Source organism: Molothrus ater, chromosome 3 (assembly GCF_012460135.2).
Source record: "Molothrus ater isolate BHLD 08-10-18 breed brown headed cowbird chromosome 3, BPBGC_Mater_1.1, whole genome shotgun sequence".
In the NCBI taxonomy this organism is placed as follows: domain Eukaryota; kingdom Metazoa; phylum Chordata; class Aves; order Passeriformes; family Icteridae; genus Molothrus; species Molothrus ater.
In genome coordinates, this window is record NC_050480.2 from 41,506,123 (window position 1) to 41,567,927 (window position 61,805).

Consider the following 61,805-nt stretch of genomic DNA (forward strand, 5'->3'; position numbering starts at 1 on the left):
ACTCTTTGAAGCTTTCAATGTTCCTTCTTCTCAGAGAGAATAATACTCTTTTCTGTGCTTTTGAGTGCAGGTGTTTACAGGCAGAATGCATCAATCAGTGTTAGAGAAGCCAAGCATATCTCGTTATTACTGCAGGCATTTATTTGTATAAGCATCTGCTAAAATGTGTGCCCACTAATGAAAATATACACTACAATTTCTTTTGCAAATCAGGAGAGAGTTTGCTGGGATGCATTTATTCTCCAGGAACAGAAATCTCAATGCACCATGCCCATTCTCTCATTCTCTGAATTACTTTCATTTGTAGGCACTGATTGTATTTTTGTTTCAGCTTAATGGTGGGTTACCCAGTGCCCGTGTCCTTACAAAAAGTCTGTAGTAGATTGAAGAGGTGCAGGCTGCCTTGTTCATTTAAAATTAAATCTTCAATGCTTTGTGTCCTGCAGCCAAGGAATTTGATGGATTTTCGTGTCACTGGTTTAGCAAGGCTAAGCAGGGGGTAGGGGAATAGGAAGCTTGCAATCTGGAGAATAAAATTGAAGGACAGAAACTTTCTAAAAGACCAAGCCACCATCTTCACAATGGATTCCTCAAGTAAAATCTTGTATTTCCACAAAATCATATTACTTGAACAAATGGTCATAGTTGAAAAACAACTGGGCATCAGACTGCTGCTACATGCAGTAGGAGCTGATAGGTCTCCTAATTTGGGAAAGGCAGCTTAGGTTTGGTCTCTGAGAGCCAGAATCTCTGCCTGCCATGGAGAACATCTGTCAGGAGTGCCTATCCATCCCAGCGGCTGGCGGAAGGACCAATGACCTCTGAGATCACTTCTACCCTGTCTGATTCTGTGAAAACAAAACTATTCCCAAGGGGATGGCAGGGACAGCTGCCTGCTCAGGACAAAGAGCTGAGCCTTCAGGAGCAGCTGCTGCAAGGAGTTTAGAGGAGACAGCACTTTCTAATATAATGGCATGAAATGACAGATGGCACCTTCCACCCTGCCATTATAGGGAGGAAGGATCTGCACACGAGGGCTTCCTGTTTTGCCATCCTCTATTAGGTTGTGTTGGAGAGGATTAAAAACACCTCTCTGAACTTTCAGTCAAAGTGCTTGTGCAGCTGAATTAGATTAGAATCACCATGCTGGCATTTTGTTACATAAAAGTAGCTGCGTAACAATGAGAGAAGGGAGACGTGATCTCTGCATGCTTCTGATACTGTTCTGTCAGGGACATGACTTTTTTTTTTAACTGATACAATCTGTTCTGTTGCACAATACTCAAATTATTGTGGGAGGAAGGTGCCTTTCTTGCTGTTGGCATTTTCTTTCAATGTAGGACCTTTAAACAGAAAGAAGCCGCACCATTTCATACATAGATAAGGCAGAAAATGCACAGGCTGTAGGAACTGGTTTGACCTTCCCTCTCCTTCCATCTGCACACATATAAATTTACAATTTACATAAACCGCACAATTCAGTTAAGCAGAAAACTATTTTAGGGAAAAATCCACTTAAAGAAGTGCAAAATCCATTTGAAAAGATGAGAGTTGTGGTACAAACTAAGTCTTGTCATGTGGTTGTGTAAAGAAATGAATACCTGCCATTGTGTTCGTCCACAGCAAAGTTAATTTGCTTCTCTAAAGAAAAGGGTTCAAATCACCATTCCTGAAAAAATTCTTCATGAATCATCAGTGTTTTATTTTCATTTTGTTCCCTCCCAGGACAAAATGAGTAAGAGATGAATTGTGCTTTCCTTGCCATGCAACCCATCTGCCATTTTCACGCTGCTCAGTAGGATAAATGTCCTTAGAGGGAAACAAATTTGGACAAATTTATGAGGTGTATGCTTAATGTAATACATTCTCTTTTGGTCCCTATCCTCCAAAATCCAAGACATTTTTTCTGGTGCTGGGATGTGGCATGTTATTATCCAGTGGATGTTCGCAATGGGAAATGTTTTCTTCCTAGTTATTATTACACTTCTGTTGGCTTTTGATTTTCAGTGATCAAAAGAATGCTATAGCCCTACTGAGAGCAAGAGAGACTATCTCTACTGTAGCCAAGACATGATACATGTGTGGCTTTGATGGTTAGAACCAAAGCTTTTTCTGGATGAGAAGTGAGAGACCAAAGAAAGGATCAAAGTTAAGGAGTGATGCATGTATGACAGTGTCAGATGGGCTGCAGCTTGCCTGGCAGGGAATCACTATAAAGGCAACACCCACAGATGCTTACAGAGTGGATATGCAGTTCTGAGGAAGGAGTGCAAGGTGAGTAGAAGTGCTTATATGTTGCTGAGGTCTTGTTTTCTTGTTTAAATCTGTGCAATGTTATTGAATTTCTTTACTGAAAAGACACCAATGGTTTGTAGCATTTTTTAAGAAATATTTTTCTGCAAAATGTACCAGTGCTTTCTACCTCAAAGTCTCAAACTGTCAAATAAAGTACCTTATTTTTTCTTTTAGATAGCTGAAAGTAAGATCAGCTAATGTGCGAGTTCCCTTTGCTTGTTTTTTAACTAATTTCAGATTTATTTTGGCACACAACAGCTGCAATAACTTCAAAATCATAATAAGGGATCAGTGATTTGCTGTATATATTCCTAAGTCTTCAGATGTGTACGTTCCAGAACTGCATGCCAGCGAGGGTCAGAATTAAAGCTTCCCTTAGTATAACAAAGACTTTAAACACATCACCTTTAATATTCACATTCTCTGGCTCCTGGCATGTCTGTTTCATATCTGACATTCACGGTGTTGACTGACTCCTAACAACCTGCAGCTGAAAGGACTTAATGCTTTTCATCTTTCTAAGCAGACATGAACAAATTAATCCTCCCCCAAATCCTGTGATGGTGGAGATAGAATCATTTTATGGAGCCATGCAAGCCATATATGACTTGCTCAAGGTCACAGCACTGCTTGGTCTTAGAGCCAGGATTAGGATTCAGGTCTTAATTCAGGTGCCCAGTCCTGTGCTTAGAGAGCCATGGCACGCACTTCTGTGCAGCAAAACATTTCTTCTGCCTAAAAATGTCCTCAGAATTACAGTCAGAGATTGGAAGAAATCAAGGGGATCATCTGGATTTATTTCAGCAGCAGCCAGCACATGTAAAATCTCTTAAGTTCACACTCTTATGCTCCTATGTAAAGGAATTTAAACCACATTTTTACCCAGGGGAAAAAACCCAAACAAACCCAAACAATAGCTATTATTCTAATGAAAAGCAATTAAAACATCATTAGCAGTATTCCCTAGTTGCTTTGCAGACCTGTCATTTGTCTACAGAGAGCTCAAAAAAAGTTAGGACAGCAGATCAAGATTTTATGAAGCTCCTTATGTTCATATCTTCTTTCTTGCCACCTCAGAAATACAGTAAGCATTACTGGAAAGACTAAGAAGGTCAGAACAGCTAAGAGGCAGGAGACAAAATGGGAATCTTGTTATGTATACCTTCTTGCAAATTTTAACTGCAGAAACCTGAGTTTCAAATAATTCATAAACAAAAATCCTATTGATTTTTAGCAGTGGAGGAATGTATTCATTCTCTCTCTTGCCACATGAATTTTTGCAGAGCTCAACAAGATTCAGAATAATCCCAGCTTGTGGGACTACTTAGATTTTTAAAAGAGGTCATCCTGAAATAATTTGAATTTTATAGCTTTTGTGGTTGTATCTTGAACTGACCTTGATACCAAGTCACCAAAACAAATATTTTGTGATCTGTTTTTCATTACTAATTTCATTCTCACATTTCTCCAAACTGAAGATGGATGTTCATTTTTAAAAGCTTGGATTTGTGATTTAAAAAAACAAAAATTAATCAAAGAACATATATGTAAGAGTGTCTGTGTGTTCCTTCAAGTTTTGAAATCAACAGTGGTTTCCTCATCAACTCCAGACTGGCACTGCAGTGCTTAACACCACTCTGGGCTGGGGAGTGCTCAAGGAATGCAAAAGCAGGAAAGCCCCTGAGAAACAAGGGCCTGCTTGTTTTATGAGAAATCAGCTAATAGTTTTCCAGTACAGATGTCCTGCTTTACTTTCAGTTTGGTGAAGACTGGGGTAACAAATGGCAGCTTATATGCCTCTGAGATAGGGCTTGTGTGGAAGAAAGGGCTCCCTTGTCTGTATGTGCAGGAGGGCACAAGGGTGGTAGCCCTTGCACCAGCAAAGCCTAATGCAGCACGCACTAATGCAGAATGGAGGGAGCAGCTCTGCTGTTGCACAGCTCTTCCTGTTCACTGACTAATTCTATTACTGTACAATTGCTAATTCTGCCTTATAAAAGTGTATTTTCAAGGCTGTAGTGCAAACCATTGAAATAACAAGTTTACTGGTATCTTTTCTAGGGAAACCCACAGACTTTACTGCTTGGAAAACATCTTTTGCTATGTCATGTTGTCACTTAGACTTTTACAAAAATGTCTGCAATTAATACTACTCTTCTTTCATGTTCATAATTTTTAAACGTGGTAGTAGGATGTTTTTATATTTGCTTCATGATACTCATAAACATCTATACCGTATATTTTCTTACGTATTTTTCTTGAGATGCTATCTCCTTAGTTTTTACTGCCATCTTAATTTTGTGTAAGTCTGCCAGACTCCTACCTTCTCTTTTAACCCTCCTTAGCTTTTACTCTAATTCTCCAATTTTGCATATGCTAATTTCTAAATACTTGCTACATGGCCTGCGGACCTACAGGAGTTCCCAGCTCCCACTGCAATCACTGAGCCATTGCTCAATCCAAGTCTCAGTAACAGCCCTGGTTTTTCTGTGCATTTCATGCAACACAGTTCTGAATCTGCTCCATAGGCCACAATACCCCTTCTGATTCTAAGCAAAACTCAAAACTGAGTTTCTATAGGTTCACTTCCAGGCTGCTGTTTTTTTAACTCAAATAAATCCTCTCCTATAACTTAATGAAACAGATTATGATACATAGAAAGGGCTATTTGCCATCCATATTCCAGCACAGGTAACTGTTTCATTACAAAAAGTTGACAAAAAAGAGTAAAAGCAAGAGAGATGTGACAGTTTTAAACAGGTAGAAACTTAAATAGTCTTGGTTCTCTCTGAAGCACTATATGCTTTCAAAAGCATAAAAAATGCACTCATCTGCCCCCCTCCCCCAGTGGGTGTCCTTAAGCTCCCCCTAGATTTATGAAATATTAGTGTATTTGTCATGTTAGTTTTGGTAAAGGAGTATCTTAACACCAAATAATGCTGAATGCCCTACATTACTAATGATGCCTCTGAAGACTGAGAACCTGTACCACACCTGCTTTTGTTCCACAGCTCTGTAGCTTTTAATTGTCCTCTCTTGCTTCAAAGTTGTGTAAGGGCAGTGGTGGCTCCTGGCAGCATTACAGAGTGCATAATTGATACATTATCAGTGTATGTGACAAAATAAGCAAACACTACTTCTTTCAGAATGTGTTCATGTCCATTCTAGGTGCTCTGGTAAAAACCTCAGAAAATACCTGAAATCAGTTTTTAAAAATTCAAAATCAAGTTTAATTTAAGAAGAATGTTCTCAAATAAAATTTATTTACACTGTATTTACAATTTTGCTGCTGACAAAATCATGTTTACATATAAAAACTGCATTAGTTACACTGAAATCGGCTCCACTCAGCCTCCAGACTGAAACCACTGCCAGTGCCAGTCTGGATGTCAGATGCTCACCAAAGCTGCTCTGTCACTCCCCAGCTAGGCACTGGAGAGAAAACAAACAAAAGGGCTCATGGGCTGAGATAAGGATGGGGAGAGTTTAGTCACCAGTTACTGTCATGGACAAAACAGACTCAACTTGGGGAAATTAATTCATTACCAATCAAATTAAGAGTCTCCCATCTTTAAAAATGTTGCAATTGGGGTTTCTTGCTTTCTCTGACATGCTCAGGAAGTTGCAAAGTGTAACACAAACAACAAAAGTGCTGTCAGCCTTTGATTTAATAAAAGAGAATCAGCAACCATTTGCTTTTCTGATCAAATAACTTGCATAGCATGGGCAGTTCCATCAGACAAACATGTTTGATGTCTTTTGTGGTCATAATCTAGACTTACTCTAAACCTGTTGGGAATTAACTTGAAGATGTTGCAAAATGTTTTTTGATTAATTCTGGAAAACACAGACATGAGACAGCATCTGAGGAAAACAAAGAATGGAAGTAATCCCTATGGACAGTACAGCCTTCCAGAACTCAAGCAGGAGAGTTAAATATTGGATGGGATGAATAGAAACTGGTCTGCACAAAAGTGGGTTTGTGCCCTTTTTACTGTCTTGTAGACATTGATTCTGTCAGTTCCTTTGTGGGCCACTTAGCTCTCCTTTTGCCTGCTGAGGAAGAAGGTGCAAAACTTCTATAAATGTTTCTTCATTAATTTAGGCCTAAACATTTTTGTTTGTTTTATTATTCTTAAACTACTACCCTATTGCTGAATGGCCTCATGTTTCGATTTTTGCTTCCACTCAATGTGCAGCCAGATGAAGACTGGGTGTGGGGAATGTGACTTAAATTCAGAAGAAGCAGTTTCCTGAACAGCCCTGCATGTTGGGGGTCAGTCCTTTCACTCTCCCTTCAGCTTTCAGAAGAAAGCAGCATTTATGAGATCACACAAATTTCAAGTATTTATGAGATTACCTAAAATGTCAAGCCAGTTTAAAACTATCATTCCTAGAGATTACTCTAGAAGTAGATATTTTATTATTTTGGATTGTTAACACAAACATTCCAGAGAATGCAGCTTGGCTTTCCCACTGTAGTTTCACTCTGAATACTTGCCTTTTCTCTAATAAACTATTTGCAAATGTTCACTTTTCTCTTTGAAAATCTGGTTTTACGGAAATATAAATTTTGGCTTTTTCATTTTTTCCACTGACTCCCTTCCTCTTAAGGGAACAATTCATCCTCCTCTCTCTGCCAAAATGCACTGATTGGTAGCAGGGCTGGGTTTTTTTAGTGTACCTTTCTTCTTAGAGCCACAGTGATACAGCCAGATTTGTAAAACTGTTAGGATAGTGAGACATTCATATTTTTAATGGGAAAATAAACAACCTAAGGCTGAAGTTTTATGGCTCAGCACAGGAAATAGCCAAATTTCTAATGCTTTTTTGTTATCTATCACCTTCTTCATCCCTATGAAAACAGTGCTTTTGGAGCCTGCTGGCAGAGGTCATTCTTAGAAAATTATTATCATGTTGTTGGTATTTCTTCACTGGGCTGACATTTCAAACATCCCATCCCATTTTCTGGAACAAGCAGACCACACCATTTTCCAAAATTAATCCAAAGAAGATGGCAAACCAAGGGACTATTCGGTTCAAGTTCAACGTAACTGCAAAAAAAAAACCAGAACAAATTTATCATGTACCATTTAAGAAGATCACAGAAATCATATGAGAATTCATATTAATTTGTGTGTATTAGAAATCACACAAATTTGTTAAAAGTCTTCATTCCAAAGATATTAATAAAATTAATATGAAATTTTCATTTTTCAGAAACTCAAAAAAAAAAAAATCTATGTTTCAATGATCCATGAGTTGCCTCAAATTGTATCAGATGGATCTGGTGGATATAATACTATTTATACAAAGAGACAATGGTGAGATAAGAGGTACTTTTTTTCTTCCTTTTTAATTTTTTTTTGTTTCAATCACTTTTTATTAAAGTTTAAGGAACACAGTTTTAAACTAGAGCTATTTCACACATCTGATATAGATTAAAAAGATAACAATAATAATGGCTTCTGTAAAATCAGCAGTCTCTCACACATATTCTGTACACATAATGCAGTATATAAAATGCAAAAATGTACCTCTAATTGCCTGAGAGTTTGATATCAAGACAAACACTTTTATAAATGCAAGGCACAAAGGCGTGTAGTCGTGTTCCCAAATAACAGCTGGAATTAGCAGGAGCTTTCCATAGGTGGACAACAGCAGTGCTTTGAGAAGTAAGATGAAGTCAGACTTTCTTTTCAGCATCTCAGGTGTCATCCACCACAAAGTAATGAAAATACCAATGAAAAATGAAGTTTGTTCTGAAAGGAGATAAGAGGCGTTGGAAAGAGAGAACGAAGTGCCAAACATCAAGTCCAGATCTGAATGAATTTCAGTAAAATGACATGTCTCAAATGCAATAGAGTCACTTTTTAAAAGCCACAGGCAAACGTTCTCTATCTCCTGTGTTCATTTTAATAGCCAAATATTCCTTAAACCAATTCAGTATCATGACATTCAGAATAATTCTATCACAGGATTCTATCTGTAGGATTATCATATTTGTGATTTCTGACTCCATATAGGGCAGGAAGTTGAGCACAAGAACCTCTTCACTTTCACTTTTTAGCAACGAGAAGGGTTTTTTTTCAACTGTCTGTTAGGCTGTAAAACAAAATCAATCCTTCTTTGCAAAAGGTCACCAGCAACGAACCCTTTTCATACAGCATGAGAAAGAACACCAAGGTGAAAATACCTTTGAGCTACCAGACTTTTTTTGACACCACTCCTGTGATATGCTGGCATTAATGCAGATGTCAAAGAAACTCCCACAATAATTGTAATAGATGACTCACTACTGAAAAATAAGTTCAATATTTTTACTGACATATTATAAAAACCCACTTAAAACAACATTAGACAATAAAGGATTTAAATTAAGCTCTGAATGTGTAAGAAAAATACTAGTTTTAGTGTGCAAGTTTGACTTAAACACTATCATCTGAAAAAGTATGAGAAAAAATGTTTTAACCTGCATAGAACAAAACCTCTTCCCTGCCTTCAAGTATAGTCTTAGAATACACTGGTCTTAGAATACACTGCTCTGTATTTTAGTTTATTTGTTTAAAAAAACAACCCCAAACACATACAACTTTTCTCCATTTTTTACTTTAGTAAGGTTGTATCACCTTAATGAATAATAAACCTTGAAGTCAACATGAAGCATGGAATAAGGCTGAGCTTTACATTGATCTTCAAACTATGTCAAAAGATATCAGGCAAAGATTTCTGAATATTGCCACTTTTCAGTCTCTTCATATCTAATGCTGATCATATCAGTCTGAACTGTAATCAGGACAGGTATTTCCATTAAATGCAGGCAAATTAGAGAGTATGTGTGTAATTGTTTAACCATACTGGGTTGGACATCACATCCATTCTCTATCAATTTTTGCAGTATGGGCTTGAAGTTCTTCGGTGCATAAAGAGTATATAATACAAATCACCAATCTTACCTAAAGAAGCTATGCCAAACATTCTATAAAAATCCCATTCTTTGGCATATCTGATTAAGTCATCAGGATCTGTATTTTGGCTTGAATCCTGTAGTTGCAACCACCTGATATAAGCTTCACAGAGCAAACAAAACACGCAGAGCTTCCCATGAATCTGGTAAATGAAAGAATAATAAAAGGAGTACTATTAAATCAGCATAAATTAAAGCATTAGTAAGAAATCAGCATTTAAAAAACATTTAAACACCTCCACACAAACTCTGTAGGTGTTTTACTTTTCTTTAGCATATAAGCAAAATTACTTCTGCTGAGCCACTAATTTATCACATCATCCTTTTAACATCTGTTAGCATAATAGTCAAATTATAACATGCACAAAACTGCATCAACAGTTCTGTACAGAAGAAGGTATATAACTGTGCTTAAGGCCTGATTGGGAAGGCTGTTCAGCTAGGAATGAAAAACCAAAATTGTAACATTGCTAGCATAGAATTATATTATCTAAAATTTCTGTTTAAGGGCAACTACTCTATTCAGCAAACTGGTTTAAGTAGTCTTGTTTCTCTTTTTCCCTGGGACAATCTCCATTAGAAGAAACTGGTAGTGTAGTTATACCAAAATATTTCTTACCTCATATAAGAGTGAGGCACCAAAAATAAAGGTAGCAATATAACCAAACAAAGCTATTTAAAATATCTTCTCAAGTGACATCAAAAATTATGTTGCGAGGGCTAACAGTTAGCATGTTTCCACATTATACAGTCTGTAAGCCAGTGCATATATGAGGTGATTTCTGGTTTTATACAGATTTAAACAAGCCATAACAATTTCTGTGCTGGATTCTACTTTTTCTATTGGAGGAAACAGTTATGTCAACTGCACATAGATGCATAGGCTTTGCCAGTTTAAAATTCAACTCAAATTATTTTAATAGATGAACTTTTCACAGACAGTCCTTGCAGAAGCCTCACAGGAAACATCATTACAAGTCTCCAGAAGCACTGAATTAATTAAAAAAAATTAGATAGATTTATGCTTGAAAGATGAAGCGAGTGTATTTATCTACACTGCTTAAACTGAACTGGTTAAGAGATACCAACATGAACACAGCACATACTTATGCTTAGAGATTTTGCTCTAGATTAGCTTCCCTCTCCTGGGAAATCAGTCCTTACAGTAAAAATATGCAATAGTAAAACACTGCACCTCCAGACTGGCCAGCCCAACTACGTAATTCTGTATCAACCCCAATTCAAGTGAAAGCCACCAACTTTTGCTCTGGCTTTGAGGACATGATTAATTAAACAGAAAGAAACTTGTGAGAAGTTAGTACAGTAGGTTTAACTGGCACAGTATTGTTAATTTGGTATGTTATACTCCTATTGCTCATTTGAAAAAGAATTGTTTCCAACAGAAATTCAATTTGAAAATTAATCTGCAATTAAGTCTTTCTCTTACAGTGGAATTTAGCACATCATCCTTTTAGCATCAATTAACATGATAGGCAGGTTAGAGGTTAAGTAGAAAACTGCATGAACAGTTCTTTGCAGTTCCTTCTCTTCAACACGTAAGATGACTTTGTATTTGCTGATATTGCAGCATCACTTCTGTGAAGACAGAAGCTGTCTCATTAACAGTGGGAGTTTGAGACTCCATGTGCTCTATTCATCATATAACTGGTTCAGCTTGCTGAAATCTGTAGAGGGGCAGGAGACAAACAGTCTTTAAAGTTTTATAACTAATACAACAGACTTAACCAAACCTAAATATATTTTTAACAAAAAAGCCACAAGGTAGGGACATAGCAACTTACATTTATCTTTGTGTTGAAAAGAATGTGCCTGTATGCTTGTGCTTTGCATAAAACAGCATTAATCAAGATGATAACAGGATCATACTCAATGTATTTATCCACAGGTTTCTGGCAGGATTTCTGAAAATCACAAAATAAGAAGAATTAGGGGAAAAAAAGGAAAGGAAGAGTTTATAAAATTTTCCTCTTATCTTAGTACAACTGGATAAACACAAATTAGCAATTCAATTATAAGTAGTTTTTCCCTAATGTCATCTTCATTTTCAATACAGTTTTAATCCATCCAGAAAAATGGCTTCTTCTCCCTTGACACTACACTTGAGACAGAGTTCCCTTATAAAATAGAAAGATTTATTATTGATTTTTACAGGCTTTGGATTAAGATCGATAATGAAATATGCAGGAATAGACTTAGTTATCATTTTGTGCTCCACAGATGCAAAAAACTAAACTACTTTCCTAAGACTCAAGAAATGCACCAGTATCATGCTAAAGGTTAACTGATCATGGCTCATCTGCATATTTGGTGTTATTTTGGGTATTTTTAGAAAGAAAAATAATTTCTTCTATCACTTCTTTATTTTCAGAGATGCTTTATCCTCCTATCCTATCCTATCCTATCCTATCCTATCCTATCCTATCCTATCCTATCCTATCCTATCCTATCCTATCCTATCCTACCCTATCCTTTTTCTTTCTTTCAAGGAGACAGTAAATGTTTTTTGCTGTTGCATTGTTCTTCCATACTGTTAAATTGTCTGGATGTTTCAACCAGTTTTCCATCATTAAGCAAACACCAATACATTCAGAATACTGATAATGTAGTTTTCACACAGACCCACAGCCAAAGAGTCAGTTGCCACTAAGCAGTGATAGAGCACTAAACCATCACTTCTCCAACACATCTGTTAGAGAGGTTATTTCACCCAGACCACTGGGAACTGCTTGTCATCAACCCCTTCCAGCTTTATTGACTTACCTGCCTGGCTGATTGAGCTAGGGCTAATAAGAGGCTGTTATACTGTGAGCAGGGGGGTTAAATAACCTTACAAAAGGCTCATCTAGCAGACCTAAGGGGCAAGGAAGTAACTTCTAGCAGTGAGCTGAGGAGCAGCAGAGCAGCAGCAGCCACCACTTCAGTACAAACAATTGCACTTGCAGCAGGGTGCTCTCCTGCAGGCCAGCTTTCTCCTGCTGCTAATCCTCCAGTCTGGTTCCTCCAAGCTGTCCTCAGCTAATCTTGGTCCCCCAGGCCTTCACATTAGCTGCCATGCTGAGAACACAAGAGTCACAGAAATTATCTTTATTTCCATTTTAATGAGTGCATGGTGGTGCACTGCCAGAAGAGAAATGTTGGCACACCACCTTCTGAAGTGCTGGAACAGTCAAAAATGCAGCATCAGACAACACACACCTCCAGACAAACTCCCAGGACAGAACATATAGGTTTTTCAATTTTCATTTTTCTGTCATACAAAGACCAACTAAGTACCACACTGCTGCTCACTCACCCTGCAATAGGATGAGGAGGAGACTCAGAAGAAGGTAAAACCCATGGGTGGTTAAAAGAATAGTTGAAATAAAGCAAAATATAATAATAACAATAGTAATGAAATGGAAGATAATAAGAAGGAGATAATGCCCAGAAGAAACAACAGCTGCACAACATGATTTCTCACCAGCCACTGACCAATGCCCATTCCATCCCTGAGCAGTGATCAGCCCCTCCTGGCCAACTCTCCCAGTTCATTACTGGGCAGGACACTCTGTGGGATATGGAGTATCCCAGTTTGGGTCATCTGTCCTTTGCTTCCTCCCAGCTCCTTGTGCACCTGCTGGCTGGCAGAGCATGGGAAACTGAAAAGTCCTTGGCTTGGGGTGAGCACTAATAGCAACAACTAAAACATCAGTGTGTTATCAACATTATTCTCATTCTGAATCCAAAACACAGCACTCTATCAGCTGCTAGGCATAAAATAAAACTAGCCAAAACTAGGATGGTGTCCAAAGTTAACACTGTCTTGCTATTTAACAGAATAATTTTTGTAGAATCTGAGAATGCAGAATTTCACCAGCAAATTGACTCAGAAGTCCAACATCAATGTCAAGGAAAGCATCTGAACAAAAGCATAAACTGAATAGAGTGTCTAGTGAATGCTGCAACCTATAATCAGTGTTTCTTTGTCCAGCTTAAGGAAAAAACTCATTTCAATAAGACAACACTGTGTATGACAGTACACAGGTTGGACGTAATGAATTAAAAAACTCCCTCAACTAACCAAGAGTCTGAGAAATCTAAAAATAAAGTGAATTAGATGGTAAAAGGACATAACACAAGACCACTTTTAATAGAGTGAAAAAGAAATTGCTACTTTAATTAGAGGCAGTGTCTTGCTTCATTTCTTTCTACTGGGAAATCATAAACAAATATTCTTATAGGTAGTGATTTGCATATGTCAAATCTCTGGGTTGATGTAGCATCAGACAAGTGCAATTTTTTTAATAGGTTTATTCACACAAGCACTGGACAAGTCCATTCAGAGTAAGATTATTCAACACAATGGGTGTCATAAAGGTAAGATGAAGGGTATCCTACGCACACCCAGTTTTATTATGCTCTCAGATTCTCCTACAACAGAACATTTTCTGACCAGGACCAAAAATCTTTCTGAGTAAAGAATGGTATTTTCAATTGAAAGATCCCAGTCAAACACTAATCAAAAAATTTGCAGTTAAGAGGTATTGAAAAATTTTCACTGACAGCTGACATGAATTTTAGACAATGAAAATTTATCAGACCCACCATCCAGGCAAAACCAACAATTCAGAAATTTACTGCAGATATATACAGAGACTGCTACAAAAGAATACACAAATAGTAGTGTCTTCTGCCCCACAGCTTCTGGCAGCCAAATACCAAACCTTCTTTGCAGCTGTGAAAATTATGTTAAATTTAGTATTTCTATCTTCTAGAGTTAGATGAGAGCCCCATTCTTAGTATATATTATATTCCTAAGATACTTTATTTCTATCTGAGTCTCTGCTGCAAGAAGAAAAGTCCTATGTGCTTACCCAGCCAGTGACCTAGCCAGCATGAGTTCACCCAGGGATTTGTGAGACCTACAAACCACCTTTGCTGCAAAACACTTGTGTGTGCACTGCTACAGACTAATTGGATGATGGCTGATATACCATTAGTACACTACAGAACTAATATTCCCTCTAGGAAGAATTTTTTCCATATCTGGCTATTTCATTATTTTTTCCAGCTACACAACTAAAACATCTGACACCAACCTCAAATGCCTAGGAAGGAAACCTGTGAGTGAAGCCTGACTTCAGCAAAATCAGTGCAAGCAAGGACTGATGCAGTTTAATACACATATGTTTCACTAGATAGTTTCAGCTAGTTAAAGGGATGTAACTTTGGGGACACTGATAATCACTAACACTTTGAGAGAAGATTGGTATCAGCAGCTCAGCTATGGAGAACTGCTTGCACTTTTAAGATTTTAGTCAGGCAATTTAACTCCAATCCTGGTGCTCACATCTCGTTCCCCACTGCTGTTCTGAACAGCTCTAGTCAGTGTCCTGGGCAAGATGAGTGAAGAAGGCACATCTTTAACATACTGAGCTTTTTCATCTTCTTTGGACTTTCTCCAAGATGTGCCTCAGTTATCACAAAAGCAGTAAAAAGAGGTAACTAGATTTCTCCACGCTTTTAGCCATTTTTCAATTTCTACCTTAAATATGTAATTGGCATCAGAAACAAGTAACTGGTAATTTTTTCTTGAAAAAATAGACACTACTTTGATTAAAAGGTACTTTCAGATTACGTGTCAGAAGGAAAGTCAAGCTTCACACCATAAATTCTATTTGCGCACCTTCTGATTTGGTAAATTTAAGGAACATTATGAGTATTTGATACTGACATACAAAAGTCTACAGATACTGTGCTCCCCTAAAAAAGGATGTTAAAAGTATATCAATATTCTAGTAAATTTAAATGGCTATTACTTTAAGAACTGTTTGGCTAATCAAATATTTAGGAAGATTTGACTATGCTTGTTTGTTGTTTGAAAAAAAAATCTTCCATTTTCATAACTTAGAAGTTTGCTTAGTTATCTTAAAAAAATTTAAAACCAATTAGCAAAGGCAAATTAAAGAGAAAACAAAACTTCAAAAGTGAGTACAACCATCTTCTTCATAGTGTAGTATATGAGATTCTTTTTGATCAAAGCAATCCAAAACATTTAAGGAAAGTAACATACATTTTAAAGTCTCAGTTGTATTAAATATGACCAAAAAAACCAAAGTACTGATATGTTAATTCAAACTTCATGTCTATCAGGCTTTTATAAATCACTACTCAAAAGACATAACTCTTGCTTTGTTCATCAAAGATACTCAGCTTGGAAACAGTGTTCACAAATGTGTGCCCAATACAATACAGTATACAAATATTTGAGAAACACCTTCTGTCTCTGAAGGATAAAGTTTCTAAAGTATATGAACATGACTTTTTTGGATTCACCTCTCTAATTTTAAAACATGACTTACTTTTAAATAAAAATATTTTGGATGGGGTTTGTGGAAAGTAAAAGAATTCTTGAAGAGGAAGCCATAGAACATGACAGAAAGTAAAAATATACACTGAAGAACAAAGCTTCATCCTGATCTAAAACTACCATGAAAACCACACCAGGAATACATTTGCAAATCTCTGGGCACTAGAAATATCAATGAAACAGTCTTATTATAGTATTCCTTTCTCCAGGGTTTGGACTTTGGCAAAATTAAGCTACAATTTTTTGCTGGACTACACATACAGCAAATTGTAACAACATTTACATAGCTTCCACATGAACAGAGGTCCATTTGCATAGGTTCATAGGCAAATTAAAGACTCTTGTGAGAGTGCCCTTAATCCCAATTGCACCCTTAAATAATAAAACACATTAGCTGTGCTGCTTTCAGGAATGGATTCTTTATTAGGGACGCAGCCAAGTGTCACAGTAGACTGAAAAACAGAACAGCCCAATTTCAGATGCATTCCGTTTCAGAAAACAAATTAAAAATATTTTTTTTCAGTAGTGAGTTGGTCTGTAAACAGTTATGTAAAATTAGCATATATTATTTTCCAGGATGATCTTTGTACTCTTGACAGATTCTTTACCATGCCACATAAATGCTTTGCATTCAAAGCAAGGTCTCTCTGCCTTGCTGCAAAAAAAAAAAAAAAAAAAAAAAAGAGCTTTTCAATTATTTTTTAATTGCAGAAAAGCTAAATGAAGTGTGCACTGCTCAGGCAATTTAGCTTTCTTATTACAAAACACAAGGGGGATCCTGACTGTGCTCTATATATTGCAATAAGTAATTTATTTTCCTTTGTTATGGTCTGGAACATTATTAACATTTTATTTTTAAACATAACAACATATATGAAATTGAAAACAAAATTTTAGAAACGTTTGCATGCTTTTCCTTCCATTTCTGAATAAGTGAAGTTTGCTAATTTCTTTCTGTAATCATTGCACTTCACAGTTTATTTCAGGTTAGCCAATCGTGCTCCCACCCCACGCCCCAGAATTATTACTGTAGTAGCAGTGTTATTTGAACACTATTTTTTCCTTACTGTTCTTAATGGCTGGTTTGTAATACATTTAGTGAAGATTTGCTGTATTATTTACAGATCAATTAAATTTTAAGGGTCTCAAAATAATTAGCGAAAACCTTCTCTAGAAGGAGCCACCTAGGCTTACCTTCACAATCATTTGTCACTGGAAATAGGGAACGCATCAGTCCATTACAGATTAGGACTAAACCCAGAGCCAGGAGATGCAAAGTGAGTGCCAAACCCACCTCCACTGTGGGCAATCCTAACATGCCCACAGATTCCACACCCTCCCCTGCCACTCCTCAGTTATCACACTGAACAAAATCCATATTGAAGAGCTCCATCTGTCTCTTGTAATGCTGCTTCCACAGCTAAGTACATGCAGGATGAGAAAATGGTTCATTCACTAAATGTGCAATGCCAGAGGTCTGGGCTAGGCTTCAGCTGAAAATGGCCTTAATTAAACAAAACAGACTTAAAAAGAAGTTACAGAACTTGAGGAATTTGTGGCAGTTAGCCACCTTGCAGAGTTATTAAGAAAAGACACGACCTTTCCAACCCAAGTGTATGTGTGGACTTCTATGTTTGATACAAGAAAGTTTCTTTAGTTCCTTCAGCATCTATTACAAATTTATTCCCAGAGTGCATAATAACACTTATGAGGTCTTTAATGCTTGCCCACATTAAAATTACAATATGGAGTTCAAAGAAACTTTTAATTATATTAAGAGCAGTAAACTAAAGTAAAGCAACATTAGGCTGAATTTCCAAAATTGTACTCTAATATTGTGGGCTGGAAACACGTGTTCCTTAATGAAAGCTTTTAGTATTTGCCTCTGGAAAAAAATTCATTCTTCTCTTCAACAAATTAATCACAGAATACAAAATCATGGTATTTTGCTTAGGTATTCAAATTTAAATCTTCCACCTCAAAATCACATCCAGATCAGGTTAAACACATCCTGAAATAAATGCAGGGCTAGATAGAAGTTGCTGCTGAGAGAACTTAGCTTCTTCAATCTTGAGATAATGTTCCAAAAAGTGCTGAATGACAGGGTTGTCCCGAGAATGGCAAAGACCTTTTAGATGCAGATTTCTTAATGTATCAAGGATGACTTTAAAATAGTGTTGGGGCAAGTCTCTAGGTTCCTATGAAACAGTGATGATCTTGACAATGTTCTGTTTGTTCCCAATTTTCTGGGGCCTTCTATTTTACTTACCATATGGAACAAATGTTGGGCTGTTGTCTGGCTTTTTCCTTAAGGTGTCAGTATTTCCAGGTACTACTTGAAAATGGGAATGAAACACGAGTGCTTTTTAACAAAAAAAAAAATCTAGATTATGCCCACTGGCCTCACTTTGAATATCACTACACAATCTTCCTATGAATTTTTCACTTCTTCTTTCTTAATGCTACAGTGGAGTAGCAGTACTCAATGCTCTCACTCCATGAAGACAGATGAAAAATGTTCTCAGGCTGAGTGATCACACCTTCTAATCTCACCTCAGACCTTCAATTTTTCTTAAATACCTTCAGCTTTCCTTAAGTTTTTAGAGGCCTACACTCTAAGTTTTATATATAACTGATATAAATGATGTTTCACACTGTTAAGTGGGGTCTTCATATGTTTTTAAGTGAAGACTTCTAAGCTATCATTATTTTCAGGTTTGATCATCAAGAAGATTCATAACACTGACACACTCATATCCCTACTCATGAAAGTCTGTGAAGGGTATCAAAGGACACTCAGTACTTGACTATTTTTCGTTGTCAGCAGCATGATGATGAACAACTTTCCAGGTCTCTGGCCAGAGCACAGGCTTGCCTGCATGGAACAGAATGCCTGCAGAGAGCTGGAACAGTGATAAAACCATCCTTGCAGATGAAAAAGAAAAAGTAAACCAAGCACTGCACTACTGGTAACCATGGGGCCTTGGTAGCTGGAGACAACATCAGGGCTTTCCTGCCCGAAGTCACATTAGTTCAACTGAAAGAATCTTTTGATCTTGGCAATCTTTCAACATTCTCATCTCCATGTGCCATGAGCTAACATGTTTCCTGCTTTCAGCACTGCCAGAGTGGCCAGAAATTGAAGGAAAGCTTTATGATAATATGACATGTGCCACGTAAGAGCAACTAGAACTGAACCTGAACCATGCTGACTCACAACAGAGCCAGAGCAAACAGACTGGTACGAGTCAGTGAAAAATGGTACACATCTGGGTCTGCATGGAGAATGGTGGACAGAATTCCAGATTGCTAGGAATGTGGGATTCTTTGCTCTTTCTTTTACTCAATTTGTTACTCTTTTTATATGAGTTTAGCATTTGTGATGAATATAGCAACTGGGACTTAAGTCTTTGATTCTACATGGCATACCACAGCTCCAACAGACCAAGACATTTGGTCCTCAAATGGTTAAATGCCAAGGGGAATGAGTGCCATCTACTGGCTTCCAGGTTGCCTTAAATCTGTTTATTAGCACCAAATTAATAAGCAAGAGAAGCTGTAGATTTCAATGAGGTCTCCCCTCAGCCTCCTCTTCTCCAGGCTGGATACGCCAAGTGACCTCAGCTGCTCCTCATACGGCTTCCCCTCTACATCCTTCATCAGCTTTGTGTCCTCCTTTAGATGCTCTGCAACAGCTTTACATCTTTCTTACTCTGCTTTGCCCAAAACTGCTCCCAGCATTCGAGGTGAGGCAGTGCAGAGCAGAGGGGACAATCCCCTCCCTTGCCTGGCTGGTGATGCTGTCCCTGATGTCCCCCAGGACAGGGTTGGCCCTGCTGGCTGCCAGGGCACTGCTGGCTCATGTTCAACTTGCCACTGACCAGGACCTCCGGTGCCTTTAAATAATCATCACTCAGACCCTGACATTCAGGTCCAGTGGCACGGGAGCTGTGTTCAGCCATGGAGCCACGCTCAGATCTGCCCTTCAGCAAGAACCAGGCTGAGCACACTCAGCAGCAGATGCACTACAGTGCCAGTCAGGACAGCTCCAGCACACAGGGGCACTCAAGGAACAGAGGAAATGACATTGGGAAGCAGAGCAGACAGAAAACCTGCAGAGTCACAGAATGGGTCAGCTTGAAAAGGACCACACGGGGTCACCTGGTCCAACCTCCCTGCTCAAGCAGGGTCATCCTAGAGCACCTGGCACAGGATTGTGTCCAGAGGGTTCTTGAACATCTCCAGTGAGGGAGACTCCACAACCTCTCAGGACAATCTGCTCCAGTGCTCGGTCACCTGTACAGTGAAGAATTTCTTTCTCAGATCCAGGTGAAACTTCCTGTGCATCAGGATCTGCCTGTTGCCTCTTGTCCTATTGCTTGGCACCACTGAGAAGAGCCTGGCTCCATCCTCATGACACCCTCCCTTTAGATATTTATACACATTGATGAGACACCCTCCCTTTAGATATTTATACACATGGATGAGTCCCCCTCTCAGCCGTCTCTCCTCGAGGCTAAACAGGCCCAACTTTTTCAGCCATTCCTCACAGGTCACCAGGATTCAGGGAAAGCGGCCACAATGCGCGAGCACGGCTGCAGGGGGCGCTCCAAGGGGCTCAGCCGCCCGCGTGCCACCGGGCCCACTACCACGTGCCGCGCGCCGCCGCCTGCTGACGTCAGAGCTTCCCACGTGCATTCCTGGCCTCCCCCCACCCACTGCTCGCAGCCCCGACTCACGCAGATGGAGATACGGAGCACCCCGCGCTGATAGTCCCGGTACAGCTCCGTCGCCTCCCCGTTGCACTCGATACAGCGGTAGGCGCCGAGCGCCGCCATGGCGCGCGGGAGCACGCCCAGCCCTGTCAGCGCTTCCACACCGCCTCCTCGTTTCCGCGTTCGGGAGCGCGGCCGAGCCAGACCGCGCCGCACTGCATCCCGGGAGCTGTGGTTTTCCTGCCGCTGCCGCACGCCCGACTGCGCCGATGGAGAACTCTATGTCCCAGGGGGCAGTGCGACGGCGGCCCCGTGGGAGGGGCGGCGGGGACACCCCGTGTTCCCGGGCGAGGCGGCGCACATGCGCGCCGTGAAGATGGCACCTGCCGGCGGGCTAGCGCGGGGTCCGTGGGTACCGCTGGCCATGCTGGCCGTGCTGGCCCCGGCCGCGCTCGCCCTTACCGAGCGCTTCCCGGCGCTGTCCCTGTTCCAGCAGGAGCGGCACCGGCAGCGCCACGGCCCGGCGGGGGAGTGGGCGGAGCAGTACTCGGCCGAGTGCGGTGAGTCAGGGGCGTCGCCGCGGTGACCGCCCGCAGCCCGGGGCGGCGGTGCCGAGGCCGCGGGGGCGGCGGTGCCGCTGGGGGCCCGGGGCGGTGCGGGGTGCCGGCGGCCCCCGGGCTGTGCCGCCGCTGCCCTCGGCTGGCTCATAGCGAGGCTGCCCGAGGGTGAGCGGCAGCGCCGAGCCCGCCGCGCCGGTGTGTGGCGCGGAGCCACAGGGGCTGTGGCGGCAGCGAGCCCGGGAATACCTCTCATCCCTGAGACGGGCAGACCTGAGGTACCACACGGCAGGATCCCTGCTGCCCATTCACCTCCCGAGCCCGGCAGCTGGACTCTGCTGCTTTTTCATTCCTGAGCTCAGTAGTATGGGGATACGCCTGTACTCCGTGCTTGTATTACTGAGTTTCTTAGTACAAGGAGCTGCCGGAGAGGGTCCAGGGGATTGGAGCGTCTCTCACGAAGAGAGACTGTGGGAGCTGGGCCTGCTTAGTATAAAGGAAAGAAGACTGAGAGGGAATCTCATGAAGGTGTCAAGAGTATGGTGCTAGACTTCTTAGTGATGCCCAGAGACAGGATGAGGAGCAGTGAGCACAAACTAAAATACAAGTTCCAGTTCAACTTGGGGAAGAGCTACTTTGTATGAGGGTGTCAGAGCACTTGGAACAGGCTGCCCAAGGAGCTTGCAGATTTTCTCTATCTGGAGACATTCAAAACCTACCTGAATGTGTTCTTGTGTCACCTGCTTGAGGTGATCTTGCAGGAGGGTTGGACTGGATGGTCTCTACAGGTCTCTTCCAACCATATCAGTTCCGTGTTTCAGTGAGTGAGATGTGGCTCGATTTCATTTCAGCTACAGTTATATCTATTTACTGGTGACCTGGATGCTTCTCTTAGGAGTGCCAAGTTTGGGTAGCAGATCTTCTGCTATTTTTCAAGTTAATTGATGTCTTGTAATACAGGCATAGTTAAAACTATTTTTATCTGCTTGAATATCTTTTGTATCTGGATCATGTGGTTTAATGTGTTCTGATTGTTGATCTTGAGCATGGAGTGAATTGAGCCATACACAGATGCCAGTCTGAATCGCAGTGTGCACACAATGCAGATGAAGAAAAAGGTCTATCAGTTGCTTGGAATGTGATACTAAATTATGTATAAGAGAATAACCAGTGATGTGTCATGACATCTTAGCTGTCAGCATGATTTTGTGATTGTTTTTCCTGCCCTTTATTTTGTAAAACCTGTGCTCATATCAGCAATTCCCATGGTCCCTAACAACTAATATAAAATTAATGTAATCCATTTGAATAATAGATTTTGTGGAAATAACTTCTTAGGAGCTTCCTGCACCTGGAATTTTGCTTTCTCCCCCTCCCTTCTGTATGTGCTTTTGTCTTCACATTATAAAGTTCTTTGGTTACTTTTTATCACCTTTTTGTATGTGTGTATGTGTGGCTACAGTGGCTGAGAGCCATAGTACCTAAAGGTGAAACCAGATCTTGAAAGTTATCTCAGGTAACCGTTGCTACAAATTATTCAAGGTTAAGCATAAAACAAGAAGACTTTCACCGAGTGTTGAGATAAAAATCTGTATACCCTACAAGTTAATAAATGGCAAAGTACTTGATTACATCTGTTACTAGACCTGACATGAATGATTGACTCAAGGCACTCCTTCAGAGGTGGAATTGGAAGATTAGATTTTGATGTAACAGCGGATGTTGTTTTAAAGAAACCAGTGTAACTAGGATTGGTACAAAGAGTTCTGCTTGAATCATCAGGTATCCCAGGTACCTTGCATGCACTGGTAGTAAGATAGGCCTTACTTACAGAACAACTTACTTACTTTCAAATAGCTGTATACCAATTCGCTCCTTGCTGTTTACGTGCAAGGACTAAATGAATTGCCAATTGAAAAATTAATTCCCTTGAGCTCTCTGTCTTTGTTTTAGTACCACTTGCACAGAAGCTGAGATTTTTTTTGGTCTCAAATAGTTTTCCCTGTAGCCTACTAAAAGGTCCAAAGTACTTTCTCTGGTTGGTGTTTCTGAAAATGAAGAAAACTTCATTTTCATGAAGTTGTTAATGTGGTTCAGTTTTGATTGTGTCTGACTTGCAGACAAAGGCAGATCCATTTCTCCATATGAGTAAAGCAGTTGGTTGCCCCAAGAACTGCGAGATTTGAGGGAGCTGTAGCTTGTATCAAGCTTGTGGCTTAGCTGTCTTATTCCCTACCACCTTACAAAAAATTATTTCAGTAAATCCTTGCTGTTGTGAAGAAAATTATTCCAGAGGTAGGCCATGCCTGTACCACTTTGTTTTGATGTCTGAAGCAAAAATTTTTTGTTGAGTCTGCAGCCAAAACTCTGAAGTTACTGAATCACAAGCACCAACAGGAACAAGTAATGTGTTAATAACGCTGGCGTAGCACAGGAGTGTTTGACCAATGTGAAGAACAAAGGGCAGTGATGAAACCTCATGCTAGCAGAGCTCCTTTTGGAAACTAGGAGTGGTTTGCCACTGTTCTCACAGGACTGACTTTAAACTTTGAACTTATGCTTTTTACCACCCTTGCTTTTGTTGTAAAACTTCTCCCACTGGTTATCATTTATGGCTCAACGTAGATCCAAGTTCCTATTTACAGGGAATGATTTTAGATGCTTCCTTTATTTCTCTTTACAAGAAGACTGTTTCTTTTTCTTTTTTAGCTCTGTGTTTATGAGAGATAGAGAATTAATTAACTACAATCCTTAAGAAGTTAAAATATAAGAGCCCACCCTGCCCCCAGCCTTTCTAACTTAGCATCAAGTTTAGATTTACAAACATCAAGGGAGATGATAAAATTTGGTATGATAGAAGATAGATACATGATAGAAGCTCTAGGTTCCAAAGATTTGAAAATTAACAATTCTATTGGAATAGCAATTAAAAGCATCATGTAGAGGAAGTAGTGGTTTCTGTATCTTGTTTGATATCTTAAACTTTTTCTCTGCTATGCCAAAAAGCTGTGTTTGACTTTTAGGAGAAATGAATCAGCCTTACACTTTTTGAAATGACATTCTTAGTAGCTTACCTTTGTATGTGTTTGGTCAATTACAGTTCATTATTCTGACTGCTTTTTGCAGTCTTTATACCTCTGTTTTCTGCAGCTTTTCCCCTACGTCTTTGTGGTCCATTCCATTTATTTCCCTCTCTGGGATTGGAATGAATTCTGTATGCTACTTTTTGGATGAGAGAATGGAATCATAATGCTGAAAGAAGACATGCCTACCCCAAGCCCTTGTTATTTGCTTCCAGCTTCCTCCTTTTTCACCTCTGCCCCATTTTTTAGCACCTTTTTTTATTAATCTATTTATAACCAGAACCATAAACATCAGTAGGGATAAAACTAATTAGATGAAGCTTTCATGTCAGCTATTGCTTCCCTGGCTCTGTGGGTGTATTGCTATGGGCAGAGAGCGCTTCATGAAAGTTCTGCCCTGTGGGATGCCCTGTGGGGAAGCTGTTCAGCCAAACCTGAGGAAATGTGAGACATGATAATAGAACATATACATAACTCTATGAGTTCCTAAAAGTATTTTCTCTCTCTTCTCCCAGATTCATCATTTTTGCACTTCCATGAATCGGATTGTGACATAGGAGGATCTTCGTCCTGTGAATCTATACTTTCCTTGAATACAGAAAAAATTCTGGTATGTTATCAAGAATATAGTGTACCAAATAATTTTACTAGATTGTTGAAGGTGCAGATCACTTCAGCTGCATAACTAATTAGAATGAAGTTCAGGGAAATAAATGCAAATAGATCAATTAATCAGTAGGCATAGCTGCCCAAAAGGCTTAAGTATGAATAAACTGGGGGAGTTTTAACTGGAAGCAACTTCTCCAAAGGTGGCTCTTGGAATTAAAACTACTATACTGCAAATCCACTAAGCCAATTGTTTAACTTGAATGTTCTCCTTAGACTTCATCATATATTGGTCAGAAGATATTTCTAGTCTTGTCCAACAGTACCAGCAATTCTTTCTAACACAGTGAAATGTATATTTGTTAGAAAGAAATTTCCCGTAAAAAAAGCAAAACAAAGCAATTGTTTTCAAGAGAGCAAGAATTAAACCTGTTGGGACATGGTGCTATGATGAAAATTCTCCTGTTCCTTGCAGACAGAATGACTCACATTTTTTGTTTGTAGAGTTGCAGGATGTTTAACCTTTACCTGAATTCAGTTTGTTGAGGTGTGAAACCACTTTCTCTGCCACCCCAACGGTTCTGTTACTCTGTAATGACAAAACAGATGAGGTAGTGGTACTTCTCTTGCTGTCACATGCAGCTCAGTAATCCATAGGAAATTATTCTAATGTATTTTGAGATTCTTCTGCTCAGGGCTTATTTTCCAATACCAGTGTGGAATCTGGCTATATCTTTGTCTGCAGACAAAGATGTGTAGATCTGTTTTTGTAAATCCATCAAGAAAGAGATTGTCCTTCAGTAAAAATGTTTTTCCTAATATTAAGACGATTATAGAAGAATAATGTTTTCTGGAGTTAAGTGTTAAAGGTAATTTTCTGAATATTGCATGAAGGCCATTGATATGAAAACATTGTGTTTGTAAATGCACATGGATTGCAATGTAGATTTATTTTTCTTATTGTTATATCTGTTGTACCCTGCTCATTTTTGTGCTGTTTTATTAGTGGTTTTTCTCTATGAGGGAAATAACTGCCACACTCTGTTAGTGCAGAGGGGCAGATATAGGCAGAGTAACAATTTTCAGTGGTATAGTGTAATGTACAGCTCATACATTGCTGCCTTTAATTGCAGTCAAAAATAAAAAGTTTGCAAAATCCATTTGCTAATCATTCTTCCTTTCCAAAACACTTAATTTCTTAGAGCAGACCAAATGTTCTCCTCATTATTAGACACACAGGGCAAAAACTGTGCAATGGAATCTGGCCATTTAACTTTTGCACTCTTTAGGTAAATGAAATGTCTGTGTCGTGGACACAGTTGGTGTGACTACTTTTGATTGGACAGGCAAAGCAACCTTAAAGGAAAACAGTAGTGGAAACAAGCTGTTTAGTTGAATTGAAAGAAGATAACTGAATGGAGAGAGATGTTATTTTTCCCTCTTCTTGTTTCCTAAAACAGTTTGAGATACCTATTGATTTAAATGAACATTTTGTATTTTTCTAACATAAACTACTCTGGTAGGCTTACAGCTGTCTATGAAAAGTATTTGTGGAAATAAATAGAGCTGAATATTTCTACATTTCTGAGGGGCTTGTCTTTGACACTATTGGTTTCTATAGATGCATTATTTAGGGAACAGACATCTTAGATAAGACTACAGTTTGAACAAAGTGTAGAACTGATAGAATGTCATTGTTGAAAGGACAGCCTTTTTAGTATGGCATTGTGAAGTTTAGCTTTTCTATATTGGTGGAGTGTTGCTCTTTTCAGTGTTTATTTTCAGTGTTTTACTCTTCTGCAGTACTCTTCCCTTGCAGGAGACAAAGGAATAATTATAGGGCAAACAGTATAAACTTTCATAAGAAGTAAGGCATCTTAAAAAGGCCAGAAAACTTCACCTTAAGCAAAAGCAATCCAGAAACATCAGTCCCTGGTAAAATGCTGACAGTGTTCTTTCTGAGGTTTGGTTACCCTTATGTTAGAGCAGAAAACAGCAGCATCTGACTGAAGAGAAGCTTTTCTCCCTGTGGAAGACTAGGAATGAACTTGATTTCAGTTACCTTAGTGAAATCACATTAGTTTTACCTTTGTGTCTTAAGGCATTCTCTTAAGGATTTAAGACATGGATTTTTTGTTAAATTCTGTGTTGCTGTTTGCTGAACACTTGAAAATATGATGTTTTACAGAGTCAAGCAAAGTTGCTTGCCGAGCAGAAACGATTTCCATTTGCTACTGATAATGACAACACAAATGAAGAACTGGGTAAGATGTTTTATATAAGGTTTGTGCAGGTGAATGATGTGCTATTGATTAGCACTAAATGTTTTGAAAAATGATGATTGAAGTGATGCATTAACTTCAAATTGATCTTAATAAGTTGTAAATACAGCAAGTTTTCTCTGGTCATATAGAGCATATACTTATCTCTGTTGCTAAAAACCTTTCCTGCTTTCTTCACTAGAATTCTTCACCATGTCTGCTTAAGCAGATGGTCAAAAAGAATTCTGATTAAGTCCTTTTTAATATGCTCAGCTACTTCCTGTTTCCATTTTTCTGTGATCATTGATGACTAAAACTGTTCAAACATCCAGAAAATGCAATCAATGCAATATGCTTTCTATGAAGCATAGATCTTGGATCTGTTTCCTGTCTCCCCACTCCTCTCATCAAAACTTATATGCAGCAGGAAGACTTTCTGAATTATGTCCTAGGCTGCTACTTGAAGTTTTTTCAAGGCACACTCGGCACAAAGAAATAGGGGCATTTCTAATAAATGAACAGAAAATACTTTCCTCAAGGGACTCAAAAACAGAGTTGCACTGGTTCTTCAAATAGAGGTATTACGAGGCAGCAAAGAGATTGTTGAGGATGTGTGTCAAGGAAGACAGCAGAGCATCTTTTGTATAAGAGCAAAGAGAGATTTTAATCCCCTCTAATGAATTTAAAATAATTAGGAAAGTTGTTTTATTTTACATAGTTTCTACCTTCCTGAATTTATCCAGGAAAACTTGGGGGCTTAATCTTTTTTTATATTCCTAGACTAGCTAGCTATGTTCATAGGATCCTGCAAAGAATACCAAACTTCTATTCAGATGAAAATATCTGATACTTCTAGTGTCTGTTGTGTAGACTTGGAATACTATGCTGGTAGATCTTTCCTCGTGTTTTGGCATGTAGGAGAAGTAACACAGAATGTATGGGACCCTCTGAAGGAATGTTGGGACTGAAATACTTTGGCTAATGGGCCATTGTTAACCATTGGATTTTTTTCATAATGAAGTACTTGTAGTTTTGTAATATTAAAGATTAAAAATCAAAAAGATACTGTTTAAAAAGAAGTTGGTACAGTATCAGGTACTAGCTGTCAGCCACTTACCAGAGTTTTGCAGACAGTTCACAGTTCAGTGTGGCATTTTGCCAAGTGTCTCGTATAAACTAAATACAGTTGTTATCAGTAAGGCAACTGAGTGACAATATAAGTCTTGGTTATCTTGCGTCCTCCACATTTTTTCTTAACACTGGAATGGTTGAGTTGACTTTATTTTATGTTCCACTTCTTCTGTGTTCAGGGATTGGAACCCTAAAGATGATAGTAATAGCTGTATAGTCTTGAAGAAGAAGGATGAAATGAGGAAAATTCAAGAGCTCTTCATCCTGTCCTTCCCCCTGGCCATTTTTTTCCCTTTTTTGGTAATACTTTGTATTTGTGCCAAGTGAAGCTTTTTATGTATTGAGGAGAAAGCTTATATTGCACACAAATATTTCTTTCTTCATAATAGAAGTGCTCCAAGTATGAGACAAGCTGTGGATTAAATACACTTCTTATTTCTTTTTCATGTAACTGTTTTCCTTTTTAATGAACTGTGCTTAGCAGCACTGCCAAAACAATGTGGCTCTGCCTGCCTGAAAGATAAGTGTCCGTGTCCTATTAATAATGCCTTTGCTTTAAATGACTTACTTGTCTCTTCTCATGTTTGAATAAATAATTAAGCTAAGAGGTGCCTCTTCTGTTGTTAAATTCATTGTAAGTGGGGGAAGGTGAAATCTGCTCGTAGTTCCACTGCCAGGCGTTTGAACAAACTGCCTGGGGGAAAGTTCTCTGTAACTTTCATAGCTGCAGTCTTCAAGGTTTTGTTGGCAGTGTAGACAGAGCTTAGTTCAGAGTTAAGAATTGTGAGAGATTAAAACATGCAAAATGAAGCAATCTTGAGATATTCAGCTGTCAGAACTGAACTTCAGTCATGCAAGCAAAACTACAACTTTCCAGTCTTGTGATTTGACTGTATTTTTATATCTTGTGGGGATTACAGGAACGTATTTCTAATGGTCTGTTTCTTTTTCAAACACTTGGCTTCTACTTCAAAATGGGGGATGCACAAGAACTTGAAAGCTTTTCATAATTATAACATAGCTGAATATTCAGTTGTTTTTCAGTTTTATAAATAATGAAATCAGTTTAGTTGAGGTATTTTTAGGTAATTCAAATGAAGGAAAACCTTACTGTGAACTAATAAAGTTTATCAATATGTGTACAAACAAGTAGAAGTTCCCTAATCAAATTGTCAAAGAAAAGTTAGTAATAGCCAGGTGGCACTTGTAATTGAGAAAGCATCCAGGACTATTGTATTGGGATCATAGTACCTCTTCTGATCCTAAGTATTTGAGAAGCAAACATGGGCCCTTTCCTAAACGACTTGTAAGAAGGAGAGAAAAAGCCCACAGGCAGATCACAAAACCCCAAAAGAGCTCTGAAGAGCACTGTATGAATTGAGTAATCCATGAATGCTAGGTAATGGCTGAGGGAAGTGATGTCATTTTGGTGGCCATTCAGGAATCCTCTGATTAAAGTAATCATCACTGCAATGTAGGAATTTAAACATTTTACAATTTGGTGGTATTTAATAGCTTTAAAAAGTCGAATTTTTTTCTGTTTTGTTTACATTTTTAATGTTTTGATAGCAATTGCTTACGTGTTGATTGGCAACGGCTTGTATGATGAAGCTATACGACATTTTTCAACAATGCTGCAGGTAAGTTTTCTGCTTGGACCCCAAAAAATAACTTAATGAAAATATCCATTGCCACATATGGCTTTTAATAAAACAAATATTAAATTAAGTATTTTTAAATGAGAGTAATTATTCTACTGTTTGTTCATTTTCTTTTCCATCCAAACATAAGCATTCTGTTAGAACTGGGTGATCAGTATCTTGGTTATTTGGTGAGTATTTTTCTCATCTGTAGGCATAAAGTTTTTATGGCACTTTGACCAAAAAAGCACGTTTTTTCAGAGGCCTGACCTCTGCAGAGCTCAAGTCTCTTAGATGTCTGCTTGTTGTGTAGGATGAGATATTTTAAAGTAGACTTTTTTGGGTGACAGCATGGTGCCAATAACATGAGAAAAAAAGCCCTGACAGAGATAATTTATTGCAAGTGGCAAGTAACACATTGCTTTCTCAATGATAAATGATTTTGTATGCTGCCTTTATCCTTTTTCAATGATAAGAATTTAATCAGTTTAATATATAAATAAAACATAACTAATACTTATATTATGAGTGTCTTTCCTGACCAAAATAAAGAATTCAGAATCTTCTGCAGTTAAATAGGAGGTAGTCACATTTAAAACAAAATCAGCCCCAACAATTTATAAGTTTCAACTAAAGATGATTTTAAAATACTTCATTTTTATGGCTAAAAACCTGGGAACATCCAGAAGCATGGACATACTTTTTCATTTAAACTGTTTAAAGTACCCAAATGCAATCTGAAAGCAATACTGCAAATAATGGCATGTATTTCTTTTAAGTGTCATATGGCTTGTTCTTAAATTGAGTGGAAGTGTAGCAATTTAATGGAATTATTCCAGGGAATTTATCTGAGGACAAGAATGTTTGGGGTTTTTGTGTGCTTTTATTTTTATGTGGTTGATACAGGTTTTTAGTGGTATCTGTCTTTGATTTGTTTTAATGTGAAGATTTTTTTTTTTACCCTAATGAGAAATCCTGCTTTGAAAACCACTGGATTTACATATTGTTCCTGTTTTTATTTAGAAGGAAACATAATACAGGTGAAGATTAGCAAGATACACCAACCTTAGAAAGATACTGGGAGAGGCGTTTATGTGTTAGAGTACTTCTGCAGTGTCCACATTTCAGTTTAAAGTATGCTTTCATATCATGCTTATGGTAGGCCTGAAAGGCTGTGAAGTAATCATGATTGTTCACTCAGTTTTCCACAAGGCAATTTCAAATACATATAAAGTGAGCATTAAAACATTTAACTGAATTAAACAGCCTTTCTTAGCCATGGTATTAAGAGTAGGAAGCTACCTACTGTTGATGTAGCCAAGCGTAAACTTGCAATCAGCTGGAGTCTGGCAAGCTGCCTGCACTGATATGTCACTTGCTCTGTTGTTTTGTCCGCAGCAGTTTGTTTCTTAGGAAACAGTTTGTTTCTTGGCAGATGTCCCAATTAAAAAAGACCAGGCCTGTGCTACAAACTTTGTAGGACAGCTGTTTTCCTTGCAGGTGTGAAGGTGGTGATTCCTGACTGGTTTTCAGGCAAACTTCACTGTATAGGCATTGTTGTGTTGACAAAACAGTTTTGCTGTGTAGTTCTTGAAATTTGTATGGGAAACTGTGGTTGGAGTAAATGGCATCAAACAAGAAGTAGATTTACTATGTAGGGTGCATCCTGTCTAAGTGCCCAAGTAGGAAAGTCACAAAATTAAATCTAACTCAAGGAAAGTTGGTTTGAATTTTACAGAACTATTTTAGTAGCATACCTCTGTTTTTAGTTGCTGTCTGAATATAAATTTCATCAGGATGTCATAATATCTTACTCCCAAATTTTAAATCTCAAATTTAAATTGCATGCAAAATAAGCTTTGAGTGGCCAAATTTTATGTATCTTATCAGTTCCGTGACATGAGACAGAAGAAGTTGCATAATTACCATAATGGGAAGTAAGCATAATTACCATAATTGTAGGTTTACAACTATTGCATTGGGTAACAGAGTATTCTAATGAATACTGTGTATTGTAATCTAGTCTAATGTACGCAGGGTAATAGTTTCTGGTAGGTGGCAGGATAACTGCTCTCTGTTTGGCTTTTTTATCAGACAAATACTCCAGAACAATTCCATTAAATTGAATTGGAAGTTGTGAGCATATGAAAGTATGGACTGTAATACAATAAATTTCTTAGCCTGGCAGCTGTGATTGTTCATTGCTTACTACTTTAGATCAGCTAAAATCAAATACATATTGAAGAAACCAAAAAACCCACACCACAAATTAATATTTTATTTGTTTAACAGGAAGAACCAGAGCTGGTTAGTGCAATTTATGGACGAGGGATAGCATATGGAAAAAAAGGACTACATGTGAGTAGATAATTTTTTAAATTAATACCCAACTGAATTATTTGAGTCTGAACTATAAGAAAGCCTGTAACAGGAATAACTAGACTGGTGAGAACGTGTTAAGTACACCTCAAAGTCTTTGTGCTGCTCTACTTCCATGAGGAGTCTGTCCCTTGGCTGGTGCACTGTGTAGCATAGAGGGATCTGGCAGATCATACTGCTCAAGCCATGGGTGTGTTTGCTTTGTGAGACTGTGGAAGTAAAGCTGCACAACATAAGTGTGCCAAAGGAGGAGATTAGGCACTGTTGTCAGTGGTTGATAGTAAGGCTGTGAGCCACAGCTTCTTGAAAGAGTTGCCTGTTAAGATAACAGGCAGTATTTTGCCTCTGAGAGAAGATTTATGAAGTCCCACTGAATTCATCTCCATACCTCAGCTGTATTTGGAAATGAAAAAGTCTTTTGCAGCCTGGAAACATTGTCAGCTCATCCAATACAGTGGACTTCACATTGCTTTTGGATTGCTTATGCCTCTTGATAAGTATACCACTTTGAATTTGTGAAAAAATCAAAGTTAAATTACTTGGTTGCAATACTTACTGCTCAAATAACTTCTTGAGCCGAGAGAAATTTATGAGTAGACTGTAGAAATTTGTGGCCGGTTGAATAGTTGCTAGAGTTCTAGAAGAATGAATAATTTAATAACTCCTTGAAAAATTTTTTTTTTCAGAGTGTTTAATTATCTAGGGGTACTGTCAAGAGCTTGAGGTCCCTCATACTTGCTTGTTTTTAACATCAGTGTGAGTTTGTTTTCTCAGTTTAGCTAGGTGTTGATACAGCTTCACTTTATAAAAGTTTTTGAGTGACACCTTCAAGACACAAAGATGATATTAAGCACAAAATTTCTTTGCTTTGAGAAAAAAGAAAAAGATCAATGGAATCTAATCTAGAATGTGCTGTATAATTACTTCGAATTTTTTTCTAATGAAGTAACTACTTCCATCCTATTGATTAACTACTTAATTGAGGACAGTTTAAAATTTTAGATAAGCAGGATGCTGTTGGCATCACCCCATTTATCAGTACTACTTGGCTTAATTTGCAGACAGTGCTGATGACAACACTGGTGGGTATGAATGTTCCTGTGTGTTGGAATTCATGTGGGAGCTTGAACCAGCTTTGCTGCCAAGCAAGGTACCTCTGGAGCTATAAATCTAATATGTATTCACAGAGTTATATTAATAAATTATTAGAGGTACAACACAAAGCTGAAACTAAACAGAGTTTAGTTTCGTTGTTTGTAGAAGACGTAGTTTTTTTCCAGCTATTTGCAGAATAATGCATCTTGATGTTTTTAGCAAAGGTGTGAAGAGCTTTTAGTGTCATAGTATCAACTGTTACACTTTCAGACACTTAGCCAATCTAGTTGTCCTTCATCTTGAGAGTATATTAGTCTAAGTATGCACAGTTGTTCACCTTGTTTATTTTTCTCCTTTTCAGGATATGAAAAATGCTGAACTTGCTCTGTTTGAGCTCAGTAGGGTGATTAGTCTAGAACCAGATCATCCTGAAGTATTTGAACAGCGAGCAGAAGTGAGCATCTTTTGTGTCATTTCAGACTTTTGGAGAAGTTGCAATTATACCATGTTTCTAATTATATCTTAACTGATTTAATGGCTAAAGCTTGGTGTTCTGTTCTCCTTTCTTTTAAAATATACACATTTCCTCTCAAGCAGTGTAATTTGTGGAATATTTACTTTTAAAATAAGACATAGACCACATAGAGTTACTCTAGCCAATGGAATGGCATATATTATGTGTAAGTGTTCAATTTTTGACATACTTTATAACAAGAACATTTGTGTTTAAATTTTTTTTATAAAATTAATCAAAATATCACTTGAACCTTACTGTTTGCACCTTTTGTCACCTTAGTAAATCTACAGTGAATACTAGTTGTTAAAACACCAAATTTTTTTTTAAATTGAATGTTCTGAGTTTATATTTGTGCATGTAATTTAAAAGTCATTCCAACCCACATATATTTTTTATTTTAAAAATCAAGTTTTGGTTTGCTAACAGCATTACAGAAAATGTTAAGATGTTAAGAAGCAGCTTTGTAGACAAACCAAAAGTATAAATATTACAGTCAGCATCCTGTATAATGATAGCTGCCATAATATTCAGAGTTTTAATGTTTTTTGTGATCTCTTAGCACATTTGTTGACCTTGATCTAAAAATGTGAAGGGCGTTCGAATAATTGGAAATGGACCATTTTTGATTGGGGGAATGCTTTTTTCAAATTAGGCTTAGGAGGATACTTTAATTACATTTTCATTTAAATATGTTGAAATGGCTTGAAATTGAGTATTTTGCTTTGACTGACTCGTTTTTAGTTTTGAATACAAGGTTTCTCTGAATGTGGTGATGTTCATGTACATTGATAGTTTTGAGAAAAATTCTTCCAGATTTACTCTTTCATAGGGGTTTAAAAGCCATAATTACTGAAATTTATAGTGGAACTTTCCAGCCTGTTCTAGCAAATACAATTATTCTGTTAAAGCTGAACATGGAAAAGAATAATCTTCTATTTCTAAAAGAAGTCCATTCAGTCTGTCTGCTCTAAACTGTGTTTTGGTTTTGTACTCTTAGATATTGTCCCCACTAGGACGAATCAGTGAAGCATTATCAGATCTCACCAAAGCTATTCAGCTACAACCATCAGCAAGGCTCTACAGGCACAGAGGTACCCTTTACTTCATATCTGAGGTTAGTGGAGTTTGGGGATTCTCTTTGGCTTTGGTTGTTTGGGATGTTGTTCATGATTTTGTTGACTTCTGTTCTAGTTCTTAATTTTGTTCTAGAACTTCTTTCCTATTTAGTTAAAAAAACCCAAACTAATCTACTTACAAAAGCCCTGATTCTCCTGTAGCTGCTTTCTGACACTTCAGGAGTATTCACTAAGTATTTCATTTGCAAATCTATTTAATGCTGAGAATCAGAGGACAAGTGCCTTGCATGCACACCTCAGATACTTTTGTGTTTGAGGAGTAGGAAGTAGATAAAGACTTTGACTTGATTTATAACCTGCAATTAATTAGTATTGATAAACACCAGTCTAAGAAGGAAAATACTTATGGCCAAGGCAGTAAGCCTTTTATATACTTAAAAAAACCACTTCTCACATAAACAAAAAACCCCTACAAAAATGCTAACATCCCATTTTGCTATGTGATCTGTGTGTCGTGTTCTTAAAGCTTTAATGTAGAACAATAACTTTATCTTCAAAGATTGTGTGAATACTAGATAGCTGATATCCTGCTTGATTCTTCTGATTTCACTCTTTGCTTCCAGCTATTTTTCCATTTGCTTTACCATGTTTTATATAGCACTTTCTGTAAATGTTGGAAGTGTATTGTGCATTCTTTGATGTTCTGATTGGTACTTGATAATTATTGCTGCTTAGCCCAGAGACTGACTTGATATATTAAACAAAATTCTGTAGTTTACTTTTATAGAAATAAAAGTATGTATTCCTCTTTATGTGTATGGTGTTTTCTGTGTCATCTGAAATCTTCTTTATCATAGGATTATGCAACAGCCCATGAAGATTTTCAGCGCTCACTGGAACTGAACAAAAATCAGCCTATAGCTATGCTTTATAAAGGCTTAACCTTCTTTCACAGAGGACTTCTGAAGGTAAAGCTATATTAAACAATAGTTCATGTGGAACAATGCCCTTTATTTGAAGTTATTTCCATAAAACAGTAGAGATATCATTGGTGTTGATATATCTATTTTCTCTCACATACGGAAGATTTTTAAGGTAAGAGTGCAAGCAAAACAAAAAGATTCCATGATATGATGTGTAAATACTGCAGGTCTTCTTGAATCTCATTAGGTCATTGATAACAGACATGTTTAAGGATAATGCTTTGAAAGATATTTGTATTTAGCACCTCTGCTAGTATTTGTATGATTATGTTCAAAAATTTAAAAATTAAGTAGAGATTTCCTAAGTTTTAGGAAGGGAAGAAGCATGAAGAAGAAATTAATTTTAAACTCTTCCTTGAATGAGCTAGGACTCATTCAAATTAAAATTAATTTTAAACTCTACTTGAATGAGTAATAAAGGAAAGTGCTGGTAAAGCCTTGCATTTATGCATGTTTATTTCAATCCTATGTTGTTTCTGGAAGGCTGATATCTAACTTGAGGGAACATACTTGCTCCTTCAGTTTCTAAAATCAGCAGGGAAGTAAGTTCATCCCATGTCTTTAAGTTTTCACCATTTTTAACTCAAAACTTCTCTCTGTTTTAGGTGTAGTAATATTGCCCCTGTTTCTTATTTGTAAAGTATTTAGAGGTCCTGCTGCCATTTTCCAGAGGAGAGAGTAATTAGACTAAATTAGTTATTAGTAATTAGAGTAAATAGTTATCTGAAATACTCAGTTAGAAAAATTAAGATGCAATGGTGTGATTCCTGAATTCAACAGTGGAAGCTGTCTTTTTTTTTTAACCTCTGATAACAGCTTGGGGTTCATTAAGGGTTGTATGCAGAATCTGGAGGGAACCCAGGACTCTTGAGTTTCAGCCCGCTATCTTTCATAGGCAAGCACTATTTTTTTATCTCTATTTTTTTTTTTGCAGTCCACTTCCTCACTTTTTTAGTACCCAAGCAGCAGGTATTTTTTCCACAGTCTCACTGTATGCTGTGGGAACATCAGACTGTCATTGAACTTCTATTGTCTGTGTCTTCTTGCAGTAAGAAGAGACACTTGCAAATAATAGTCTGGATTTCTGATTTTTGTTGTAGGCAACAGAGACCCCAAAAAGTGATGGCGAAAAGAAAAAGCTGACTGGAAAGTTGACAAAAATAAGTGCTGTCTCAGTTAGCAGAATAGAAGCAAAGTTTCCTTCTTTCTGATACACAGGTCAATACATTTCTCTACTGCCACATCCTTCTCCCCAGTTTCTTTTCTCAAAGGAAGCATTTCCCCTCTCTGATGTTCATGTTAAGAGATTATCAATGAGTGGTTTTTCATTCCCAGGTACACCTTAGCTTCCAGTCAGATTCAGGCTGCCTTTTAAAGGAAAGCTATGCCATGTGTTAGGTTTTATAAGGCTTGCTGAAAATTGAAGATGGGGGTTGAGGGTGGATGTGTTCATTTTTGAGTGAAAAGAGATTTGTTTGAATCACTGGTTTTTGGAATAATAATCTTGATTTTAAAACTTATCTATAGGATATGAGCCTCTCTATAGTTGTAGGTGATTGTCCTACATTTTTGTTCAGTGGGTATTTTTGTGCACATTGTAGTGCTCAGAATATATTTGATAGTTTTTCTAAACAATAATTTCTAAATTGACTAAAGATACCAGTAATTCTTTACTTACAGCATCTAATTTATTGCATTGAAGACTTCAAGATACTTTCCAGGCATTCGTTAGTAATATAAAGTAGTTGATTATTCCATCCTTAATTCTAAGTCTCAGTATTGAATATTCCAGTTTGTGTAGCCACTCTAGTTTAAAACGCTGAGTTCTTAATCAGATTCTTTGAAGAGGAATATTTCTTTAACCACATGCTTATTTTATTAGCTTTTGTTTGTGTTACATTGTATTCCTTACAACAGCGATAGCAGTGATAGCAACAGTACACACTGTTGTGTGAAGATGATCATTTACTCTGTAATCCCTAAAAAGAATGTTTCCAACTGAGACAATAACAAAGAATGCAATAAGACAATTAAAGGCAGAGTGCAGATTTGAAGGAGTCTTTTGGCCTCCAAAACTTAGGAGGTGCATTATGAATGAAGAAAGAAGACTGTAAGGAGAGACTGCTTTGCTTTTGGGAGCAGACTGTGCTTGAAAGCAAACTCTGAAAGGATTTCATCTCTGAACTCTATTAAAATGCTAAAAGAATTGCTCATTCCCACTGCATATTAGACAAAGGAATTTCAGCTAAATCTGTCAGTACTGTAAAGGATGTTTCAGTATTTCATTTATTATGTAATAATTTTTACTCTATAGATTTTGTAATAAATTCATGCCTCGTTTGTTCCTTCCAAAGCTTTTGATATATAACCATAAATTCCATAGCTAATAACTACTGAGGATGCTGAAATTTAATGAATGTAGTAAGTTACAATTTTTTCTGTTGGTCCCTTTCTGTAGGAAGCCATTGAATCCTTCAAAGAAGCTCTGAAGCAGAAAGCAGACTTCATAGATGCATATAAAAGTCTCGGACAAGCCTACAGGTACTCATATTCAGAAGCAGTTGTAAAGTCATTTTTTCATCTGGTTGTGTTCTTTAAAATGCACTCTAAGTTTTACACATTTATTACAAAGTTGTGCAGAACCAAATGTGATATTTGGTAGCTCCGGCAGTTGGTATGGCTATGTCAGGATATGTTCAATATAAAGAATTTCTATGTTTGCTTTGTATTTTTAATTTAGTCTCTGGGAGCTCTTTGTGTTTTAAGTATGCTAAATGATTTTAAAATGATAGAAAGGGTTAATACAACATGAGCTATAGCTGATTAAATCCTGCTTCAAATATAGTGGCTTTGGTGTTCATGCATTTATTTGAAACTAAAGAGCTGTGGTTAATCACTATTCTGTTACAAATTCTTCAGGCAAATGTATTTAAAACTTGCTCTTTTTTGAATTACTGAACTAAAAAACTATGATAAACTGAACTGTATACTATTTCTATTTTAATTTTCTCATGACAGTTTCTCTGTGACTGTTTTTACTGTCTGCTGAAATGTATAGCTGTCCTGCTCATTGGAGTAATTCCAGTCAGTAAATTTTTAGTTAGTTTCAGTTTTCAAACACCATATGCATTCTTCTTACTCAGCATTTAAGTAGTTGGTAAATTTTTAATAACATTTTTGTATTTTAAAAGTTAAAAAGTCCTCTTAAAGATAATTTTTTACAAGAATGCTTTGTGTGGAAGTTTTATTTACTTTAGTTTCTGAAGAAATACCTTAGGTATGTGATTTTATAGTTTTAATGTCTGCTGAGGATTTTGAAGATCTGTGGTCTTGTGGGGTTGTATATCAGAGTACATATTTCTGGGAGTAACAAACTGTGCAGCTGTTCTTTTATTGCCACAGGAGAATGGTTGCAAAATTACTGCTTTTGTTATAGAAGTTTTCCTTTAGTGCTTTGTTTCTCTTCAATGATATCCCCTTTGGACACCTTAAAATCACCTTTAACAATTTTTTTTTTGTCACTGTTGCCTTCTGTATTTTTCACTTTCCGTCTTCTGGAATCACCTAGAGAGCTTGGCAACTTTGATGCTGCTACAGAGAGCTTCCAGAAGGCTTTACTGCTGAATCAAAATCATGTTCAGACATTACAGCTCAAGGGAATGATGCTTTATCATCATGGTAGCTTAGATGAAGCACTAAAGAATTTTAAGGTAAGCAGGCCCTAAGTAAACACAAAATTTACATGTTTTAACAAGGTCTTGTATTCAACAAGTGCAATAAAACGGACAAATTTAAAAGTTTTTCATTCTGAGTGTGTGGGCATTTGAACTAGAAGTATTCTTTTCTGAATCTGTCTTAAAAGATAAAACTTAACAGTTTGTAATTAAAAATGCAATCTTGCTAAAACTAAGGTGGCTTCTTTAACTGTTTTATGTGTTTGTAAAGCCAAGCGCTAACTGAAATATTTTATTTTTCTTTTTAAACTGGTAATTGTGTTCTTGCTGATATTTTGACTTGAAACTTAAAGTTTTTTCATTTTGGATAAAAGGTAAAATGTACTAGTCTGTAATTTTCAGCTGAAAATAACTTACAATGTTTATCTAATTTTTCTAGACCATTTTCTTCCGAAAAATTCAGCATATGTTGTGATTCATTGTGCTTGCAGAAATTTTCATGTTGCCAAAATCTTGCCTATCTCTACTGGCATTAAATAATTGCCTTATTTTGGAGGCAGAGCAAAAAAAGGCAGATGTTATTTGTATGCCCATATTCTTAAAACAAGGAATGAAATAAGATCCCTTTCCAAATGAGTCTGTGCTTATCCCAAGGAGAACACTTTACGTGCATTATTACATATTCACCTTCTATAACCCAGTTTATAGGTACTGATGTAATTGAAAAGATACTTCAACTTCTGAGATGGAGATGCTCTTCTAAAAACATGTAATTACTAGAAGAATTGGAGCATTCATTTCTGAATCATAAACAGGAATTTGCTGTGTGTTTAACATACAGTAAATAGCTGACTAACATAGAAGTGTACTAATGCATGAAGTAGTGAAGAGATGAATGGGAGAAATGACAGAAGAGATATATATCTATATACTTAACCCAAAATAATTTGCAATATTTTCAGGAGTATGTTTTGCCTAATTTCACCCAGCTATATTGTTAGATCAAAGTATGCAAAGGCATATTTGCATTGGCAAGGTTTGGGTTTTCAGTTTTTTTCCCCTTTTATAAAGCTGAAAATATTTTTTCTTAAATTTGCTAGCAATTTAAGTGCTCAGCAGCATTTGAAAGAAAATTATGATGGAAGTGGATCTTAATAATCAATAAATCTTTTCACATGTCTTCTGGCCAGACAGGTTGGATTATTTGAAGATAATCTTTCTGTCTCTTGATTTATGGGTGCTTTGTTCCTTTAATCTCCTAGAGATGCCTTCAGCTAGAACCATACAATGAAGTGTGCCAGTACATGAAGGGTCTCAGCCATGTTGCAATGGGACAGTTTTATGAAGGCATAAAAGCTCAGACCAAAGTTATGTTAAATGATCCTCTACCAGGTCAGAAGGCCAGTCCAGAATATCTGAAAGTGAAATATCTCCGAGGTAAGCTGGAATTATTTGGGGTTTTTGAAAAATTTTCTTAAATGCTTCAAGGACCCTAAAAGTGCAAGCTTGCTTGTAATTATGGTCATTCTAGAGAAAACAGTGTACATTCTCATGAGCACTGTTGACTATGTATGTTAAGAAACAGATACACTGATTCTTATTGTTCATACAGTTAAAAACTAGATCCAGAAATAGAATATACATTTCTATATAAATGTAGATTGTTGTGATACTTGGTTGAAAAAGACTTATTTCTATCTTGGAAATTGGCTAATAGAAAAATGATATTATCTAAAAATAATGACTTATTTAAGTGATGTTGTTTAACTGCCAAGCATATAACCTGGTTACTGTTACTGGCATAAGTAAACTGATTATGCAAACAGTATTAATTTTATTTCTTTCCTTCAGAGTATTCTAGGTATTTGCATGCACATTTGGATACCCCTCTTACAGAGTATAATACTGATACAGATCTGCCTGGAAATTTCAAGGATCACTGGGCCAAAAATCTTCCTTTTCTTATAGAAAATTATGAAGAACAGCCAGGGTTACAGCCACATATAAAGTGAGAATTTTTATTTTTAAGGTTTATTTTAAATGGAGGGGGGGGTCTGCCATTGAATTCAGTAAGACTGAATTAATTTGAGATATTGCATGTAACTGCAACATACTATGTGTATGTTCAGTGGACTGGAGGAGGAATGAGTGTTCTGTATCCTTTAAAGTGTTTCTCACACAAATGGTATTGATTTGTAAAACACAGATTTGTTTGCCAAATGCTTTCAGGACTTTTATAACCAAACTGTGTCTGATGCATGTTTTTCTCCTCTGTAAGAGATGTGTTATTTCAGAATTTTGAAAGCTATAAGCCTGATGTGCAAGAGCTCATATGTGTAGCTGATCATCTGGGTTCCATGATGCAGTATGAGACACCAGGATTTCTTCCAAATAAAAGGATACATAGAGGTATACTGAAAATGTTCTGTAAACTTGAGAGGGGGCAGGGGAGTCAGTGTGATAATTGAATGCTGTATCTTTTCTATCTGCAAATTTGGTTTATGCTCTGTTTCTTTCAAATCAGATAGAAACTTTAAAATAATTATTATGTCAGCATTTTCTTGACCAAACTGAGCATTGGAAATCAGTATCTCCCAGACTTTTTGATGTTGTCCATTCTATTCCTGTAAATACATTGCTTTCCCACTTCAGTTTTCCTGTCTGTGCAACACTGAGTATTTAGCTCTAATTGGTTTTCTGTTTCTTTTGTACCTCTGTCCTCGTGCCTCACCTCAGCAATGGGACTGGCCACTCTAGAAGTAATGCAAGCTGTGCAGCGGACTTGGGCAAACTCCAAAGTTCGGATGAATGGGAAGACCAGGCTGATGCAGTGGAGAGATATGTTTGATATTGCTGTGAAGTGGAGAAGGTAATGGTCACAGAAGGCAAGCCTGGACTGGTTGTCATAATGATGAGTGCTCCAGATAACCAAAGGGCTGCAGTCATGGACAAGAAAATGAACACTAGCTGCCACTGTGTAACTAGAAAAGTTCTGATAAAAGGATGGTGTAGTTCTGATAAAAGAAAAGGAGTGCACTTCTGAAAATACTCCATTTTTCTTCTTCTGTAAAGGAGGGAAAAAAAGGGTATAGCATTTTCCAGTTGAAGCAAAGCTATGAGAGACCATAGGATCCATTGCAGCTAAGGCAAATAAAAACGAACAGTTTCAACTCCAGAAACATCAAATGTTTGAGTTGTATGGTTTTTATAAGGAAAAAAACCAGTGTTTTGGGAAAAGTTCTTTTCTGTAATCTCTGAATTCTGGTTTTTGCCTAAAATTGTTCTGTCTGTGAATAAAGCTTTATTAGAAATATTACATGGATTGAAATGTGTGCCAATGTTGATGTCCTTTGTCTTTGTAGGATAGCTGACCCTGACCAGCCTGTGCTTTGGTTGGACCAAATGCCTGCCCGGAGCCTTAGCAGAGGTTTCAATAATCACATTAACTTAATCAGGTATGAGAGTTTCACCAAACAGCATTCCCACACACACTACGGGTTTGCACCAGAATTGCCCGCTCTTTGTGAAACAGCATTTTACAACATTGACTGTATATGTGCTTACTGTTTTACTTTAATATTCATTTTATGATTTCTGATGGAACATTTGGGATTTGTGCACAGTTTTCCCTTACGACATTTCCTCTTTTTCCTGAATTGCAATTGTATTACTGAGTTGTAGCAGTATCTAAAATGGATCCAGAATATACATATTTTCACATGCTGTTTTTATTTCCCAAGTAACCTTAAGTGTAAACATTTTATTAAGTTTATCATAGTTGTAATTTTTGTCAATGCTGCCTCTCAAAGGCAGTGGTATTGAAACGTTGCTGTTCTATTAGTTTTAATAGTGATTTACAGTGAACAGGGAAAACAGTTCTCATACTTGTTTTCAAGGCAGGCCAAAGTAAACAAAGTAAAGCAAAAATGATAAAATAAGTAACCTGTGAAATGTAACAGTTGCACTTCCAAATAAAGGTAAAATTTAAAAGATTCAACCACTGTTGTACGTTCCATCTTCTCCCATGCTGCAAAACTCTGTATTTGTAGTCATGACAGTGCTACTACCCCCCTTGAAGTGGTGCAAGTGTGATAGACTCGATGTGGCAACATCACTGTCAATCACAGGAGCAGTGTGTTTGTGTAAGTAAATATGTAGCCAGGTTTCATCTTAATCCACCCCCTCCTAGGAAATACTGAATCTTTGATCTGTCATTCTGCTTTTATGTATGTCTGTCTCTTTGTTCTTTGAGAAGCTGTACTGAAAAAGGAGAATAAGGGAAACAAAGCCTTATCAAGAATTATTTCAGGCATAGAAAAATAGAGATATTCTGATCATCATATGCAGAGGCTCATGAGGATTTGTCCTCAGTCTTCCTTCCAGTCTATGGAATGGACCCTAGCAGCCTCTCCTTTACTTGGAATGGTTAATGCAGCATTAAATTCCAGTGCAGATGATTTAACTTTGCAAGATGTGTTGCTTTCTGAACAGCCTTGTGCTCAGGCTTCTCTCTTCACCCCAGCCAAGGGTTACATTTGGGCTCCAGGCTGTTTGATCTTTGCTGCATTTCTCTCTTCATATGTACAGTGCAGCAGAAACCACAGCCATTGTACTTGGAGACAGAGATGCATTCCACACTTCACCTGTTTCTTCATGGTTTTATTTCTAAATGGGAGAGTAAAAGCCTAACTTCTAGGTGATCTGTGTTGGCAGAAAGGCATTCATGTAACAACACTTAATTAACATCCTGAAATGAATACTGAACGTTTATTCTGCGGAAATATGTCCTTGTACAGAATCTCTGTCAGGAACTCTGGTTTTGCAGTGGCCAGGGTACTTGTTCTCCTTTCATCAGAGAATGCTGGCAAAACTGAAGATGTACTGTTACAGCTGTTTTGGTCATTTTATAGAAGTCTGAATTAAGTTTCATGAACATTGAGAATTGTAGGCCCACAGTGAACCTAATGCTAACCTTTTTGGTTTGGCTCAGCCTTGGTTATTGGGGATCTCATCAGCATTTTGGTTGTGCTTGTTTGATAGCTAAGTAGTGGTTCTCTGAAAAATGCTGGTTTTGAAGAAACAATAGATTTGAAGCAGCCTAAATACCACTGTCTTAAGAGTTGCTTTTGCTTTAGTACTGGATGGTGATTGCATTCTTTTTGACTCTGGAAACCTGTTTGGTCATTCTCCAGCCTTAAGTAATAACCACTTTGATCAGCTTTCTATTGTTTGTTTCTGCTTTTGGCTCCATCCTGATTATTTCACATGATGTGAGGGATAAAATAAATGAACCTATTAAGCAGTAATAGTTGTTTTTTCACAGTTTTGAAGCATCTTCTAGTTCACAGATTTCTAAATGACAGTTTTTTCTTAAAGAATTACACAGATTTGTATAATTTCCTTTTTACATTACTCAGCTTGTAAAATGGCTGCTGATTGAAAAGACTAATAGGGCACAGAGCTAATACCCTTTTCTTGATAACTGAGGTTGCTTTATGGTCTTTTGACTGTCCTTCAGGAACATATACTTTGTTTTATAGTTAGGTTATAGTTTGAAAGCTATTCTCATATCCATATGACTAAGGCTGAATTCTTTCTAAAACAGCATGGCTACCTGACAGCCAGGTGTAACAGTAGATTTAGGCTGACAAATAGCAGTTTGCATGGTTATTGTGTATATTAAGATAAAAGCTGTTCAGTCAAATGAGAATTGTAGCAACAGGAGTTGGGTGTTCTTCTAGCATTTGTAAAAGATCTAGTCATGCTGAGCTCAAGCTGTCTCTAGGTTTTATTTCATCTGGATTGTACACCAGGAATTTCTGTGGGTAGAAATACTTAGATTACTTGTCTGTTAGCACAATCTTTTTCTTTACTCGAATTCTTTCCCTTGGAAGTCCAGTATTGTTCAGTGATTCCTGTCAAATGAGTCTTGTCATGGAGGCATTAGCATTCAGTGTCTGCTGAATCAATTTTTTTTTTCTTTTCCAGAATGGCAAAATGTTTGGAGTGTGTCAGAAAATAAAAAACCTTTTTTGTTTGTTTTGTGTCAATTTGGGGACCTTTTTAAAAAGATATATAAGAAACATCTGGCATTTCACAATTTTTGATAGGATTTCAGATCTTAATGTTCTCAAGATGCAAGTGTGTCAGCTGTCTCTTTGTTGGTCCATAGACAAGGGTGAGTTTGGCTTATCTCCTTTCTGGCTTAAATGATCAAAGCTAGTAAGTTTGATTTAAAGTAGCAAAAATGCTTTGGAAAGCTTTAGCTGATTTCATAGACAAAGCAAGGATTTGTGATCAGCTAAACATTAATGATATGCTTAATGTTCTTGTGGGAAACAGAGGCACTCTGGAACACTGCAACTTTTGAATTCTTGGTAGTAATGTTTACTAAACAAGAAGAAAGAGTGGGAATAAACACAAATCACTTTTGACCACCCACCAAAATTCTTTCTTGGTACAACAGCTTCTCGATGGCCTTATAGAGGATAGGTCTGCTTTGGATGTATTTTCCAAGATGACACTAAAGGAGAACCCACTTCCTTATATTGACACACTACTGCCTGTTGTACAGATATTTTTTAATACAGATGGAAAAGGATGGGACGTACAACAAGGGCAAATTCTGTATATTAGATTTGTCTTCATCCTTCCACTTTCCCTGCCTCCCTTTCCTATGTGCAGATATGTGTATGTGTTCTAATTCTGTTCAGTTTTTGAGGACTGATTCTGCTGGTTTTCTGAGACTAGGCCTCCTAAGGTGAGAGACTGTCAAGTGAGACATTAGACAGGGCCTTGAGCTGACAAAAATCCCTTAAAGTGGAAAGAAAAAGCTAGGTGCACACAGCTTCCTGTGATTGACAGTGGTTTTGCTTCCTCAGAGAGCGATAACGCTTGCTTTATAAAATCTTGTTTTGTAGACTGGGAGAAGAGGAAGGACTCCTACAAATGCAGTAATGGTATGTAATTTTTCCTCTCAGAGTGGTTATAATCCTAACAGGCTTCTACCACATTTTAATATTGATTTTTATTTCTTTAAACTTAGTAGTCCAAGGGAAAAAGCAACACCTTTTAATGTTTTTTTTTTTTTTTTCAGTTACTACTTGTAATTCTTGGGATTAAAAGCAAAAATAGTTCAATATAGAGGAACATAGGTGAATAAAGAAAAATATATGTGGACAGTCAGAGCAGAGCAGATCAACATATATATGGACAAATATGTAAGCTGGAGCGTGTTGGTTCTCTAGATGTGCCAATTGAGAATTCTTTTCTAGTTGTGTTGTATCTATGAGTCTAGGGAAGATTATATCTTGTACAAATTGATAATTATAGTACATAGATAAGATTTGCTGGAATCGGGCACACTAAAAATGGAGAAATATGCATGGAATGTAGTTTATCACAGAGCACCAATTGTAATGATACATGAGTTTGAGCAAGTTCACTATGTAATCTATATTTAAAATGGGAGATTGGCAATTTACCATGTAGATAAATCCTACATGGTTCACTCCTTTAATTTACAGAGCAATTGTGAATAAAATTGTGTCAAATATTAATGAGTAATATTTGTGTCCTGGAATGTTGGGTTGAAAAACAAGACTTGAAAAAACCCTTTCTTTTCTTTGTAGGGGACAGGTCATTAACATGCGGTACCTGGAATACTTTGAGAAAATTCTTCATTTTATCAAAGACAGGATCCTTGTTTATCATGGGTAAATTACAATTTTTTTGCCCCCTGCTTTGTTCCCCTAGTAATAGTGATCTGAATTTTACAAAATACTCATTTCACAAAGTCTGAAAGGTTTTTTTCTCAGTTTAGTAAGTTCTGGTTTCCTTAGCATGTATAATTGTTTTAATTTCTGCTGGAAATGGAAAACGGTTTTCATTGCCCCATAAAGAAACTTAAATTAATAGGAAAAACTCTGAATTATGGTATACCTAGAAACTAATAACTTAAATTTGTGGCCATGGTTCTGTCATGATTGGATCTCTATTCTTTCTAAGCATATGATTTATTAAAGATGTTTGGTTTCCTCCTGGTAGAATCAAGTACAGTTACTCTGACTATTGAGATAAATTTATTAAGAAGTGAGGAAAAAAGATAAATGAAGATATGGAGGGTAATTTTAATTGAAACAGGTGTTTGACAACTCATTTTAAATGAGCAGAGAATCTTTACTATCTGTTACATTGATGGGTTGGTAGATGGTGTCCTGGAACTGAAGAGAGTTGTAGACTCTTAAATGAAATAATATGACTAAAGGTAATATGAAAATTGATGTTGGCATGGGTGCTGAATCCAGTACAGTGTTCTGATAACATAAAAAACTAAAAAATTCTTTTACCTTTAAACCCTCTAGTTTTCCTTTGGTCTGGTAACTTTTATAAATACTGAGTTCTGTTTTTCCATCTCATTATGCTACTTAAATATCAAAAATGAAAGTGCAGAAAATCCTTGTAACTATTGAAAATGTTCAAGTTTTAGAAATTTATGATAGTTGCTGAAAATATGTAGCTGGCACTCTGTCCTCTGTTGCTAGAAAGTTTGTTCAGAGTAAGCCCAGTTAGCATTTGACCTTAACCCAGACTAGTTTGTGGTGTGATTCCTAAAAGAATTCTCTTCTAAAAATCTTGTATAGTGTAGTTAATAATTACTAGAGCAGTAATTCAACAGGTTTCTTCATGATCCAGCTGTGCCTGCATCTGAAGTATTACTTGCCTTTGAGTCTACACAGATATGTATATTTTGTGAAGAATATTTCTAATTTTAACTCTCTTCTACTTCCGTCTTTCCTTACCTAGAACCCCCTGCCCACCCACACTCATGCAAACACTGTTTGATGCTTTAGAGTGGTTAATAGCAAGAGTAAGACAGAGTAGTTGATTAACATAAGATAAATCTGAATATTGAAATTGAGATTTGAAGCTGAAAAAATAAGCTGAGCTGATACAGGAGAAAATTGCTTTTTGAAATGTAGGAGAGCATGTAGACAAGTATAAGGGAACTTATTTTCAGAAAATAAATCATTAATTTTCAACAACTTACTTAAGTATGACTGATTAGGTTAAAGGTATGTGAATTTCCAGAAATGCTACATGTGTTCAACTGTTGTATTTCATATTTAATTTTTTTCCAGTGCTAATAATCCAAAAGGACTGCTAGAGGTTCGAGAAGCTTTGGAAAAGGTACATAAAGTAGAAGATCTTCTTCCCATAATGAAGGTAAATTACAGAAAAAGTTTAATATAATGTAAAAAACGTAAAATGTGTTCTGGAAGATATTTAGTTCCTCAAAATAAAACCATTGTATATAAACTTGAAAAGAGTAATTGGAAATTCTAGCTCAGGTTACTCCAAATCTGGATGTATAGGGTTGGATCTTCCCTTTGATATGTGTGAATGGGTGATGTATATTTGAAATCCTTGGCCTAACTGTGAACTGGTAACAAAATAATGGGAAACCAAAATGTTAGGTGTAATTCTTTGAAACCAACCTTCTCAACCCAAGAGGCTTTGTGGTCAGATCTGCCAGAGTGGGCTCACTCTGTGCCTGTGCAACAGGAAGGAGAAAAATTGATGTGCCTGTAAGATTAGGAATATGGAAACTCTTTTTACTTTTAGGTTCATTGATGCAGCTCAGTACGTGGTGGGGCTGGCATAGGGAAGTGGGGGAGTAGTTGTTCTTTGTGACTGACAGCTAAAATGAAATCCTGGATAACATTTTTGAGTTTAGGATGACTTGCCAAAAAAGGAGTGGGAAACTTGCAGGTTTTATTCCTCCTGCTGGTGGTCTTTGTAAAAAGGCTTTGGATATATGACCTGCAAAATGATTTATACTCTTATCTTAACTTGAGTAGTAAGTCTTGAGCTGGGTTTAAGTAAAAGTTGTTCCCCCCTAGCCCCCCCTGCCCCTCCAAATTAATCTGGGGTGGGGTTGGGGAAACAAAGTTACAAAATATGTCTTTTTAAAGGATTGTACAGGATTTTAATCAGAGCAGAATAAAATTTGGGAAGAAACCATTATGCTAAATAGAGACAAATTCTTTACTTTCTTATCTTGTGTGTCCACATTGGAATTTTGTATCGAAGCAAAGCAGCTGGGTTGCCATAGAGCAGAAATCTCTGAAGCTGCCTTGCTGCTACTCGTGACAGACTGTCTTGGTTTGGATGAGTTCTTGATATTAGTGCTCGCTCATGCACTGCAATTATCTTTGCAGGAGCTACGTGGTTTAAGCACTACATTTTTCTCTGAGTTTTAAAATGTGTTGTGAATATATGTTCTTTGAAGACACCCCAATTTAAGAGGCCCTTTTTATATTACTGTCTTGTTCTTGGCTTTGAAACATGAAGCCAGGTGGATACAAACTGAACCTTAACAAAGCTTTCACTGTAGAAGTAGTGGATGTTGGGGTGGGCAGCTAAGTGTTCCCTCCTGACACACAAATGTGCAAGTAGGACCCTGTAGGGCATCTATCTAATCTGATTACTTTTGAATTGTAGGCTAGAAAAAATGCTACCAGTGGATTTTAAAAATACAGGTTACTCCAAGAAAGTGATGAAAATATATAAACCCAGTGGACTGTACATTTATTATTTCAAAGTAAATGTCTTAACTGGCAGCAGTTTCCATACCTGTACATTTTGGTCTGGTTTGAGTTTCATGCGTCCCATTCCAGACTGTATCAAAGTGGAATGCTGTCTCATTAGAGACTTTTTGTTCCTTAAAATAAATGCAGATTCTCTTGAAACAAAACACCCTGGATCACAGGTTTTGGGTTAATATAAATGACTGCATGAGTAAACACTAGTGCATACTAGTTTCATTAGTGCCTATATAAAAAGAATGTCTTTCTGATAGTGATGTAATTTGGTTATTTGGGTAGCTGGCAAATGCTGTATGTGGAAAGCTGGGATTTTGGCTTTACTTAAATGCAGTTCTGCCTGGTTTATACAACTCTATGGCTACAATGTTAGTCTTAGATAATGTAGCTTTGTAAAATTCTTAAACCTAGAGATATTTTCCCTCTGAGGAGAATAAACATCAATTGAAACTGGATCACAGTTAAGAAACTGTTGCTTTGAGTTTTATTCTGGAATTCACACTTTGACTAATGCAGCCACTTCTTAGTGTAAACATAAAATGGGGTCTCAGATTCCTGCTTTTCCATTTACATGGTTGCACCAAAAGGTTGCCATCAACAACATGCAACTTGGGGACAAATCTGTACAACTTGCTTTGTACAGTGGCTTTTCATAAACAGCACATTTTATTCACTATTTAGTTATAAAGTTGAATGCCACTGTGCCTCATTCAGTATTTATGGTTTCCATTCAGAAGGAAATAAAGGATGAATGAAATAATGTCACTGACAGTAACTTTTTTCTGTTCTGTAAGTTGTCCACATTCATTTCTACTCCATCTATTTTATGTGCTTCAAAGCAATAGGTAGGCAGCCTCTGCTACCTCTAATATTACTTTTTTTTCTTTTGAAAGCAGTTTAACAGTAAAACCAGAGATGGGTTCACTGTGAACACAAAAGTCCCCAGCCTGAAGGATCAAGGGAAAGAATATGATGGATTCACAATTACAATAACAGGAGATAAGTATGTTCACTGTTTTCAAGGGTTAGGGTACATTAAGCAGTGATGAACTATTAGCAATTAAATGTCTGAAATGCCATTTCTGTTCACATAAAGTGGGTTTTGTTTTTCACTCGTGGCATTTTTGTAAATAACTGAAGTTTATTCATTTGAGGGCTTGATTCCTGTTGTGTTTTCAACAAAAAGGGAATTTAGATAACACTGATGGAACTGAGTTGATTCTCAAACATACAGCACAAAAGTGATAAGAGACCTTGTTTTCAGCTTAGACTATAAAATGCCTAAAGGAGAAAAATATCAATTACCTCAGTCTTTACACATATCAAAATGCATTTCTTCTTGTGAGACTTTGTCTTTTGTGTTGACTGAGAAGTTCTGAATGGAAGGGAAATTTCTGTGATGTAAGAATAAAAGACACTGTCTTCTATTTGAGATTTTGACTTATTTATGTTTGAGATGTTTGCAGACCTTCTATCTGCAAGTGAAAATTTAAATAATACCTGAATGTGTGAGAATACAGTTAGGAGGTTTTGGGTCACTCTCTGGATGAGACAGTGAATGTCTCACTTCATGGATTCTGATTCCTTGTCTTTCTGAAAGTGAGCAAATTGAAGCTCAGAAGCACTGTCAATCTATTAAGTAAAGAGTTTATTAAAAAAAGTTAAAATTCTATGCATTGGGATTTTTCCCAGAATTTATGCGCTTTCAATGAGTGGCATGGAATCCAAACTTCCCTACTAAAATATTAATGTATCTCTTGTTTTTTTATTTTACATTCTAAATTACAGGCTTATATATGATGAAAGGGCATTAAATATAGGGCCTCACTCTTTTGAGGAAAACATTTTGGTGTCAGTAAATAGCCTAACTTTGTTCTGGACAAACTTTGTTCAGTGTCATTCAGTCTGTTTTGATCCATAGTTGGTAACTGCTTTATACCAAAACAATCCTGTTAGAAATGAAGAAAACTACATTCAACATTCTATACAAAAATCCTAAGTCCATGAAGATATTTTAAAATTTCATATTTCTTATTTTTTGCCCACAATTCAAGTGAAACACTAATGCTTGTCAGGTGTTCTTCAATGTAAATACTTCATCTGTGATTAGGTAGCAGTCTTTATGCATTCTTTAAAACTTAGGATTGATGTAGCATTTTTTATTCAGTGATTTTTGGGGATTTTTAATTAAATGGGAAGTAATGCACATGCTTAAGGAAGATGATAGGGAAAAGGTGATGTGTAACTGTAGTAGATTTGTAATTTAGCCTGAATATGCATCAAGTTCTGTTCAAAAAATGTCTTACCTCCTTTTCTTTTTCATTTGCTCAACAGAGTGGGGAACATACTATTTTCAGTAGAAACTCAGACGACAGAAGAAAGAACACAGCTGTATCATGCAGAAATAGATGCACTATATAAGGATCTAACAGCTAAAGGAAAAATTCTAATTCTGTCTGCAGAGCTGGGGGTAAAGCTGTTCAAGCAATTATTAATTCCTTAAAAAAGCCTTTTATGTTTTTATACTCTCTGTTTAATAGTCCCAGTTGTAACAGTTTTTGACAGAGTTCATAGGTAATAAAGTTACTTAAACTCAGTTATGACAAGTACCGTAAGAAGTTGCTGTCATTCGATCTGTTGTTTTAAAATTTGCTGGGCTTTGCCTGCAGTACTAGGGAGTGTCCAGGCAAGGTCTCAGTATTGCAGTGTGTTCTGGTTGTTTCTTATTCTTCTCATGGGCCTGTGTTCACCTTTGCCATCATCCCTGTAAGTACTGTTGAGGGTTTGGCTCACGGTGGTTACATATAAGATGAGTAACATGAATTCGTGAGAAGCTCTAGAATTGGGTTTGTGTTGATTTTATGTGCTAGGACAGTCTGACTACATATGAGCTTTTTCTTTTTCATCCTTTAATAGATGTATAGATGAACTGTGTTTCACCTAAATGTTAAAGATACAACAAAGTAGTTTGTTCAAGCTTCTGCTAATCAGACTTCAGTTTCATTATTTGACATTTTCACATTGGAAAATGGCTCTTAAAATGGTTCTTAAAAATACTTGTGGTAATGTATGACTTTGCAATGTATATCTTTGTAAGGTATTACCTGGCTATTAAATTATCTTTAATTCATGCTTTTTTCTTCTCTTAGGAAGTAGATGCTGTTTGCAACTTGATCCTGTCACTAGTTTATTACTTCTATAATTTAATGCCGCTTTCAAGAGGATCCAGGTTAGTGTTGGTATTCATCATCTCTGTTACCTTTGTTGCCTGCTGTACGATGTCCATGCCTTGCAGTATCTTAATGTATTTTTTAATATTAATAGTATTTTTAATAGAGCTGTGTGCCCTTCACAGCTTTTCCTTTTGTGCTGCTGTGACAATGGGAACTGACTTGGTACTGTTTTAAATGCTAGTTTGTAATTGCTAATGGTAACTATTCATAGCTGCATGTAAATTTAAAATGATGAGTAGTCTCAGCTCACACATTGAGAAGTGTTATTTTTAAATTTTAATGCTTGGTTTTCTAATCCATATTGTGTTACACCACTGTAATTTCACTTAGGAAGTTTTTCTGAAATGTGTATTTAAAATGAAATATACTTTGGCATAACTTGCTTCAATGAAGTACACTAAAATATTATTTTAGTAAATTGTTGCAACTGTTAAGGCCACCAGATGAAACTGTTGGATAAAGTTCCATATATCACAGAACTCTTCAACTGGAATTCTAGTTTAATGCAAACCTGCTTACATGTAAGACTATTCTGAATCTCTGTTCCACAAAGCACTTAAGCACTTAACATCTTTAATCTTAGTTCTAGATACAGTTCAGTATGAAAAAAACCCTGAGATTTTGGGATTTTATAATCAGATTTTGCATTTATCTTATAGAATGTAAAAATTAGGAGACATTCTGTCTGAGATTCGCAGTTCAAAAAAAAATTAAGTTAAAAATGAAATAACTGAATAGCTTTACAGTGCCTCTAGCTCTATTGGAGTAGAGTTCATAAACTCTTCTAGGCTACAGCTGATCTTATTGGAAACAGGAGTCTACTTTGTTTTCAGCCCTGTAGAGTCTTAAGAGCTCCAAAGTCTGAAAATATGGTTCTGACTAATGTAGAAAACAGTAGTAAAACTCCATAGATTCCTAACTTTCATTCTAGTGATGTTGGATAATTACAGGGATTTCACTTTTTAAGTGTTTTGTGCTTGTTGTTTTTCCTTCTAAAATAACTGGCACAGTAATCTTTACTAGCCTTCTATGAAACAATACTGTGTTCCATTTCTTTTGTAGTCTAAAATAGAATTATGGAAAGACTTCTACTCCATTTGTTGCTTTTAATTTTATTTTTTTTAGTGTGATAGCCTATTCAGTGATCATGGGAGCACTAATGGCAAGTGGAAAAGAAGTATCAGGGAAAATCCCTAAAGGAAAGGCAAGTATCAAAATATCAAAGTGCATTAGCTCAGTCTTGATGGAGGAGATAATACTTTTAAATGTGGGGAAAGAGCTGTAAAAAGGAACAGAAGTTGCATGCTTATTTGCTGGACATGGGTCAGCTGCATGCCATCGTGTCTTGCAGCCTGAGAGAGAGAGTATTGAAAATTCCATTGCTGTTCTGACAGCTGGTGAATTTGGAGATGGCATGTGCCCTAATGTGGATTAGTCAAATTGTAGCAGTTTGGTCCAAAAGGAATTACAGATCTGTTACTGAAGCATTTCCAGTGTGCTGAGCTGCTCTTTTCAGCTTGCTTTGAGAAGGGTTCAGAGAATACTGGGGCAGAATTAGTGATTCTTCTGGTGCACAGCAGAAATTTTCTGTCTGTACTCTCAGTGTATTGTAGAGCTTTTAGGGCTTGGTTAGTAGAGGTGGATTTGCAACTTCTCTTGATTTCTCCTTCCCCTCTGTATTCTGCTGAAGTCAAACTAAGTCCTGGTTTTTAAGTGGATATTAAACAAGGTATTATACCACCTTGTTTAATAAAGGATTTCCTTTTCTTTGACACTTGGGGGTTGTTAGCTGTATTACCTTTTCAGCATGAAAGGATTGAGAACACCTCTGTCTCCTTAATGTATTGTCAAAAGAATCAGTAAAATTCCAGTAAGAATCCAAGTTGTTGAAGAAAATACCCTGCATGGATAACTGAAGAAAGGGTGATTTTTCTCTTTTGTTTTAGAAAGCCCTGAAAACAATGTACTCCTTTGAGTGCAATGAACTCTAGTAGCTTTTAAGAGCAAACAGCATTTGCTTAGCAAGCAAGAAAGCTTCTTTTCAGTACATCATTAAGCTGGTATCTTCCCCATTCTGTGGGAGTTCAAGCTAAGGTAAAACACTTCTGTGGGGTTTCTTAAGTATTTTCTTAGGACTTGATAGAGTAGTATTTTGCTGACTGATTTTATGCAGGCAAACAGTTTCAGGATTACTACTAAGCAGGATTTCTGACTTACAGGATCACTGGGGGGGATATCTTTACATTTGAGGGTTTTTCCTGAAACAGAATATGCCAGAATATGAATAAACTTGTTTTTTAGAAAAGCTTTCATGATGTGGAAGAAATGGTGGAATGAAACTGGAGTTTGTTTTTTCCCTGAGTTGTTAGAAGGGCTAATCTGGTCGCAGAGTTACGACAACGGGAATTTTCAGGCTGAAAATTCATTTGTCTGAAGTCAAAGGTGCCCAGAGTCCTGTTGTTGCCTGGCAAGTCATTCAGTAGCCATGACCAGTGTAGCTCCCAGTATTGGTTGTGTTGGGGTGTGCAAACCCACAGAGAATTTTAGTGTCTGGCTTGAATGCTTCAAACAGATGGTGAGGGACAAAGTAGTGAGGGCATAGACTGGTTTGTAAGCTTACTCCTGTCTTACCAAGAATATAGGTAGCACAGCCCTCAAAGCCCTTCCTGAAGTTAGAGAACTTAAAAATTCTGTAATTTCTTAATATTTCTTTTGTTTTCTTGAATTTTCAGCTGGTTGATTTTGAAGCCATGACAGCACCAGGGTCTGAAGCATTTACCAAAATAGCAAGGAGCTGGATGAATCTAAAAAGGTAAATCCTTTTGTTCAGATGGGGAATGGGGAAATAAAATATGAAAGACTATATGTAAAATTCAAACCTATACTAAGAAATGTTACTTAGAAATTACGAGTTTAGTAAAGGATTCAGTGTATATTTTAACACTGTTTAGGAATTGATGAGAAGATTTGCATTTACAGACACAGTAGTGTATTTCTAGTCTAACAGAGTAGTTAATAGTCTAGACATCCAGTTATGTGAGTAAGCTCTCCGAGGAAATTGTTTGGGTTAATGTTTTCTTCATTTTATCCAGTGGGTTATATTTGTCTTTTTATATTATGGCTTATCACTGGCAATGAGTGAACAAGGCAAGGGGAAATTTTTGACCCATTTTTCAAATTCTTATTTTAAATCTCTTCAGACTGTATATCCAAAGTAATTTGCTTATCCTTTAGTTCTGTTTTGATTTGGAGATTAAGTGTTTTCAAAGTAGGTAGACATTTTAAATATGGAGAATTACATTACTTAGTATAGGTGCATGACTTTTGTGCAATGCTTCAAATTTTTGATTTTCATATGAATTTATAATTTAATACTGCATAGATTGACAAGGAATTAATATTATGATTTGGGTGTATTTAATTGGTCCCCTAGTTGTTATTCCCCATACAAAATCTAAAAATCAGGCCAGACACAACACCAGTTCTAGTATGCTTCAAGTTAGGGTCAAGGCACTTAAAGAGTTCTGAGAGAATTGGCCGAGGTCCTTACAGGGCCATCTATAATCTTGGAAACATGGTGCACATCAGGGGACAGTCTTGGTTACTGCAGGAAAGGTAATCTTGAGTTCCTCTTCAAGAAAGCCAAAAGGAAGCCCAGAGAAACTATAGGCTGGTCAGCCTCATTTTGATCCCTGGGGAAGCCATGAAGTGAGTCCTCTAGGAAAGCAGGTGACACGAAGGAAAAAGTCACAGAAAACAATCAACGTGAGCTTACCAAACATTCTGTGAGCCAATGATGGTTCTCTGTGGTAAAAACCGACTTTTGGGGATGATGAGAACAATCAATATTGTTTATTTTTATTTACTTCAGCAAGGCTCCCACAGTACTCTCATACCAAGATAGCACATTATAGTCTGGACAAAAGACAACTAGATGGATTAAGATGATGTTTGGATAACCAGATTTAGGGGGTACTCAGCACTTTGGACCACACCTAAAATACTGCATTCAGCTGCAGTAAAGACCATAATAGACCAGAACAAATTCAGTGTAGAGCCAGCACTATGGCCAGTGGTCTGGAGAACATGCCTTAACAGGAGAGAGCTGGGCTTGTTCAGCCTGGAGAAGATCAGGCTTTGATCTAAGAGCAGCTCTGCACGACCTATGACTGTTTGGTGAGAAGACAAAAAGCAGTGTGCATGAGCTGAAACAGCATTTAGACTTGGCCTAATATTTTCTTCAGCAGACTGCCCAAAGAGGCTGTGCAGTCTCCACCCCTGGAGATTTTCTAGACTTGGCAGGATAAAGTCCTGACACCCTGATTTGACTTCTCAGTTTACCTTACTTTGAACAGGATCTTAGATCCCATACCTCCTGAGGTCTGGTCCAGCATCCTAGAGTCTGTGGAACTCTGCAGATGCTCTTAGTGCCAGACATCTCACACCGATGTGCGTTACTTACCTTTATTATCAGGGGTTCTGAGCCTGGTAAAGTTCACTAGACTATCCCTTTTCACTAGAAAATCCCTTCCTAAAGGAAGAAGGCTAATAAGATTCAAGGGCATCTTTGTAAAACTCAGGCTAAAAATCTACTTGTAAATGAGTAAAATTCAGTATTCATTAAGGAGTGACATTTCTAAACTACAGGTGTAGCAAGTTGTGGATTTTATTAGAGTAGTCTGCACAAATATTGAGACATGCTTGTCTTGGAAATATAAAATTATTTATGGTTCCCACAATTTTTTTCAGTAATTCTCTCAGTTATATAGTCTTCTTTATTAATCCTCTGTTCATGCTGGTTTCGGTTTTGGTTTTTTGGTTTTTTCTAAAGACATATCTTTGTTCTTGGGAGTAAAGTCAGCTTAAGACATTTCAGTGCTACCCACATGGTTCTGACTCCCTCAGCTGTACTGTTGAAACTTATGGGAATCCATGTCAAACCAGATCAGGGAAGTCATTTGTGTTAAAAATAACCTTGCCAAAACAATTTATTTTTACCTATACCATTTTGTAGTATAGTAGAACCTAGGAAATTGCTGGGTCAAATTAGACATGTATAATAGGTGAGGAAATGAGCCAGAGTGGAGAAAATGCTAAAGTTGTCTTTGCTGAGGAAAAAAAAAAAGAAATCTGAAGAACTACAGCCCAAAGGACTTGATGTAATAATATGAAGGTAATTAGCCTGAGTGGCTTATTTGTCTGTGGTAGATATGTAATAGTGGATGTGGTAAATAAGGCTGGAAGACTTAAAGCAATACATTTTTTCTTTAAATTCTGCTGCTTTGGAAAGCTCTTCTATGTAGACATTGTTTTCATTCTGTATGGTGATGGAGTAGTCGTGAAAAACAAGAGCTGTTTGTGAACAACAGATTCTGAGAATCATTGAATCATTAAGGTTGGGAAACAACTTTAGATCATTGAGTCCAACTTCTCATCCACCACTGTGTTCACCACTAAACCATGTTCCCAAGTGCTGCATCCACACACTTTTGATGATTTCCAGGAATGGTGGTTGCACCATTTCCCTGGGCAGCTTATTCCAATGTCTTCATCCTTCCCATGAAGAAATATTTCCTAATATCCAATCTAAACCTTCCCTGGCACAGCTTGAGTCAATTTCCTCTGGTCTTGTCCCTTGTTAACCTAAGACAAGAGACCAACCCCCCTGTGGGCTACACCCTCCTTGGTGAGTGGTTGTAGAGAACAATAAGGTCATCCCTGAGCCTCCTTTTCTTCAGGCTAAACAACCCCCAGCTCCTTCAGCTGCTTCTCCTTAGACTTGTGCTCCAGACCCTTCAGCAGCTCCAGTGCCCTTCTCTGGACTCACTCCAGCACCTCAGTGTCCTTTTTGCAATGAGGTGTCTAAAACTGGGCACAGGACTTGAGGTGTGGCCTCACCAGTGCTGAGTACAGGGGGACCATCACTGCCCTGGTCCTGCTGGCTACACTATTGCTGAGAGAGGCCAGGATGCCACTGGCCCCACTGCTGGCTCATGTTCAGCTGCTGTCAGCCAGCACCCACAGCTCCTTTTCTGCCCAGCAGCTTTCAAAGCCACTCTGCCCCAAGCCTGCATAGAGTTAATTCTTGACACAGGTCCCAAATTTGTTGGAGAAGGTGATGAGGAAAAGCCTAAGTTTACTAAGTTAATGTGTTAACTTGCAGGTAAATTATAAAACTCATTAAAAAATAACTTTTTTTTTCTCTTTCAGTATTTCACCTTCTTACAAGAGCCTACCATCAGTATCGGAGACTTTTCCAACCCTGAGAACGATGATTGAAGTACTAAATACAGACTCATCTCATTGTCTAAAAAAAACTATAGTTGTTGTATAATTTATACAAATAAAAGGCCAAGAGGTACTGCTTTGCAAATTATTTTGAATGACAAATTATGGTCAAAACGGTTTGATTTTATTGTTTTTTTTAATAGAACAAACTTAATTGACTATTTATCACCAGTAAAAGAAATCTTCCTGTGACCAATAATATCAAAGAGGAAAAAAGAAGTAGAACAACTACTTTTTCATATTAAGACACACTCTAACAGAAATAGTTATTCAGGGGCCAAACTGAAGAGCAGTAAGAAACTTGATCAGTTACAAACTGAACAGACTGCAGGTGAAAATTTATTTAATAAAAATAAGAAAAGTAATCTTCTTTGGAAATAACTATACTACTTCTCAGTGTTTTTTTCCAAAGCCTCTGCACAGAAAACTTAGAGCTCTACCACGTGTGAGTAACTGGATTATACACAGGCATTTCATGTAGTGCAGCCCAGTGAAGGAACAGATGTCAGCTTAAAAGAATGGGGTTCAGGGATACATCATTAGGAAACAAAACCAAACCAGTTACTTATTTGGAGTTAGGCTCTTGGTGAGCAAATGTCAGAAGCACAACAATCTCCCTTTCCAAGTACCCATTGATGGTGGTGGTTGGCAGAACTTATCACCAGATTGACAGGATTGCAGTATATTGGGAGCACTAGCTAGTGTTCCTTGAGTTGTTTTTTGTTGGACAGACTTGGCAGCATTCTGGAAAGGCAGGTTTCCATAACCAAACCTTAATAAAGGTAAATTTGACCATCTGTCTGTTTAGTACTAATGAATATGAATTCTAAACTTTATTGATCAGAATTTCTGTAAAGGGCAAAAGTAGGTATTTTTTCACAAGTAAGGAAAAGAAGGCATGTAAGTTTTCATTAAAGGAATTGGGATGCTGTCCATTTGTGACACAGGTATTCCCAACATTTCTGTTCCTAAGTACCTTCTTCTACCCCACTAGAAATAAGCTCTGTTTGCTTCTTCTGTTTAAGAGTCTAGAAGTTTAAGAAGCCTCTACTACATTTCATTAAGGAGGAAAGGAATTGTTATTTTCCTGGAAAAACAGCAGCCTGCAAAATATGCCCAACTTTTTACCCTTGATTGTGTTCTAATGTGATCTTCTAAGCCCCTCTTCTAAGTTTTGTTATGCCCTGTATTATTCATTGAGAAAGGGGAATTATATTGGCATTTCACCAGACAGTCTTGGGAACTATAAAAAGGAGGGGTTTTGTTTTGGGGTTTAGACCAGAGGGAGTGGAGAAGGGGTGGTGGGGAAGGAAAAAACTACCTGGACAAACAAACCATGTACAATTGTCTGGGTTTCCTTGTCCTCATTTCTTACTCCTGTGACTGACTTTGTCCCCACTCCCTGGTGGCAGACAAAAGAGATTAATGGGAGATCACGGGAGGGTTGGGGTAATGTCTGTTACACCTCTTATGAGTGTGTGTGTGTGTGTTTCAAAGGCTTCTTTCTCTGGGCGTGAGGCAGATGACTAAGAAGGAAAGCGAGCTCAAGTGCTCTCAAACAAGTTTAACAAACAAAACAGGATTATATAACTGGGCTGGTATGTGATGACTTGGGGAACTGTAATTACCTCCAAAGAACCAAGTATGTGGAGAAATCTAATTATCATTTTCCATCCTCTTCTGTGTGTCATCCTAGACAGCTGGTCTAGCGATACCATTTGAACTCTTAAACGGGAACATTATTGTATTGCAGCCCCAGTCATTTATCTATTAAGAATGATACTAAAGAAAGCAGACTGAGGGAAAAAAATAGGCTAAGCAATGAAAACCCATTAATCTGAACCTCAATATTTGTGCTACTTTGAAATATATTTTGAAGATAATAAAAATTCCCTGTAACTACCTAGGCCAAAAGTCAAAATAGATTTAGTCTCACATAAATCTTCTGACATAGTTGCCTATCTTAGGTAAGCTTGATTTTTTCGTTGTTGTTGTTTGTTTATTTTGTGGAAAGGAGCTATGCTTCCTCCACCCCACCCCAGGAGACTGGTCATCTTTTGGGAATTTGTGTGTGGGACCTCAGTGAATCTTTTGCCAAAATAAGGACTTGTTACTGGAAACTAGCATTTGTACAGCAAAGGAAGAGACCAGAAAACCTAATTATTTCAGCCTTTAGAAATCTGTTTTACCAATGTAACTAATGCCAACTGCACAGACTTGTTACACTGAGGCTGCAGCTGTACTATCAAATTAATGCAGAGGCTTCGGACCATCTTGCACCCTAGCCCGTGGAGTTGGACAGAAGCACCTGTGCCAGGCATCCTCTCTCTT

At 37.4% G+C, this 61,805-nt stretch overlaps 2 protein-coding genes across 3 annotated transcripts; one reads left to right on the plus strand and one right to left on the minus strand.

The window, feature by feature from the left end:
- Positions 1 to 5,497: 5,497 nt before the first annotated feature.
- Positions 5,498 to 20,710, minus strand: ARV1 (ARV1 homolog, fatty acid homeostasis modulator). The gene is given in 5 exon segments (XM_036380120.1): positions 5,498 to 7,349; positions 7,833 to 8,057; positions 9,252 to 9,405; positions 11,065 to 11,184; positions 20,372 to 20,710. Coding segments are annotated over 5 exon segments (945 nt in total). The 3' UTR covers positions 5,498 to 7,242.
- On the plus strand, positions 20,709 to 59,547 carry TTC13 (tetratricopeptide repeat domain 13). 2 transcript variants are annotated; one of them, XM_036380118.2, is made up of 23 exons: positions 20,709 to 20,907; positions 24,503 to 24,597; positions 26,782 to 26,857; positions 29,555 to 29,625; positions 31,918 to 31,983; positions 33,461 to 33,553; positions 34,614 to 34,730; positions 35,550 to 35,660; positions 38,134 to 38,216; positions 39,244 to 39,385; positions 40,612 to 40,786; positions 41,201 to 41,357; positions 41,628 to 41,758; positions 42,086 to 42,218; positions 42,712 to 42,804; positions 46,981 to 47,064; positions 48,490 to 48,574; positions 50,847 to 50,956; positions 52,288 to 52,423; positions 53,103 to 53,182; positions 54,312 to 54,390; positions 55,919 to 55,998; positions 59,397 to 59,547. In XM_036380118.2, the coding sequence occupies exons 1-23, from the start codon at positions 20,709 to 20,711 to the stop codon at positions 59,518 to 59,520; spliced, it is 2,520 nt and encodes an 839-aa protein (XP_036236011.1). In that variant the 3' UTR covers positions 59,521 to 59,547. The 2 variants fall into 2 exon arrangements, with proteins under 2 accessions (XP_036236011.1, XP_036236012.1); XM_036380119.2 differs by having other exon boundaries at positions 20,740 to 20,907; positions 50,850 to 50,956.
- The last annotated feature ends 2,258 nt before the right edge of the window (positions 59,548 to 61,805 follow it).

Coding starts and splice junctions, on each gene's coding strand:
- TTC13 (XM_036380118.2), top strand. CDS start 20,709: ATGCGCGCCGTGAAGATGGCACCTGCCGGCGGGCTAGCGCGGGGTCCG. Junction 31,984..33,460: donor ATGGAAAAAAAGGACTACAT/GTGAGTAGATAA, acceptor TCTCCTTTTCAG/GATATGAAAAATGCTGAACT. Junction 39,386..40,611: donor AAGCACTAAAGAATTTTAAG/GTAAGCAGGCCC, acceptor TTAATCTCCTAG/AGATGCCTTCAGCTAGAACC.